Here is a 72,089-nt window from a genome sequence, read left to right on the forward strand (position 1 = left end):
CCATTATTCTAAATACTTCATAAATGTTAGCTATCCCAAGTGTTCATTAAGTCCTCATGACATTCATTCTCATAAGAAATCATATATACCCCAAACTCAGCCAAAAGCTAAAAAACTCCATAAAATTCACTGTGTGCTCCTCTAAGACCTATCACCCTTGACCTGCTGAAACCCCCCCAAAATTGAAACAACAAGGCTTTATAAACATCATACTAGGTGTGTTGTTTTTTGTTTGAAAAACCCAATTTGAAAAAACAACCACAAATAGCCAGGCCTTAATTTGGTAGCTCACTTTTATGACCTAAATACTGCCTAACTCCACTACTGCTCCCCTAGCCCTTGGCAACATTCCAACGAGATGAGCTAATCTCTTTCTCCTGGTTATCCCCAGTCTTAACCCATCAATAATTGTTTGTATCAATCTAATTCCTCATTTCCCGCTAAACCATTTCAGTTCGCTATTCAATTTATTTAACTGTTCTCTCTGATTATGCCCTAATTAATAAAACAACTACTTGCTATCGTTGATTAGCATACATTTAATGATGTTTCTACCATCTGAACTGTACTGTCTCTCACCCTCCCCTTGCTCCTTCGGGGAGAGCGCATGGTAACCTTACAACATATTTTCATAGACTTTTCTAGAATACTTCTATTTAAGCTATCTAATTCAACCTTTCACATTTCTCAATCCACATAGTAATCTAGGTATATAGCCCCACTGCGAAAGCTTTATCTACTGTCCCTACCTGTGTTCGAACCAGGGACATCGCCAGTCACTCCACACCATCTACGATTCTCTCAAAGTAAATACTTTCACGTCGCACATCCAGCCACGTCATCACCCCCCGTCCAGCCAGCCCTTCCGTCTCAAACACCCTATTAGCAAAAATAAAACACACTCTCTAACAGCGTTCTGCATTTACCTCTATCATCGGGTTTAAGAACTAACGTAACAACATTAACTATTCTCTATTGCTGTAGTAACGTCTTGTTTGGTTCAGTTTATTTATTACGGAGTGTCCATAATACTATAATAATATATAATCGAATTCCCCTCATGCATACAGATTTCACCTTATGCCATTGAAATGCCAAATAAACCATAATAGTTCAATGGAGCCCCCTATTGGCGCTCCCCTACCTATACATTACTTCCATAACCACATTAGTTATGGTCCGATTAGCAATTAAGCCTTATCACATGATCAAACAACGCCACAACCTTAAACTCATATGGGGCGGCAGGCAGCTTAGTGATCAATAGCGCCGCGCCAACAACCGAGAGGTCGCCGGTTCCAATCCCCGAGCCGACCAGGCGAAAAATCTGCCGATGTGCCCTCGAGCAAGGCACTCAACCCCAATCGCTCCTGCAAGTCGCTCTGGACAAGAGCGTCTGCCAAATCACCAAAAATGCAAATGTAAATATTCTCTACTTTCCCACCCATCTCATCCCTCGTCAGAAACCCACATGCACCTCTCAAATAATCACCCCGTGGTGTTCCCAGCCAACTCCAGTCTTTCCTCGCTCCAAAAGCCACACTTTCGCTCTCTCCAGCCCCTCCCCTCGCAACTCTCTCTTCAGCTTTTGAGGAGCTGTGTTTCCAATATTCTGTCGTTATTTAAGGTACTTTAATCTAGTTATTTAAATCAAATTATTCCCACCTAATTAGTTAAAGTTGGTGCATGTTTATATTTAAACGATAAACCGAATTATTTCAGTCTAATTGTTTAACCAGTATTTTGCAGGGTCAAACATCAAACGTTAAATCAAATAATAAACCGAATTGCTTCAACACAACTATTCAAAACCAGTATTATGCTATGTCAAACATCAATAACAGGTTATACGGTTTTAAGCAACCACAAACCCAACAGTTATCCCCAAATTTATACAGTTTGGACAGGCACAGACGTCTTTGATTCCCAATTAGTTTTCTATCAAGGTATACTGGTTTATCATTCACACTCTCATTCATACGACCACACTCTCACTGTCTAACCTTTTATCATGCTTCCTATGATTTTTAAGTCATAAAGCGTACTGTCACACCACTTGTGTAGAATATCTTCTATGGGAGTCAGACCCCTCTAACCATAGTTCACTACTTATTTAAAACACCTCCTATGGGAGTCACACCCTCTAACCATAGGTCACACCATTTATTTAAAATACATCCTATGGGAGTCACACCCTCTAACCATAGGTCACACTGTTTATTTAAAATACATCCTATGGGAGTCACACCCTCTAACCATAGGTCACAATGTTTATTTAAAATACATCCTATGGGAGTCACACCCTCTAACCATAGGTCACAATGTTTATTTAAAATACATCCTATGGGAGTCACACCCTCTAACCATAGGTCACACTGTTTATTTAAAATACATCCTATGGGAGTCACACCCTCTAACCATAGGTCACACTGTTTATTTAAAATACATCCTATGGGAGTCACACCCTCTAACCATAGGTCACACTGTTTATTTAAAATACATCCTATGGGAGTCACACCCTCTAACCATAGGTCACAATGTTTATTTAAAATACATCCTATGGGAGTCACACCCTCTAACCATAGGTCACACTGTCTATTTAAAATACATAATATGGGAGTCACACCCTCTAACCATAGGTCACACTGTTTATTTAAAATACATCCTATGGGAGTCACACCCTCTAACCATAGGTCACAATGTTTATTTAAAATACATCCTATGGGAGTCACACCCTCTAACCATAGGTCACACTGTCTATTTAAAATACATCCTATGGGAGTCACACCCTCTAACCATAGGTCACACTGTTTATTTAAAATACATCCTATGGGAGTCACACCCTCTAACCATAGGTCACAATGTTTATTTAAAATACATCCTATGGGAGTCACACCCTCTAACCATAGGTCACACTGTTTATTCGCTTTAAAGTGCCACTTATGAACCTCTAGTCATAGTTTGCACTCCCATGGGTTTAACCATCACAATTATCAAACATTTGCATAGTATATTATGAAATCGAAATAGTATACTGTAATTGTTATTTATAGTAGAATAGGGTTCACTTACATCAAACAGGTGTTTCACAAAATTAATTTGGATAAAGCCAATGTGCAAAACTTTAGTTATATTACAATAGGTGTTTTGCTTACCTTTTTAGAAGCCCGGGCAATTTGTGAAACACACGGTTCGAAGACAGCGATTGTCCAATAGGCTGGATGAATTCCAGCGAAGTGAAGTTCCGCTACCAGATCACAGTCGGAGGTCACCAATTGTTAGAAATTGCGTAATTCAAATCTGGTATTGGAATAAGAGAAAACATAATCAAGAGATATTCAATCCAAGCTAAATTTATTATATGCAAAATGTATGTATGATAAGTATGAAGGTTCGTATACGGGCTCACTGAAAAACCACGCAGGGCAGACAGAGAACTGATCCATTGTTCTAAGTTCTTCTTCAAATACTCTGACAGAAAGCCTCCACTTCTTCTGTTGGCCAACCAGAGCAAAGGACTGAGTGTGGTTCAGCCAGTCCGTTGGCGCAGGGGTTGGTCCCAACTCCTCGGCATTCCATTTGTTGCCAGGCATAAGTTGCTATCATTATAACCTGTGGAGTCAGCACCCAAAAGACACCATTCCACTGTACTCCATGTACCCATGTTCAAGGACAGTTTCACAGACAACAAAGAGAGAGCGTTCGTATCTGTGAGAAATACAAGTCTTATCTGTCCTACCCCTAACGTTCCTTACATGAATAACAGCCTGTTATGTGAAACAATTTATATCAGTACAGTTCATTAATGCATTCCTTCCAAGCTATTCATCACATACAGATCCAATTATGAGAAAAATAGAACCCAACAGTAGGGATAGAAATTAAGCTTGCCCGAGTTTAGTACTTTTCAGACTGGGCTAGTAAATAATGTGCCACATTTCCACAAAACTAGCCTGACACAGCAAACATCGCATGCCACAGATTTAGGACCTGAATGTAGAAATTGTGGTCTGCTAGCCAGTACCCAAAATCCTTGTTACATCCCTGCATGTCAGTCCCTTTCAGACGATCCCCCTATCATTGTTGGTCCTCCTCAGTGACCTTACGGCTGAGGGTTTTAACTTTCCTCTTGAGAATTAGAATCAGAACTACAGTAGTATAGCTCATCACAATACTTCACCCCAAATAGTACCCTAGACTGTCCTGATCATCTAGTTGAGCATTCCAGATAATTCCTCCATCCCAGCAGAAATGTCCCATCCACAAAGTAGGATTTTATATGTGCAGATAGACCAAAGCCCAGTCTATTTCACCATTACTATAGTCAAGTCTGTGGGTTACGGTATTTAAATATAGATGTTACCATTTTAGTAATCAACCTAGCTAGATATTACATTTAAAATAAAATAAATGTATTTAAGACGGGCGGACCGGAAACACAGTGACAACACTTGGGTCTGCAGCTGCCATTTTCCGTTGGGAAAGAGACATGGTCCTGTATTTACCAGAAAAGGAAGCACCACACAACGAAGGGAGTAAGAAATAATTGAAACATCACATATATAAATTCCTACTATGCCCATGATAAAATGCAATGTGAATTGTGTTGTACTACTGAATGAAACTGTGAGGAGATGCACTCAGACCAGCCTTTGTGATTGAACTTAGGTACAGGCATGGATGACTGGAGCCTTCAGCAAGTAAGACACAGGGGGTATGAAATAATTTGAATTCCCAATGTGCCCATGGTAAAGTTAACTATATTACTTTAGTTGGCTGCTTTGAGCAACTTGTACGTAATATAACCTATTCTGGGAGCCTAGTGTGTGTATGAACCATGTGGAATATTTTTGGACCAATGGCTTCCATGAAAACGGGTATTGACAGGATGCGCGGCGCGAACGCTGATCCATTGCCCCGCAAAACAAACTGATTGGAATAAAACCTCAAGGTACGAACAAAAACTATTTACAGATGTTCTCTGTTGCAGTGCCAATTTTGGGAGCATGTGGTCCTGGGAAAAACTCCTCTAGCCCAGCAATACGAGTCTGCCAGAGGTCTTCAAGCTAGATGGGGATGGTGATGCAGGCTTTGGTGGTCCACACAATGAAGAAGCAAGTGTCCCTTCCAGTGACCTTGGACCTTGTGCCAATAAGGATGGTCTTCACCCCACGAGAAACAGTGCCACCCACAGCAAGGAGATCTTCTGGAAGTGATGTACTCGCTCTCTCACTCAGGGGGTAAGACATCATTTAAATATCACAAATATAAATTCCCAATGTGCCCACGATCAAATGCAATGTGAATTGTTGTACTACTGAATGAAACGGAGGAGATGCACTCAGACCAGCCTTTGTGATTGAACTTACGTTAACTACATTTAGTTGGCTGCTTTGAGCAAAACCTGTATGTAATATAACATATCCTGGTAGCCTAGTGTGTGTGTGCGTGTGTGTGTGTGTGTGTGTGTGTGTATATTTTTGGACCATTGGCTTCCCTGAAAATAGGTAGTGACAGGAGGAGCAATATAAGTCTGCCAGAGGTCGTAACGCTGGATGGGGATGGTGATGGAAGCTTTGGTGGTCCACACAATGAAGAAGCAGGTGCCCCTTTCAGTGATGTGGAGTTGACCTTGGACCTGGTGCCAGTAAGGATGGTATTCACAGAGGCTGAAAGACACTCCCTTCCTTGATATAGAAATCCTTCGACTTCACTGCCTCTTCAATGATAAGGTCCCTTGCACCATAGGGACACTTGACCTCCACCACTGCTGTGGTGCCCACAAGACCATCTGGTGAGGCACCCAGGATCCCAGACCCTGTGACCCAAAGCCCTGACTCCTGCACAACCATCCCTGTAGCCATTTTGATCCCTGTTATCTGTGCCCCACTTTACAGACAACACCCCATCCAACAACTGAACACCTTGAAATGCATTTGTTGTAAGAAATGTGCTATATACATACTTTGATTTGATTAATGACATTACAGCTGTAGAATATTGAATAAACTAATTTTCATGAGGACAAGTGCAGTTTTTCCATAAATTTATTATTGATAACTTGGGATTTTATCACTGGACAAATCAAGTAGGAAATATCCTATAAATCAAGACTGTGAATGCATGTACCACTCCGAATAAATAAATACTGTGCCTTTTGAAGATTTGTCTCTGGTCATGAAACTACAATACAGGCTGGATATCTAAACAAAGTCAATATTGAACGTCAATACATTTTTAGATTCATTCTCATCAATGATAACATTCTAGAACTGAGTTAACACTCATCGAAGTCTGGTATCCAGGGTAATCTGCTCAATGATTATATAATTGATTAAGTGGCTCTTTCCTTGTAGAATGTTGACAGCTGTAGAAAACATTGTATTGCTAAGATTCTCAAACTTAACTTAATAGCTACACTCACTGACACAGGATAAACTTTATCCCTCATGCTGGCCCTGACCAAACTGGTAAGTTGCCCCTCACTATATATATATATATATATATATATATATATATATATATATATATATATATATATATATATATATTGCTGCACTTCTCCACATGACCAGACTTATAGTGGTCTTCTCCCCTTTCAATGCTCTTATGTTCCTCCTTGAAAAATGCCATAAGGTATGAAATAGACACCAAAGTTGCTAATTAGCATTACGAATATTTGAGAGTAAATTGAGGGAATATATTGAGAACTCACCTTGTCCGAGACATAATTACATGGCTATCAAAACGTCACACTGGGGTACGCCTACGCGAAACAGACCTTTTATAAAGTAGTTATAAAATTCCAGGTGCAAAAATTAATGGGGAAAAAACGATTGAAACCATTTCTGGGTTTTACCGCTAGGTTTTATGGGTATTATGACGCGCCCACTGTGCGGGTCTGTACCTCAGTGGCTACTGCACGCGTAAATTAGGGAGGCGTGTTTTAGAAGCAAAGTAGCCACTACACAACAATGTGTCGACTGTAAACACAGAGCTGCCGGTCTCTAATCTTCCAAGCTAGCTAATTATTGTTTATTTAAAACTACTACGTTACCAACATGTGTGACTACGAATACAAGGAGCAAATGTTCGAATTTGAAGGCGAGCCTTATGTATTTGAACCGAAAACAGACGAGGAGATTCAACAGATGGAGGATGACAGAGAAACGGAGCAGGCAGAGGCTCAGGCAGATATTCAACCAGCAGCTGAGAACTGGTGGTGTACCTGTGGGCAGTGACTTTGCTGTGTGGAGTGGGATCTGCTTATGCCAGCCTTGGAAGATCTAGAATTGTCCAGCGACGAGACAACGTTGACCCGTGCGCCCAACCTACTCTGTGTAACCACTGCAAATGATTTTCCAGATCTCATAAACCCAGCAGTTGTAAAAACTTTTTTCTATTTGCCAAAAATAAACTGGAAGAAGAGACCTCAGCCAGAGGGACCTAATGGCTAGCTATCAATAAAGTAAATACCGGTGTGATCAGATATCGTCGTATTCCACCTGATCGAGTTATGAGCGCTTATTTCAGAGAACGCTCCGCGTAAGCCACGCCCCAGTGGGCAGAGCTACGCATGTTGGACACGTTTTAATATGATTTTAAAAAAACTAATTTTACAGTGGGTCCGCAATGGTTCTGTGTAGCATAGTTATGCTAATATATTTGAGCCCAGCGTATTGCAGTTAATTAAGTGTTTGGAATACATTGAGCTCGTTGACAAAACAGACCATGGAACGCCTTTTCACACGAAGGTCCGCGGTGGGTCTGTGTAAATTATGCGATTATATTGGAGATAGGCTTATTGCAGTGAATGTCATCTATTAATTTACTCTTATAGTATTTCTAAGTAGAAGCCATATCAGCCAGGGAAACGAATTGTTATCATTTTATGATAGAACATTCAGATTTGTCTGCCTGACTGTGGGGCTGTTTACCAGAATTATTCGGATTTTCTTGTGAACACAACAAAAGTACTTATTTTGCTCAAATAGAGATATAATTAAATTGTGTTTTCTTTGAGAAGATGGCCGTCTGATAGTTGAACATTCAGTTTTCTGCCTTAGTGTGGCGCTGTTTACTGCATTTTCTGGATTATCTTGTGACCAGAACAAAACTACTTATTTTACTCAACTAGAGATTTTAATAATGTATGTTTCTTTGAAAAGAAGGCTAACATAAAAATACATTAAGGGGAAATATAAAAATACACAGAGGCTGATTATCTCTTTATTTACGACGCTGGCTGCCATAGTTAACACAAATGCAGGCCATTAAATGATACCAGAATTGACTCAGAAAAGTAACAGTGAGGTCAAACAGGTGTGTGTTAGTCAGATTATCCAGTGTCCACAGCAACACTATTGATGTGGTGTACTATGGTCTTAGCCATGCTCTCATGAACCCTCATCTTTTCTCTCTATGAGGCTCTTGGACCGCGACTGAGGACACCCTGGCCTGACACCTGGACATGCCTGGCCCAATCCCACCTTGCCCCCCTCTACCAGCCTGTTGCTGCCTCCACTGGTTATTTCTCCCCCTCAAGTCACTGACCCACTACCCACAACCCAGAAACTTGTATTTCATTACTTACCATGTGACTTAAGGAAAATCCATCTGTCCATAGGGTCTTGAAGTGCGAGTACTTTCTTTATAGTCATTATGGATATTGTCTGAGCCTGCTGGCCATAAATACTGGTATTGCCCTTTCCTTATTGCAATGGTGAATAAAGGAACACTATGCTTTCATTTTCAATGAAAACACAATGAAGACATTGTTAGATTGAATGTATGCTTTTATACTGTCTGTATCTCTGTATTACAGCAAATCAAATAAAGATTCGTGCAAACTGGAAGTGTGACTTCTTTCCCCAATGATTTCCTAAGGCTGAGGTACTTTGTTATCAGTTATTCCATACCAGAGCTAGATGAGGCTGAATGGCAACACACCACAGCCACGCAACTAATTCATCTCATTGGTACATGACTGTAAAGTCAGTTGAATATTTCATCAATAAAAATATGGATTTATTGGCTTAATTAAGGTTTTATTAAACTTTCAAAAGGGACGCACATACACAATAAAGGGTGACAATTCAGGTAAACAGCCCCACAGTCAGGTAGACAAATCTGAATGTTATATCATAAAGTGAGAACAATTAGTTTCCCTGGCTGATATGGCTTCTACTTAGAAATACTATAAGAGTAAATTAATAGACGACATTCACTGCAATAAACCTATCTCAAATATAATCGCATAATTTACACAGACCTATCGCGGACTTTCGTGTGAAAAGGCGTTCCATCGTCTGTTTTGTCAACGAGCTCAAAGTATTCCAAACACTTGTGGTAACCAACTGATCCCAATAATGTAGGTAGCCAAGTAAACGATGCCCACTCTGGTATGTTCTATAGCGAACTGTCTGGGACTCGTTGTTTCCCTGTTTACTACTCAAATATACTTTACTTATTAAGTCAAAGACGAAATTAACTGCAATAAGCTGGTCTCAAATATATTAGCATAACTAGGCTACACAGAACCATAACTAGGCTACGGAGCGCTCTCTGAAATAAGCGCTCGTATTGTCGTATTCCACCGAATCAAGTTCTCATCACACCTGTGGTTTGTGTGTGATAAATAGACTTCCCAGCATTACAGTATTCATAGGCTGTGTCAAATATGTAATTAGTCACCCATATGTTCACCAGTAGGCCTACTTAGTGTTATTCGGCTTTAGCACAGCGAGCTGACTTTTTTTCTTCTTTTTTTTCTGGGTAGTATAGATTTACAGAGTGGTCATGGAATGGGGATTAAAAGGCAAACAGTTGATCTCTGTGAAGCATTTATTTAGGCTGCAATTTCTGATGCTGGTAACTCTAATGAACTTATTCTCTGCAGCATAGGTAACTCTGGGTCTTCCTTTCCTGTGGCGGTCCTCATGAGAGCCAGTTTCATCATAGCGGTGATGGGTTTTGCGACTGCACTTGAAGAAACTTTAAAAGTTCTTGACATTTTCCAGATTGACTGACCTTCATGTCTTAAAGTAATGATGGACTGTCGTTTCTCTTTGCTTATTTGAGCTGTTCTTGTCATAACATGGACTTGGTCTTTTACCAAATATGGCTATCTTCTGTATACCACCCCTACCTTGTCACAACAGAACTGATTGGCTCAAACGCATTAAGAGGGTAATAAATTCCACATATTAACTTTTAAGAAGGCACACTTGTTAATTGAAATGCATTCCAGGTGACTACCTCATGAAGCTGGTTGAGAGAATGCCAAGAGTGTGCAAAGCTGTCATCAAGGCAAAGGGTGGCTACTTTGAAGAATCTCAAATATAAAATATATTTTGATTTGTTGAACCCTTTTTTGGGTTACTACATGATTCCATATGTGTTATTTCATAGTTTTGATGTCTTCACTATTATTCTACAATGTAGAAAATTGTACAAATTAAGAAAAACCCTGTAATGAGTAGGTGTGTCCAAACTTTTGACTGGTACTGTATAACAAGACCAAAAACAGTATAATCACAATTTTCTGGGGGAAAAGAATACATTGTAAACTTTTCCATTTCCAAATGAGGAATGAAGAACATGTATTGACATTGTCTGTAGAAAATCCCCTCTGAACCCTCTCTGAACCTGGGAGTTAGGGAGACGTTTGTGATTATCAGGCTGCATCAAGAAGTTTATCACCCCCCCAACCAGAGCCTGACGATTTTCTTGCAGTAGAGGGCAATTCACACCCCCATTGTTAGGGAGGTTACTAGGGAGCCTTCTGGAAGAGTTCCAGAGATAGTTACAAACACTCCCTTACTCCCAGGGTCAAAGAGGGCTCAGAGGGGATTCTCTACAGTATCATTGTAGTACAGTAGCATGGGCTAGCTAGATGGTGGTTGGTAGGATAAAGTGACTTGATTTGAACAGTAAAATATATAGTAATAACGCTTACAATAGGTCGGGTGGGTACATTGCAGTTAAGTCAAGTAAGAGGTAGTTGCTGTTGCATAGAAAGTAGAAACAGTTGTGTGTGTGATGTATGGAAAAAGACAGCTTCAATCTTGACAAAAGGCAATATTTTATTACCATGTCTCCTGTGAACAACCCGCAACACTCACGCACACTGACACTCCAACACACACTCATTTGCTCACACACATGTAACAAGCACACTCACATACAATCATCATGTTCGCTGCTGCTACTCTGTTTAACATATATCCTGATGCCTAGACACCTTACCCCTATACATATCTACCACTATCACTCCAGTATCCCTGCACATTGTAAATATGGTACTGGAAATGACCCTGTGTATATAGCTTACCTACTTTCTCGTGTTATTATTTATATTTCTTGTGTGTTTTTGTTCTACCTTTATTTTATAGTACTTCTTTCATATTGATTACTGCATCGTTGGGATAAGAGCTTGCAAGAAAAGCATTTCACTGTACTCGTGCACGTGACATTAAAAGCTTGAAACTTGATGTGTGCCACATTGACTTGAGTAGTTTGCTACTATTTTGTAAATCGAAAAATACATCCAAGTTAGCCAGCTACATTATCAAACAGTCAACACCGCAGCCACTGCTAGCTAGCCAACATTACTAGCTAGCAGTACTGTATCATTTTAGTCAATGAGAATTTTGCAACGTAAGCTTCATTTTCTGAACATTCGAGATGTGTAGTCCACTTGTGTAGCTAGCATGACTGACTTTGTGCTAGCTAGCCAACGTTTAATTACTTCTGCGTTATGAAAGGAACTAGACACGGACATGAATGATCCATTGGTAGTTTGTTGTAACCAAGTATTGGTGCTAAACCGTGTGTTATTGGATGCTAGCATGCTAGTTAGCTATGGCGTCATAGGATACGGTGCCCTGGGCGGTTTTCACAGAAGAATACTGTACCAAGTTAGCTAGCTGAATAAACTAAGTTAGTCTATTCCTGGAAACATTGAACTACTGTAGATTACAGCAATTATAATTTCTAAAGTGGAAGTTGGAAGAGTTGTATTTGATTGTTTTAGTGAAAAGCTAGTGAGGGAGGCCTCACTTCCCCAGATGTTTAGTTAATTTCATTCCGATCTCCTTTGCATTAGTGTAGCCTTTTCTGTAGCCTGTCAACTATGTGTCTGTCTATTCCTATTCTCTCCTCTCCGCACAGGCCATACAAACGCCTCACACCGCGTGGCTGCTGCCTCTCTAACCTGGTGGTACCTGCACGCACGACCCACGTGGAGTTCCAGGTCTCCGGCAGCCTCTGGAACTGCCGTTCTGCAGCCAACAAGGCAGAGTTCATCCCAGCCTATGCTACCCTCCAGTCCCTCGACTTCTTGGCGCTGATGGAAACATGGATTACCACAGAAAACACTGCTACTCCTACTGCTCTCTCCTCGTCTGACCATGTGTTCTCGCATACCCGAGAGCATCTGGTCAGCGGGGCGGTGGCACAGGAATCCTCATCTCTCCCAAGTGGACATTCTCTCTTTCTCTCCTGACCCATCTGTCTATCTCCTCATTTGAATTCCATGCTGTCACAGTCACTAGCCCATTCAAGCTTAACATCCTAATCATTTATCGCCCTCCAGGTTCCCTTGGAGAGTTCATCAATGAGCTTGACGCCTTGATAAGTTCCTTTCCTGAGGATGGCTCACCCCTCACAGTTCTGGGTGACTTTAACCTCCCTACGTCTACCTTTGACTCATTTCTCTCTGCCTCCTTCTTTCCACTCCTCTCCTCTTTTGACCTCCCCTACTCACAAGGCAGGCAATACGCTTGACCTCATCTTTACTAGATGCTGTTCTTCTACTAATCTCACTGCAACTCCCCTCCAAGTCTCCAACCACTACTTTGTATCCTTTTCTCTCTTGCTCTCCTCCAACACTACTCACTCTGCCCCTACTCAGATGGTAATGCGCCGTCGTGACCTTCGCTCTCTCTCTCCCGCTACTCTCTCCTCTTCCATCCTATCATCTCTTCCCTCTGCTCAATCCTTCTCCCTCCAATCTCCTGATTCTGCCTCCTCAACCCTCCTCTCCTTCCTTTCTGCATATTTTGACTCTCTATGTCCCCTATCCTCACGGCCGGCTCGGTCCTCCACTCCTGCTCCGTGGCATGACGACTCGTTGCGAGCTCACAGAACAGGGCTCCGGGCAGCCGAGCGGAAATGGAGGAAAACTAGGCTCCCTGCCGACCTGTCATCTTTTCACTCCCTCCTCTCTACATTTTCTTCCTCTGTTTCTGCTGCTAAAGCCACTTTCTACCACTCTAAATTTCAAGCCTCTGCCTCTAACCCTAGGAAGCTCTTTGCCACCTCCTTCCTGCTGAATCCTTCTCCTCCTCCCCCTACCTCCTCCCTCTCTGTGGATGACTTCGTCAACTTCGTTCATCCACCTCTGGCAAGCTGGCCCCCCTACCTCTGCGGAAGCACAGTTCCCGCTCAGCCCAGTCAAAACTGTTCGCTGCTCTGGCACCCCAATGGTGGAAAAAGCTCCCTCACAACGCCAGGACAGCGGAGTCACTCACCACCTTCCGGAGACACTTGAAACCCCACCTCTTTAAGGAATACCTGGGATAGGATAAAAGTAATCCTTCTATCCTCCCCCTACCCCCCCAAAAAAATAAAATAAAAAAAAAACAAAAAAACAATAGATACATTGTAAAGTGGTTGTCCCACTGGCTATCATAAGGTGAATGCACCAATTTGTAAGTCGCTCTGGATAAGAGCGTCTGCTAAATGACGAAAATGTAAATGTAAATGTAAGCTGGCCTAATCTGGTTTTGATTACCATGTGTGTGGTGGCTGTGATTAGGGAGCAAGAACTCTCAGTGGTGATTCAGCATCAGAGTGGGAACATTCATTTTGTCTTTTTCGAGCTACAGTGGTAAGGAGTAGGAGTCAGAATCGGGACCGGTGTGCAGCTACAATCTCAGCCTTGTCTGGTCTTGGAACACTAGCTATGTTCTTGGGTGGTCGTCATGGAAGTTGTACATGGGAGCGCGGCTCCTTGTACACCATTGTCTTGTCCTTCCGTCTTTTCAGCACACGCTCTAATAGGTCCAACCGGAAGCTCTGTTTTGTTGGCTCGTACATTTTCTTAGCAACCCAGTCTTTGGTTTGATTTGGGAAAAAACATACAGTACCTGGGTGTACCGGAGGAGAAATTAAACAGCAATTAGACATTCTCACATCCGCATAAGATTTACACACTAAGTCTGCCTTGTATACAGTGGCGATTTTAGCATGTAAATCTTGGTGGGGCAATTTCCCCATTTATTTAATTTTTATGCATGCCAGTAAAGCCACCACACAACAAAATACAAAACAATAGATTAATTGCACTATAACAGTGACAAACGGTGCCCACAAACTGTTAGGGCCTTGTCACGTTCGTTGAGTACAGGATTGGACCAAGGTGCAGCGTGGAATGCATACATGTTTATTCAAAAACAACCTAACGTGAAGCTCACAATGGCTATACACAAACAAGCCAAACAAGAGTCAAGATCCCACAACTAAGGTAGGCAAAATGGCTGCCTAAGTATGATCCCCAATCAGAGACAACGATCGACAGCTGCCTCTGATTGGGAACCACACCCGGCCAACATAGATATACACCACATAGATATACACATAGAAATTCACACCCTGACCAAACCAACGAGAAACAACAGGCATTTAAAGGTCAGGGCGTGACAGGCCTACATAAAGCTGTCCCAACAGCAGTCCCAACACCTTACCACTGCTACACCTGGCTGTCAGCGGAGCCTTGTCTGGCAGCGAAACAGTTAATTCAGCCTCATTTACTGCCTTTAAAAAAACATAGCTAATATGGCTGACTTGCTTAAACAAATGGGGTTTCTACTGACAATTGAGATGTACAAACTATGGCATAAGGGGACGATGAGTGGATAAGAGGCAATCCTTAATTTTGATTAAGACATTAATGAGCGAGCTAGAACGGACGTAGTCAATATAACTATTTGTTTAGCACTTTTGAATTGTACAGTGACAGAGTTCAGAACATAGGCCGTTCTTACAGTATTCTCCCTGTTCACCAAGTCAGAACCGTAGGATAAATAAAGGGGGCATATAAGCAGACAATGAAAGCTCTTACAATATGTAAATGTATTCAATGATTACATTTCTCTAAAACAGGCTATAGGCTACATGTGCACCACCAAGTCAGAACAGTAGGTTAAATTAAGAGGGGAAAAGGGACCAAATTATTAGGGTGAGGCACATGGGCTACTAACAGCTTACTACACAACATACACTTAGTATTACTTTCTTAGCTACAGTATACATATCTCCCTGGCATATTACATCATTTATGCAGCAGCATACCATTTTTGGACTCACCTTGAACTTGAACAGGAAGGTGGCGCGGCGGTCCTTCGTGGGCAACTTTTGTCATCAACTTTGCCATCAATGTCTGGCATTCTCTGGATTTATGGTGCTTTCAAGACAACTGGGAACTCTGAAAAAAACTAGGTTGAATCATGATGACGTCAGTGATCTTCAGGTCGGAGCTCTAGAAAGAGGCCCGAGTTCCCGACTTGCAATTCCGAGTTGGATGACTGTTCAAAACGTATTTTCCCGGTCGGAGCTCGTTTTTTTCAGAGTTCCCAGTTGTCTTGAACTCACTGAAGTCTGAGATTTCCCAGTTTCCAGTTGTTTTGAGCGTGGCAGAAGTCACACTTGTTGTGTAATGTTTATGTTCAATGGCCGATGAGCACCGATACGTTTTATCTATAATTTCTCTTTATTATTTATCTTCATATGACAAGGATTGAAAAGGATTTGCCAGTAGATAGTCTACTTGATTCATGATGATGACTGCTAGCTTGCTAGCTAAGATTTTGAAAGTATGATGTTGACATGATCAGTCCGATCAAAGCTACTGTAGATATTACGTGATTTGACGTCATTTTATCTGTGGCCAATGACCTTGAGCCTTCTTGAATGGGCACTTCTAATGTAACGCTATGGCAGCACCCAAGGGGATTGCATTTTCAAGCTCTACCCATAGTGACAGAACACTGAGTCAATCACGGCACAACTAGAGAACATTACAAACCCCTAAGCTCCGTATTTTCTGCTGGCTGCCCCACCACAGAAAGCACTGAGCTAGACTGAAACACCTGCATTTTGGAGCTGCCTTACTCAAGAAAGCAAAACAGAGACCAAGTTTTCATGTGGCTTTATTAACGCAATGATTTGTATATATATATATTTTAAAAAATCCATTGCAAAACCATCACATTTTACCTGCAGCACTGGTTGCCTGTCAGGTGTTTTTGTCCGGGGCTACAACAAAAATATGTGATGTTGGGAACCGAGTTGGGAAACACTGATCTTAACATTGTAGGGTCTACAAATTCTAAAACGTTGATATCCGAAAAGCTTGTAAGTGTACAAGGTAATCCACTCACTTGTGGTGCAACTGCCCCGGTCAACTGTAAGTGCTGTTATTGGAGCAACAACGGCTCAGCAGTGAAGTGGTAGGCCACACAAGCTCACAGAACGGGACCGCCGAGTGCTGAAGCAACACTCACTACAGAGATCCAAAATGCCTCTTGGCGGATGCCAGGAGAACGCTACCTGCCCGAATGCATAGTGCCAACTGTAAAGTTTGGTGGAGGAGGACTAATGGTCTGGGGCTGTTTTTCATGGTTCGGGCTAGGCCCCTTACTTCCAGTGAAGGGAAATCTAAACGCTACAGCATACAATTACATTATTCTGTGCTTCCCACTTTGTGGCAACAGTTTGGGGAAAGCCCTTTCCTGTTTCAGCATGACAATGCCCCTGTGCACAAAGCGAGGTCCATACAGAAATTGTCTGTCGAGATCGGTGTGAAAGAACTTGACTGGCCTGCACAGAGCCCTGACATCAACCCCATCGAACACCTTTGGGATGAATTGAAACGCCGACTGCGAGCCAGGCCTAATCGCCCAACATCAGTGCCCGACCTCACTAATGCTCTTGTGGCTGAATGGAAGCAAGTCCCCGCAGCAATGTTCCAACATCTTGTGGAAAGCCTTCCCAGAAGAGTGGAGGCTGTTATAGCAGCAAAGGGTGGACCAACTCCATATTAATGCCCATGATTTTGGAATGAGATGTTCGACGAGCGGGTGTCCACATACTTTTGGTCATGTAGTGTGTATGTATATACACAGTGCATTTGGAAAGTAATCAGGCCCCTTTACTTTTTCCACATTTTGTTATGTTACAGCCTTATTCTAAATGGATTACATTATTGTTTTCCCTCATCAATCTACACACAATAACCCATAATGACAAATTGAAAACAGGTTTTTAGACATTTTTGCAAATGTATAACAAATAAAAAAACAGAAATACCTTTAGATAAGTATTCATACCCTTTGCTACGAGATTCGAAATTGAGCTCAGGTGCATCCTGTTTCCATTGATAATGCTTGAGATGTTTCTACAACTTCATTGGAGTCCACCTGTGGTAAATTTAATTGATTGGACATGATTTGGAAAGGCACACACCTGTCTATATAAGGTCCCACAGTTGACAGTGCAGGTCAGAGCAAAAACCAAGCCATGAGGTCGAAGAAATTGTCCTTAGAGCTCTGAGACAGGATTGTGTCGAGGCACAGATCTGGGGAAGGGTACCCAAAAACCACCAAGACTCTTCCTAGAGCTGGCCGCCTGGCCAAACTGAGCAATCGGGGGAGAATAGCCTTGATCAGGGAGGTGACCAAGAACCTGATGGTCACTCTGACAGAGCTCCATAGTTCCTCTGTGGAGATGGGAGAACCTTCCAGAAGGACAAACATCTCTGCAGCACTCCACCAATCAGGCCTTTATGGTAGAGTGGCCAGACGGAAGCCACTCCTCATTAAAAGGCACATGGAGTTTGGCAAAAGGCACTTAAAGGACTCTCAGACCATGAGAAACAAGATTCTCTGGTCTGATGAAACCAAGATTGAACTCTTTGGCCTGAATGTCAAGCTTCATGTCTGGAGGAAACCTGCCACCATCCCTACAGTGAAGCATGGTGGTGGCAGCATCATGCTGTGGGGATGTTTTTCAGCAGCAGGGACTGGGAGACTAGTCAGGTTTGAGGGAAAGATGAATGGAGCAAAGTACAGAGAGATCCTTGATGAAAACCTGCTCCAGAGAGCTCAGGACCTCAGACGGGCAAAGGTTCACCTTCCAACAGCACAACGACCCTAAGCACACAGCCAAGACAACGCAGGAGTGGCTTCGGGACAAGTCTCTGAATGTCCTTGAGTGGCCCAGCCAGAGCCCGGACTTGAACCTGATCTAACATTTCTGGAGAGACCTGAAAATAGCTGTGCAGCGACGCTCCCCATCCAACCTGACAGAGCTTGACAGAATCTGCAGAGAAGAATGGGAGAAACTCCCCAAATACAGGTGTGCCAAGCTTGTAGCGTCATAGCTGTAATTTCTGCCAAAGGTGCTTCAACAAAGTCCTGAGTAAATGGTCTGAATACTTATATAAATGTAATATTTACGTTTTTAATCTTTAATAAATTTGCCAACATTTCTAAAAATCTGTTTTTGCTTTGTCATTATGGGGTATTGTGTGTTGATTGATGAGGGAAAAAAACTATTTAATCAATTTTATAATAAGGCTGTAATGTAACAAAATGTGGAAAAAGTGAAGGGGTCTGAATATTTTCCGTCACTACCGTTCAAAAGTTTGGGGTCACAGAATTTTTTTAGAAAAGCAATTTTTCTGTCATTAAAATAACATCAAATTGATGCTCAGTTGGTAGAGCATTGCGCTTGCAACGCTAGGGTTGTGGGTTCAATTCCTACAGGGGGCCAGTATAAAAAAAATACAAAATAATAATGTATCCACTCAATAACTGTAAATCGCTCTGGATAAGAGCGTCTGCTAAATTACTACATTTTTTTTTTTTTTTTTTGAAATATCAGAAATACAGTGTAGATATTGCTAATGTTGTAAATGGCTATTGTAGCTGGAAACGGCTGATTTTTTATGGAATATCTACATAGGCGTACAGAGGCCCATTATCAGCAACCATCAGTCCTGTGTTCCAATGGCACGTTGTGTTTGCTAATCCAAGTTTATCATTTTAAAAGGCAAATTGATCATTAGAAAACCTTTTTGCAATTATGTTAGCACAGCTGAAAACTGTTGTGCTGATTAAAGAAGCAATAAAACTGGCCTTCTTGAGACGAGTTGAGTATCTGGAGCATCAGCAATTGTGGGTTCGATTACAGGCTAAAAGTGGCCAGAAACAAATAACTTTCTTCTGAAACTCATCAGTCTATTCTTATTCTTGTTCTGAGAAATGAAGGCTATTCTATGCGAGAAATTGCCAAGAAACTGAAGATCTCGTACAAAGATGTGTACTACTCCTTTCACAGAACAGCGCAAACTGGCTCTAACCAGAATAGAAAGAGGAGTGGGAGGCCCTTATGCACAACTGAGCAAGAGGACAAATACATTAGAGTGTCTAGTTTGAGAAACAGGCGCCTCACAGGTCCTCAACTGGCAGCTTCATTAAATAGTACCCGCAAAACACCAGTCTCAACGTAAACAGTGAAGAGGCGACTCCGGGATGCTGACCTTCTAGACAGAGTTGCAAAGAAAAAGCCTCATCTCAGACTGCCCATCTTAATCTTATATTTTCATTGGCCAGTCTGAGATATGGCTTTTTCTTTGCAACTCTGCCTAGGTCTGTAACCTTCTATAAGATGCAATTTACATCCAAAATAAAGATTAGGGTCCTAAATAGTGAAATTCTCCTTTAAGGCAAAAATGAAAGTAGGGTGGTTGGTCAGGGTGGATGGGTGGGCTTATAACACAAACGTCTAGCACCCAAAGGTTGCGAGTTCAACACTCATCACGGATAACATTAGCATTTGAGCAACTTTTCAACTACTTACTACTTTTTAGCTACTTTTCAACCCTTCCCCTAGCCGACCCTTCCCCTAATCTTAAACCTTTAACCTAACTCCTGAACTTAACCCTAACTCCTAACCTCGCTAACGTTAGCCAGCTAGCTAAAATTCATAACATATCATACATTTTGCAAATTCGTAACATATTATACGTTTTGCAAATTCGTAACATATAATATGAATTGTAATTCGTAACATATCATACGAAATGGGTGATGGACAAATTAATACATACCATACAAAACATAACATATACTAGATGGAGTGTCACCAATTTACGTACAGAATCATATGAAATGCTCTGAGACCAGGTTGGATTATGTTGACGTCAAATAAATAAAGAATTGGGTAGTGTGGTGTACCGCAGGTTAGCCACCAGGGGGAGACTCATCGAGGCCTGGTGACAGAGGGAGTCTACATCATGCGGCGATGGCTCCCTCTGCTGGACGTGCCAGGTCTTGACGGGCTCTCCGGCCAGGACTAATTGGGGCTGATTATGGTTGGTGAGTAATCAAGGGGATGATTGCGCACCAGCTGGACGAGTCCCATAAAGCTGACAGAAGGGCAGCACACAGTTGTGAGTACTGGGGAAGAGAGGTTACTCCCATATATAGTCTTGCTCAGTACCAGAGATAACGGAGGGAGCTCGGTTTTGTTCCCCACAGGATACAGCAAGACCCCGGAGCCCAGAAGACGGTATCCCGGAGGACGTCTCCTGGAGGAGACCTATTCTTTTCTCTTAGTTTATTATTTAAATAAACACCCTTGAAACCGAGCAAATACAATTCAGTCCGTGTCTGATCTGTGTAAATGTCTTGACCAAACCCCCTGGTCTGCCACAGTAGGTAAAGGGTCTTATTGAACATGTTGAGAAGTTCGATATTGCTTATGTGGAAGAATTACCGACAGTGTCGAAATCTATTCTTAATTCTGACTGCAGATTTATTTGATAAAAATACATGCACTTAAAATAAACGGCCAATGGCGAGCATCAATATGTTTAACTTGACATCAAGAAATGCTGATATCAGAAAACGCCCTGAATTGCGGTCTGCAATTACACCTTTCTCCCTTGCCCTGTTCTAGAGAATGTTGTGTAAAAGCAGAGGAAGAGGCGAAGCGAAAGGTTTTACTTCGCCCAAAATCTGTCCACGAAAATAAGCCCAGGAAGTATGGAGGTCAATGAGTGTCGAATTTCAAAAAACAAAACATTTCATTGCTAATTTGCTACGTGAGGCTTATTTGATCGAATATAAGTTTCATAATGGTTAGGTTGTTACAAATGCACTGATATAAGCGGATGAACCATGGCATGTTGGCAACTTTGAAAATAAATGACTTTATATCGGAGTTGTGCCTGTAGTCATTAATATAGAGGACCCATCATGGATATAACCCATTTTAGCATGGATATTGCCATTGAGGGCTTCCACCATTTTAAAGTAGTCAACTGGGTGGGGATTCCTATGAGTTGGACTCTGACTAGAGGGAGTACAGCTACGACTGGAAGTGACTTTTTCGTAGCAGGTTAGGGTAATTAATGTGGCAGGTTAGGAGACTTAAGTTAGGGTTAGCTAAAATGCCCTTCTAACCTGCTACGAAAAGTCACTTCTGGCCGTAGTTGTACTCCCTCTAGTCACAACCTATCAGTTGGGAGCAATCAGCCAATGAAGAATAAAATGTACTATTTTAAAATGGAGATAGCCTCAATGGCGCTGCCCATGCTGTCACAGACGGTATAATGGCACAGATACAAAGAATCCTTTATCTCTATGGCCTGTTGTTCACACACCTATCATCTGCCCTCTCATTGGCTAGAACGGTCCCACCTGATCTCGCTTCCTCCCGCCTGCCTTCCATCTTTGAGGACATGTATTTCCATTGTATTTTGTCAATATAATAGACAATCCTTGGTAAAATGACTCTGCAACATATCTTTGAGTGTATACAGTATTTGGACATACTATAGCTATATAGACAAAACTGACAAAAAAAATTACAAACCAATATGGTTATGAATTATTTAACATTTGTGAATCAGAGCTTTACATGGTACCAAATATCTCTATTGTCAGCCTTGTTGACATTTGATACTGTTAATTAAAACACTGAAAAAACAATTATTGTCTCTGTTGTTATAATGTATCAACCCATGGTGAACAGGCAGACAACTTTTTTTGCTTGTAAATAAGTGTTTTTCACCACATATAACATTTATTTTTAGCAGACGCTCTTATCCGGAGCGACTTACATGAGCAATTAGGGTTAAGTGCCTTGCTCAAGGTCACATCGACAGATTTTTCACCTAGTCAGCTCGGGGATTAGAACCAGCGACCTTTCGGTTACTGGTACAACGCTCTTAACCTCTAAGCTACCTGCCGCCCCACAACTTCTTGTCAGTTAGTCTACACACAGAGCTGCATGATGCTTTCCACCTCAATCCATGGAAACTGGGTCCTGTACTTTACTTGTCTTCAGTACTGACACAGCAGCCATATGGGAAAGTATTGTTCAGGCTGGTACTGGGTTAATGCAGACTTAGACAGTCTTGGGCTACAGTTCAACGTTTTTACCCAGTCACAGCCAGTCTGAAGAATTCACACAAGTGGGGTTTTAAATCCTTGACTGCAATGCCAAGATCTTTATGTAGCCTAGGCCACTAGTATTGTTTTGAACCACTGATATGCACAGGTCTATTTGGCAGTTGGATGTGAAGAAGCCTTGAGGAAAGCCCACTCCAATCAAAGCCCAGACAGTCCCAGCTGTGTCTCTTTGGCCAACCACTCGCCATAGTAGGCGGCCTTGCTCCTTGTTCCATCCTTATTCACTTTGTGCTCGTCCTTTTAGGAGTAGTAGGAGACTAATGTGTACTTCCTCGAGACAGAATGTCCTCCATTCTCTGATTTCCTCAGTAGCTACTCTCATGCCCTGTCAGGATGTACAAGTTGCTTAAGGCAGATGGATTGTCCGTGAGAGTACTCTGCAAGATAATGTCCCTGAGGAATAAAAGCAAATGTTAATGTACATTTTTTATTTTGCTTCAGTAATTTGACAAATGTTTTGCTATCAAATTGCTATCAAACTCCCATAATTAAGAGACATGCCTTGAGGTTCCCAAGACTCTGAATATTCGACTTTCATCCGTGATCTCTTGTGTAACCTATGAAAAATGTCACAAACGTCACAATGTTATTTTATTGTCAATATGAGAGTTGACAATACAGTCTGACAATACAGAAAAGCTGGACTGGTGTTTTTTCTGCATTACCTCATCACTATGCAAGCTTCTACCTTTAAGCCCATGCTTCCAGAAGGCCAGAACACTGTCCTGCAAACATACTGCAAAGAACAATTTAGTCACCTCCAATCCAAAGACACAAAGCTAAATGATTAGAATGCAGCACTCATCCATTCCCTTACCAAGAGTCTCAATGGAAAAGTCAAAAGTCAACTTTGAGGTCATCCCTTTGCTTGGATTGCCATCCAGGTTCACAATTTTCACAGTGTCTGCAAAGGTACAATGGGGAAATGGTCACAATTCAATCTTGCATTTTTTCTTCATTCAAGGGTCTTTACCACTCTGAATAGAACACTAGCACATTCAATGTTCCTGATGAAATTATGCTGAAAGCAAAGTATTGAAAGAAAGAAAGAAGGAAGGAACTCACTCTCCAGAGCGATCAGGACTCTGTCTCTGTCCAGCTGAGTTACGTGCATCACCTTCAGAGATTGACTACCTGTGAAAACGTTACATAAACAATAACATCACAGCTTGCACACTGCTCGTCTGTTCTAGATCAGTGGTCACCAACCGTTGATCGCGATCGACTGGTCGATCGTCAAGGCATTCCTAGTCGATCAAATCGAGTGCGCCTACTGCGCTGGCCAAATATGGATAGCTCAAATCACCATGCCTACAGCTTCTATGACCACAGCAAAACGTGTCCCCTCTCTCTGGTCAGTTTCACCGGAGGAATGGAAGGAGAGAGACTCATGCGGTGTTCAAAACAACTGGGAACTCGGAAATCTACAACTTCCGAGCGTTCAAGACAACTGGGACCCGACTGGGATTTTTTTTTTTAAACAGTCATCCAACTCAGAATTTCAAGTCTGACCTGAAGATCACCGACGTCATGATTTGACCTTGTTTTTTTCCCGAGTTCCCAATTGTCTTGAAATCACCATGACCATCAGATGCAGGTACCATCAGTAAAATAAAAAAGTAAATTATTTCCAAATTATTTATAACAACTGATCTATTTTGTTATCAAAGCTAAAGTTTTTTAAATATAATATGGTCTGAGAAGAACAATATTGGCAGGCCAGGCATATAGCCAATATGCTGTGATAATGTATTAGGCCTACTGCACAAACTTCATTCCTACCATTGGAGTTATCCTTTTCAGATAAAACTATACTAAATATATTCACCTAATAATTGATTAAAACACTGTTTTGCAATGAAGGTCTACAGTAGCCTCAGCAGCAGTCTGTAGGGTAGCACCAATCAAAATATCAGATAATTAATCTAGTACTGAAAGCATAAGCTACGGCTAGCTAGCACTGCAGTGCATTCAATGTGGTGAGTAGTTGACTCAAAGAGAGAGAAAGACAATAGTTGAACAGTTTTGAACAAATTAATTTCTTCCAAAATTAAGGAGAAGCGAGAGAGAGAGAGAGAGAGAGAGAGCTAGCTATAGTTGGTTGTATTTTTTAAAAACGTTCCCTTTCACTTAGCTAGAGAATGCAGCTAGCTAGTTTAGCCTACTCAAACACCCGGCTCAAACAGAGAGGGACGGTATGTTAGCTAGCTGGCTATGGCTATCCAACACTATCCAGCACTGAAGTCCACAAGCAAAGGAAAAAAGGTGAGAGGAGCAGAAGGCATAGATGGTAGCGAGAAGGAATTATATATAACGAGCAAAGTGATCACGCTGTTTTCATGTGGCTGCTATGAAAGTGAACTGTGTTTGCGTGTGATCAGAGTTGTATTCTGTCCTTGAGCTGTTCTTGTCTATTAATGTTCTGTATTATGTCATGTTTTGTGTGGACCCCAGGAAGAATAGCTGCTGCTTTTGCAACAGCTAATGGGGATCCTAATAAAATACAGCCGATTCTGTTGATAAACGTTTCTTAAACGGAAGCAAACGGAACGAAACTGTCACACCCTGATCTGTTTCACCTGTCTTGTGATTGTCTCCAACCCCCACCAGGTGTCTCCCATTACCTCATGTGTATTTATACCTGCGTTTTCTGTTTGTCTGTTGCCAGTTCGTCTTGTCCCGTCAAGTCCTACCAGCGTGTTCCCGTGCTCTAGTCTTTGCTTTTTCTAGTCTTCCCAGTTCTGACCTTTCTGCCTGTCCTGACCCTGATCCTGCCTGCTCTCCTGTACCTGCCTGACTCTGATTTGGATTACGACTCTTTGCCTGCCTTGACCTATCGATTGCCTGCCCCTTGTACTGTAATAAACTCTGAAACTGGTACTATCCGCCTCATAACTGTTTCTATTAGGTTAATGTTATATTTTTTATGTCATGTTTAAAACAAATTCTGAGCGGTAGATCTCGGCTTGCTTTTTGACTGTGAAAGTGATCTTGACTCAGAAAAGGTTGGTGACTACTGGTCTAGATTAAACTAGATAAAATATCAAAATATTGATGGAGGTACCTGTCTGGGCTCTGGGTGTGTCATTCAGGTGGATGATGTCAAAGTGGACCTGCTCACAGGTCTTGACAGGGGCCTGTAGCCTACTCACACCCACACACACCTGTGGCAGCTCCTCTGTCTCCAGGACCAGCAGTTCAAAGATGGGGAGGGTTTCTGGGAGACTCACAGCGATATGCTGAGAGGGAGAGGAGAAAGCGGAACGGACAAGAATGCTTTTTGATGCTTTTCTATTTAAAAAACACAACGCTAACATTGTATAGAGATGCATTGGGAACACACACCTTGAGTTGCATGAACTTCTGAAGGGGCTCGTACCACAGCAGCAGGACAAGGCCAGTTGGTACCACAGCACACAAAAATGTGCTGTCAGTGTACGGGTTACGCACTGAGAAGAATAGATAAGGCAGAAGAGAGAGAGATATGTCATCTTAGACATAAATACTGTACAGTACATCTCCATTTTAGACTAAAATAACATGTTCCTTACCAACGCTGCAGCGTCGACAGCCTTTGGTGTCTGGTATCTTTCCAGACTCAGAAAACTTTCTACAAAGAGAACACATTAACATTACATATTTTTTTTCCTGTACAATTTCCAGGATGATTTCTGTACAATTTCCTCTCACGCTAATATCAGTGAAAAGCAACATTGCTTGGATATTTTCACTACGGCCTCTCTCTGCCCAGGAGTGGGGTGTCCCTACCTTGAGTTGATCCTCTCAGTCAGGCGGTGGGTGTTGATGGACAGGTGGCCCTGCCTCTTCGGGAGGTGTTGATCAAACAGGGTGGTCAGCCTCCGGGAGCACAGCTGGGATGATTTCCCTACGGAGCACAAAGACAGTCAACACACATCTAGATAGAACATACTGATAAGGTGTGTTGTAATTGTTGGTGTTGTGAGGGACACTGAGGGCCCTACCTGAGATAGACATTAGCACATTGTTCATGACATACAGCCAGCTGCACCTCTGGGGTAATAACTGAAAAACACAGAAAAGCTTTTTAAAAACAATTTTTTTGTTTTTCTACATTTATTTGATCTTATTGTATAATTGGTGGTACCTTCTCCATGGTGTCCTCATGGAGCTCGTTGAGGTTCAGGGTGTAGATGCCCTCCTCTGTCCCCAGGATGAGGTGTTGATCTGAGGGAGGATAGTCAGATATTCTCCCTGAGATCTGACTGGTTTGACAGAAGCTCTATTTACTGATTATTATCCTTTGTAACCTGTGCTTACCTTTGGTCTTTGGCAGGACCCATGTGACAGCGCAGTGGATCTTTAATGGACAGCCATTAAACACCTTGGAAAAACAGGCCCCCATCTAGAAAATATTGTGTGGTTCAATATGTATAATTTCAATGCATTATTTTCATATTGGTGGCTATATATCCAGGCATCTTCACTTACATGGACTTTGGGTGTGGGTGGAAGTCCATGGCAATCACCTCTCTGAAGAAGAAAAAAATCCACAGAATTATCTGTCGTCGTGTGTGCACAAGAGATGCATTTAATAGGTGTGTCAGTAACTTGTCTGATGGTGACCCACCACGTCCTCAGTTTTCCTCCTGAGTGTGCTCCATTCTGGAGCCAGTGGTGGCTGCTGGGCCTTGGAGGGTGTCTTTCCCACCCTCTGTCTCTCTGGCTCACTGCCCTCTGCAGGAACACACAGACCCATCACATTTACATATACATTTACGTCATTTATGGATTTGAGACTTTTCTAAATTGATCATGCAGATTTACATAATTAATAGTTGATGTCACTACTTTTCCACAATGACTTCATAGATTGTTTTAGTTAGTGTTTCTGTGTGTACAGGATGTGTTGTGTGTGAGTGGATGCTGTACCTTCAGAGGGAGAGGAGCAGTTGGAGGAAAGTGTGAAGTCAGAGAAGATGGTTTCAGCAAAGATGGTAGAGTTGAAGAGAGATGGGTCAGCCAGGGTGGAGTCTGTGAATGGAGGTGTGACATTGGGACGGGTGGAGTCACAGTTGACAGTAGATTCTATGGTGCTAGTAGAGTCAGTGGATGGGGAGATGGTATGCCTTGTGGCAGGACTGAGGACCCCACTCCTCTTCACTGTGCCAGATTTATCCATATCCTCATCTTCAGGAGAGTGCTGCAACAGATGAACACAGATGCTGGTGCGGTTCCACAGAAACAGTGTTGAGTGCCTGATAGGTTAAGATAAAGTCTGTAGTTCTCTCTCACCTCAGCAGAGGGCGCTCTCTTTATGGTTAACCTCCTGCAATGGATATCAAACAGACAGAAATATACCATGTTATGGGAATTAACATATCTAGTGGTCTGGATGTGCAGTATTGTTTTAAATTCCAGATGTGCAGAAATATTTTAAATTCCTTTGCATTCAGCTTACTTGGTATGTTTGTTTGTAATGGGAATTAGATTTAGTTCCCTTTTGCCTTTGGTGTGTTATTGGTGAGGTAGGTAAGTGCTATAAAGAGATGTATATAGACAGTTTTATAGCCTCACCTTTCAAGCAACGCTTCCTCAACACACTCCAGTAGACTCCTGCACCTCAAATGTAGAGTAGATGAAGTTATTACTGCCTTCGTTAGTAATTTATTACGGGTGATTTGACATGGGAAGTAAAATAAACAGTAGCTTACGAGGAGTTATTTTCATCTCCTGTAATGCTCCATTCATCATATGATCCCTGTTGGGGAAAATATGTTTATGTACTGACAATTTGACAAATAAATGGATTGTTTTTCCATGTTGAACATGACGTTTGTATAACATAGAGGTTAGACACAGATGATAGGCTATTTACCAGGTCAGGAGAGGGCTCAGTCTCCTTCCTCATGGGAGGGCCAAATTTTAGCAGAGCAACTGGAAAACACAGTCACATAATCCCCACATATACATATGATCCAGAATAACACCTTTAAAATATTGAACACTGTACTAGAAAATCATCCTGATTATCATCATTATTTTCTGTTATGAAAATTATATGAGATACCAGTAAACCAAAAACACACACTTGTTCTCACACTACTCTCTTTCATTTTATTTGAGTGAATGCTCAATCTTGGTGCCAGTGACTATCCCCTTGTGTCCTCCTGACTTTGGCTGCTTGCCACTGCATGCGGTAATGCTACTTCGGCCATAACAATGGCTCATCAGTAACTCAAGAGACCTTGAGGAGCTGTGGATGCTAGGATCTGAGAGTTACTCACACTGCTCCTCAGACTGAGTCCTCTGGACCGACAGGTGTTTCCCTAAGGACTGGATCTTATCAGGGAATGCACTGCATGTCTGTAAACCCACACATACACAGTAGTATACAGATCATTAGTGACATATTTATCTTAGTAGTAGTAATCCACATAGTACAGTGTTGTGCCCAAGCATACATTTTAGGACAGGAGGACAGGAGAGGAGAGCAGAGGAGAGGGGAGGAGAGCTCACCTCAAGATCACTCTCATCCATAGTGTGTGAGGTTTGTAGAACAGGGTTGCTGGCCATGTCCAGCAGTTCTATGGCCAGGTTCCTGGTCAGCAGCTGACTCACAAAGGGGTGCTGAGAAGAAAACAGGTAATGTGGGGAGTGTCGGTCACCTAAAGGACTACGTTCAGAAACTACATATAGTTTCTGCACTAGGGACATAAATTCAACAGGTTTTCATTAACTTTGATGCCATCTGCTTGTTCTCCTCAAAAGGATGGAACTTTTGTACCTGTAACAACTTCTCTGCAGTTGGCCGTTTGCGAGGGTTCTTGGTGAGGGATATTTTCACAAAGCTGTGAAAGTCAGCAGACCTAAACAGGAGAGAGACCACTGGTTATTACCACAGGGGCTCATGGGCTCCTAGACACTCACAGCAACATATACATTATTATTTTGTATTTATTTGTTTATTATTATTAATTTATTGGCCCGTCAACATTTTACTATTTTGTTACATATACATTATTCATACATTTTACATACATGGTACTTTTATACACAGTATTACATGTCAGAAATACAGTTTGATATACACATTAAATGGTACTCAGACATATCCGGTACAGTGGCTTGCGAAAATATTCACCCCCCTTGGCATTTTTCCTATTTTGTTGCCTTACAACCTGGAATTAAAATGGATTTTTGGGGTGTTTGTATCATTTGATTTACACAACATTCCATTCCAAGACATTTAAATGTTTCCCCTTAAACCACTCAAGTGTTGCTTTAGCAGTATGCTTAGGGTCATTGTCCTGCTGGAAGGTGAACCTCCATCCCAGTCTCAAATCTCTGGAAGACTGAAACAGGTTTCCCTCAAGAATTCCCCTTTATTTAGCGCCATCCATCATTCTTTAAATTCTGACCAGTTTCCCAGTCCCTGCCGATGAAAAACATCCCCACAGCATGATGCTGCCATCACCATGCTTCACTGTGGGGATGGTGTTCTCGGGGTGATGAGAGGTGTTGGGTTTGCGCCAGACATAGCATTTTCCTTGATGGCCAAAAAGCTCAATTTTAGTCTCATCTGATCAGAGTACCTTCTTCCATATGTTTGGGAAGTCTCCCACATGCCTTTTGGCGAACATCAAACGTGTTTACTTATTTTTTTCTTCAAGCAATGGCTTTTTTCTGGCCACTCTTCCGTAAAGCCCAGCTCTGTGGAGTGTACGGCTTAAAGTGGTCCTATGGACAGATACTTAAATCTCCGCTATGGAGCTTTGCAGCACCTTCAGGGTTATCTTTGGTCTCTTTGTTGCCTCTCTGATTAATTCCCTACTTGCCTGGTTCATGAGTTTTGGTGGGCGGCCCTCTCTTCGCAGGTTTGTTGTGGTGCCATATTCTTTCCATTTTTAAATAATGGATTTAATGGTGCTCTGTGGGATGTTCAAAGTTTCTGATATTTTTTTAATCTGTACTTCTCCACAACTTTGTCCCTGACCTGCTTGGAGAGCTCCTTGGTCTTCATGGTGCCGCTTGCTTGGTAGTGCCCCTTTCTTAGTGGTGTTGCAGACTCTGGGGCCTTTCAGAACAGGTGTATCTATATTGAGATCATGTGACAGATCATGTGACACTTAGATTGCAAACAGGTGGACTTTATTTAACTAATTATGTGACTTCTGAAGGTAATTGGTTGCACCAGATATTATTTAGGGGCTTCATAGCAAAGGGGGTGAATACATATGCACCCACCACTTTCCCATATTCATTTTCTAGAATTTTTTTAAAGTAGTTATTTATTTCATTCCACCTCACCAATTTGAACTATTTTGTATATGTCCATTACCTGAAATCCAAATAAAAATCAATTTAAATTACAGGTTGTAATGCAACAAAATAGGAAAAACGCCAAGGGGGATGAATACTTTTGCAAGGCACTGTATTTGAGCTGTTCTTGCCATAATATTGACTTGGTCTTTTACCAAATAGGGCTATCTTCTGTATACCCCCCCCTACCTTGTCACAACACAACTGATTGGCTCAAACGCATTAAGAAGGAAAGAAATTCCACAAATTAACTTTTAACAAGGCACACCTGTTCATTGAAATGGTGACAACCTCATGAAGCTGGTTGAGAGAATATCATGAATGCGCAATGCTGTCATCAAGGCAAAGGGTGGCTATTTGAAGAATCTCAAATATAAAATATATTTTGATTTGTTTAGCACTTTTTTGGTTACTACATGATTCCATATGTGTTATTTAATAGTTTTGATGTCTTCACTATTATTCTACAATGTAGAAAATAGTAAAAATAAAGAAAAACCCTTGAATGAGTAGGTGTTCTAAAACTTTTGACCGGTAGTGTACATTATTAGTTCTGTAGCTCATATTACTTTTTAATTGTAAACTAACTTCTACCATTTGGTCTTGTCCTTCAGTTTGGGAGGCTGGAAGCTTCCCTTTGACATCACCATCAAGGCCCTGGGGGGAAAAAATCGAAATCTCATGATGCAGTGATCATTATCCAAATCTGATCTGTTAATATGACTGGATACAAGAACTAGATTTAACTTAAACATTGTTATTACAGAATCTGTGTAATTATAATAATGAGAGGTGAAATCCCAGCAACTGTGCCCTCACCTCATGGGGTGCATGTCAAACATGGGAGGCTGAAGCTCTGCCAGCTCGATAGCGGTGATGCCCACTGCCCAGATGTCACATAGCTGGTTGTACCCGCCTTTCTTCTCCACTGCTGCCACCTCAGGTGCCATCCTAGAAGAGCAAAGCTGCCCGTGGATAACTATGGTAAACCATGACAATGGGCCTTGTTTTGGTGCCATGGATGGACTTAGATCACTCACCAGTAAGGCGTGCCTATGAAGGACTTTCTCTTGGCAACGGAGGCATTGATCTCAGCTGCAACGCCAAAATCCGCTGGAGGGAAACAATGGTGTGAGAGAGGTGGAGACAAATATTTTAGTAAATCTTAAAAATAAAAATAAAAAGATTTACTTAAGGACTAAGTGTGTACGCGGGAGAGGGAGAGAGGATATGTGAGAGTGAGTGACAGTGTGAGGATGGAGGACAGTCACTGACCCAGTTTAACATCTCCTCGCTCTGTCAGAAGAACGTTGGCTCCCTGTTAAGAACCCACAGTGACACAATGAGTGCACCGTCTCACGCTCTCCCTTTGGGACAGTCGCAAGCTCCAAATACACACATACACAGACAGACATTTACACTTGCATATTTGCAAAAATACATTTCAGTAAGTATGAAGGAGTAGTTCCAAAGCGCCAGAGCAAATGATTCAATTCAAATGAGTTGTAGAGCAAATTGTTTAAATGTTTTGTATTCAACAGGATTCTATACATTACCTTTATGTCTCTGTGCATTTTTCCAGTCTCATGTAAGTGATGCAGTCCCTGCAAACACAGAAAACCCAATGACAGTGGTATCTCAGCGCAACAGTCAAGCATGAGGTTTATGAATTTACGATGTAAGTAATGTTACATCCAAATGGCAAGTTTCACAATAGAAAATTGTTAAATGCTTTATACAATTAATAAAGCTGCATATCATTTCATTCTTACCTGTAGTGTTTCCCTACACACATATGCAATCTGCCTCTCATTCAGGGGGCCTGTAACTATGGAAACATAACATTTAAGTCTGTCAGGGCCAACATTGAAAAAGAGAATATGAGGTACACAGTAACTGGTTGAATCTTTACTTGAAACACTGGACGATGCCATTCATATACACTATCTATCAGGGTGGGGGTTAGGGGGGATGACATGTTCTCCAACTGTACCATGATAAATGTCCTGCAGGGAACCTCCTCCACAGTACTCCATGCAGATCCACAGCTTGTTATTTCTACCAAAGGAAGAGGCACACCGTTAAAGGAATACCTCATTGAGTTTCATATCAAGTTTTAACGTTTGATTGCAGACCAAACCTGAGGTAGCTGCCGAAATAGGCCACAATGTTCTTGTGAGTGCATTCTTTAATCATGGTGATCTCCTGTTGGATAGATGATATATCATCACCTGAAGAGAGAGACGAGCAAACTCTAATTTATATTCAGGAATACTGCGACTCAATGTGATTAAGATAAAAACACAATCATACTTTGGGATATCATAAATATCCTACCAGGATCTAGTTTTACAACTTTGATTGCTGATACCACAGATGTCTTGATGTCTCGTGCCTATAGAGAAGAGAGTACACATTTTTTTGAGGTTTTCCTGATCATTTGACATTGTGATTTCATTTTTTGCTGTGAATGTTATGGGTACTGTCATGACCTTTCAAGTCATGAGTGCCACAGACTCTCAGTTATACAATGGGAAAACGAATAATTGCCGACCACGCATCAAGTTGAAAGTAGTTCTAGGTATATTACATTTAAACCAGGGTATTCACAAGGAACCAAACGGAAGCAAACTGAACGAAACTGTGAGAGAACTACCTGAATTTGTCAGATAAAAACTATATATTTTGTTGCAAAACACAACTGTTTGGGCTAATGATTACACCTCAGCCGATTAAGTATGCTATTTGAGGGCCTTGTGCTCACACTTTGTTTTCCACTGAGAAAACATAGGTGATAAGGGGAAGTACACCCTTACTGTATGTCTACAGATCATACAGACACAATGCTTATGTTACCAAGCAAAGCAGTGAAAGGCCACGTGGGAACTATGAGGCCCTTGTCAGCTACCCTTGAAAAAAGACATCTGATATGGAGCGGTACTCACTTCCTGTTTTGTTTCTGTCGTAAAAGACTTGCTGTGATTAAAGTCATGTAAAAGTAATGTATCATATTGCAGCAGAACTTTTACATCCTCGACCAAATGAGGCTATTATTGCTCATCTCAGCTCAAGATCACTTTCAAGACATGCCCTAGGCAACTAATCCTTCTCTTATTTCATGATGATTTATTGTTTATCTTTTCAATAGAACAATTAATTACAGAAATCTTTCCGATACTTTACAGGGGTTTCTTGGGTATGCTGCAGTGAATAATGATAAAGTCGATTTTTGCCATATCCGAATTTAGGTCAGGGTTCTGGCCTGGGTGTATACAGTGAGTTTCTCACGGTTTTGACACGTCTTCCTTTCTCAACAAATGTTTGGTTTCCTGTTACCAACTGCTACATTCACGAAACAATCTCATATAACCACAAACTCATGGAGTATTTATTTCTGTACCATACTTTATTAACTTTATTTGGTGTGCTGGACTTTTTTAACACCTGACCATATACAGTGCATTCGGAGAGTATTCAGACCCCTTGGCTTTTTCCACATTTTGTTATGTTACAGCCTTATTCTAAAATTGATAAAATAGTTTTTTCCTCATCAATCACAATACCCCATAATACCCCATAATGACAAAGCAAAAACAGTTATTTTTTACATTTTTGCAAATGTAAAAAAATTAATACATGAAATATCACATTTACATAAGTATTTAGACCCTTTACTCAGTACTTTGTTGAAGCACCTTTGGCAGTGATTACAGCCTTCAGTCTCCTTGGGTATGACGCTACAAGCTTGGCACACCTGTATTTGGGGAGTTTCTCCCATTCTTCTCTGAAGATCCTCTCAAGCTCTGTCAGGTTGGATGGGGAATGTCGCTGCACAGCTATTTTCAGGTCTCTTCAGAGATGTTCAATCGTGTTCAAGTCCAGGCTCTGGCTGGGCCACTCAAGGACATTCAGAGACTTGTCCCGAAGCCACTCCTGCATTGTCTTGGCTGTGTGCTTAGGGTCGTTGTCCTGTTGGAAGGTGAACCTTCGCCCAAGTCAGAGGTCCTGAGCGCTCTGGAGCAGGTTTTCATCAAGGATCTCTCTGTACTTTGCTCTGTTAATCTTTCCATCAATCCTGACTAGTCTCCCAGTCCCTGCCGCTGAAAAACATCCCCACAGCATGATGCTGCCACCACAATGCTTCACCATATGGATGGTGCCAGGTTTCCTCCAGACGTGACGCTGGCATTCAGGCCAAAGAGTTCAATCTTGGTTTCATCAGACCAGAGAATCTTGTTTCTCATGGTCTGAGAGTCCTTTAGGTGCCTTTTGACAAACTCCAAGAGGGCTGTCATGTGCCTTTTACTGAGGTGTGGCTTCCGTCTGGCCATTCTACCATAAAGGCCTGATTGGTGGAGTGCTGCAGAGATGGTTGTCCTTCTGGAAGGTTCTCCCATCTCCACAAAGGAACTCTGGAGCTCTGTCAGACTGACCATTGGGTTCTTGGTCACCTCCCTGACCAAGGCCCTTCTCCCCCATTGCTCAGTTTGGCCGGGCGGCCAGCTCTAGGAAGAGTCTTGGTGGTTCCAAACTTCTTCCATTTAAGAATGATGGAAGCCACTGTGTTCCTGGGGACCTTCAACGCTGCAGACATTTTTTGGTACCCTTCCCCAGATCTATGCCTCGACACAATCCTGTCTCGGAGCTCTACGGACAATTCCTTCGACATCATGGCTTGGTTTTTGCACTGTCAACTGTGGGACCTTATATAGACAGGTGTGTGCCTTTCCAAATCATGTCCAATCAATTGAATTTACAACAAGTGGACTCCAATCAAGTTGTAGAAACATCTCAAGGATTATCAATGGAAACAGGATGCACCTGAGCTCAAAGGGTCTGAATACTTATGCAAATAAGGTATTTCTGTTTTTATTTTTAATAAAGCTGCAAAAATGTCTAAAAACCTGTTTTTGCTTTGTCATTATGGGGTATTGTGTGTAGATTGATGAGGATTTTGTTTTTTAAATACATTTTAGAATAAGGCTGTAACGTACCAAAATGTGGAAAAAGTCAAGGGGTCTGAATAAATACTTTCCCAATGCACTGTATACTTAGAGTAAAAACATTATCAGCATTTCCCTGCACCTTGTTAGTCTCGTAACCCGACCCTAGGCAAAATACATTGTGCGAGGCAACAAGTCTGCCTAGGGAGACTACAGCCATTCTGATGTTTAGCTCTGTATTCATGACAACCAAACATTCAATACAGTTATGGAGAGAGACCATGCAGCCTGCCTCCATGCACACATTGATGATCCTAAGGATGGTGAAATATCACTTTCTGGCAACATTATATCAGGATTTATTTATTTTTTATCTCAAAACTATTTCTAGCATTTTTGATTAATAAAACCATCACATTCTGTTTTTGAACGTTGACTGCAGTCAACATAGGACTAAGGCTAGAAATAACCATCTATTCGAACAGGTATGTGTCTGCTCAGGTCGTACAGTCATCATATGCAAAACAATCACAATTCGGGGGATGGATGCACATCCAGTAGCCTACAAAGGAGACCTACATTTCACTAAAGTTCAGAATCATATGCAAAATAGTGGAGCATGGTGAATTTAAAATACCTTAAATACATCTCCGTATGTACCACTCCCGATTCGCTGAATCAACTCGTAGTCCTCCAACGGGTTCGAGTAGGAGACACCAATTGCCTCCATCGCAGCAATGTCTGCCTTGACTCGCGCTGTCTAGCGACTAATGATGATTCTTATCCAAATGTCTGCACTTCCTCTGCAACAAACCATCAGAAGCAAAAGCCGAAATAAAAATGTCAGCTATAGACTACAGCCTTGGGATGCTCAGTGAACGGCAGCCTACCAGTGCCATGGCATTTTTGTAAATAATAAGGTATTGTTGTTGTTCCTGAATTAAGAAAATAATCAACATTTTGATTTTTTTCAGTGAAACAAAGCCATGTAAAAAAAATACTAATTGTCCACCAGTTCGGTTATTGTTGTGTTGAAATTATAGTATTTTTTCTTTCAATTTCATAAAAACCTCTCTCTCTCTCTCTCTCTCTCTCTCTCTCTCTCTCTCTCTCTCTCTCTCTCTCTCTCTCTCTCTCTCTCTCTCTCTCTCTCTCTCTCTCTCTCTCTCTCTCTCTCTCTCTCTCTCTCTCTCTCACACACACACACACACAAACACAAACACAGCACACACATAGTAAATCCTGGGGAGAGCCAACAATTGGGAGAGCCCTTGAGGTTCTTGTGGTGATTGATTGATTTGTTGATTGACTGGGTGATTATTAAGGTTATTAAATAGATGTAGCGAAACCACATCCATGGAAAATATATATTATGATTTATAAAAGAGAAGTATAACCCACTGTGTATAAATATGTGGTATAAGGCAATGATAATGGCTACATTTGGGGACTACGAATGTATGGCTGGCAGGTATCCTAGCGGTTAAAGCGTTGAACCAGTAAATGAACGGTTGCTGGTTCAAATCCCCGAGCCGACAGTGTGAAAATCTGTCAATGTTAACCTTAATTGCTCCAGGTAAGAGAGTCCGCTTGCTTGCGTAAAATGTAAATTGAGAGACGCCTGGTGAAGACACGCCCCTCGTTGTGCTCCAAAATACGTTATCGTTCTCCTAGCAGCAGGATATTATGGCAGCATGTTCGCTGATTTTCTTTTTGAAATTAAGAGTAACGGGGAATATGCATTTTATATATTTTGTACTCTAGTGCAGTACAACTGTTTTTCACAGCATTGCAAACACCTTTGAAAAAATTTATGGATAATTTGATGTATTTTATTTGTATTATTGTATTTACACAACCGTTCAAAAGTTAGGGGTCACTTAGAAATGTCCTTGTTTTTCGAAAGAAAAGCAAATTTTTTGTCCATAAAAATAACATCAAATTGATCAGAAATACAGTGTAGACATTGTTAATGTTGTAAATGGCTATTGTAGCTGGAAACGGCTGATTTTTTATGGAATATCTACATAGGCTTACTGATAATGGTAGCCCATTATCAGCAACCATCAGTCCTGTGTTCCAATGGCACGTTGTGTTTGCTAATCCAAGTTTATCATTTTAAAAGGCTAATTGATCATTAGAAAACCCTTTTGCAATTATGTTAGCACAGCTGAAAACTGTTGTGCTGATTAAAGAAGCAATAAAACTGTCCTTCTTGAGACTAGTTGAGTATCTGTTGCATCAGCAATTTTTCAGCTGTGCTAACATAATTGCAAAAGGGTTTTCTAATGATCAATTAGCCTTTTAAAATGATAAACTTGGATTAGCAAACATAACGTGCCATTGGAACACAGGACTGATGGTTGCTGATAATGGGCCTCTGTACGCCTATGTAGATATTCCATAAAAAATTAGCCGTTTCCAGCTACAATAGCCATTTACAACATTAACAATGTCTACACTGTATTTCTGATCAATTTGATGTTATTTTATGCTTTTCTTTCGAGAACAAGGACATTTCTAAGTGACCCCAAACTTTTGAACGGTAGTGTATACCAGCACTTCTTTTGAAAGTTTACATAAATACTGGTATGTTGAAAGCCATTGTGTAGGCTATATTTAAAGAAATACAATTGTAATAAAATGCAAATAAATGTTAATGGTTTACTCAATATGTACAATTTTAATTGGTCTCTTGTGCTGGGCAACGGGTTTGATACAGAGTGCTGGTGACTCCTTACTCCGCCCACTCCATTCACTGCAATGCAATACACTGTATATGGGATACTTATTGGGATGTGGAGAAAAAAACATTACTACCTGCCTCATATAAACTGGGGTGAGAAATACTCTGTAGGGTCTCTACTGACCAAATATGTGTCGTTTTAGAGGGGGACTGTGTCATACATATCCAGCAGCACTTACTTTTCCACCCCCTCCATAGCCCCCAATGCAATACACTGTAATAGAATGTACATGGTATACATATTGGCTTGTGGAGATAACTTTTCTACATGTCTCAGCTAAAGTGAAGTGGCAATGGGAATTACTCAGTAGAGTCTCTACTAACCAAATATGTGTAATTTTGGAGGGGGACTATGCCGTACATATCCAGCATCACTCCATAGCCCCCAATGCAATATACTGCAACTTTTTTTTGCCAAAATGTATTCCATGTACAGTCTATTACAGTGTATTGCATTGGGAGCTATGGGGGGGGGGGGGCGGAGAACGAAGTGCTGCTGGATATATACGACATAGTGCTCCTCCAAAACTACACATATTTGGTTAGTAGAGACCCTTCTGAGTAATACCAATCCCACTTTAGCTGAGACAGGTAGAAACGTTTTCTCTTTACAAGCCAATATGTATACCATGTACAGTCTATGACAGTGCAGTATATTGGGGGTATGAGGGAGGCGGAGTGAAAAGCCAGCATGCGGCCGTGCAACACAGTCCTCCTCCAAACTCCAAAACTCATCATATTTGGTTAGTAAAGACACTACTGAGTATTTCCCACTCCACTTTAGTTGAGACAGGTAGAAAAGCAGGGGCGCAACTTTCACTGGGGACGGGGGGGATATGACCCCCACGCCCCCACATTCTGAAATTGAAATTTTGTCCCCCCCCCACAGTTTTATAATTGCACTGTGATACACAATGTCTGTCCTCGGTTGCAACACTCACTACCGAGTTCCAAACTGCCTCTGGAAGCAACGTCAACACAATAACTGTTCGTCGGGAGCTTCATGAAATGGGTTTCCATGGCTGAGCAGCCGTACACAAGGCTAAGATCACCATGTGCAATTCCAAGCATCGGCTGGAGTGGTGTAAAGCTCGCTGCCATTGGACTCTGGAGCAGTGGAAATGCGTTCTCTGGAGTGATGAATCACGCTTCACCATCTGGCAGTCCGAAAGACGAATCTGGGTTTGGCGGATGCTAGGAGATACCTGCCCGAATGCATAGTGCCAACTGTAAAGTTTGGTGGAGGAGGAATAATGGTCTGGGGCTGTTTTTCATGGTTCGCGCTAGGCCACTTAGTTCCAGTGAAGGGAAATCTTAACGCTACAGCATACAATTACATTGTAGATGATTCTGTGCTTCCAACTTTGTGGCAACAGTTTGGGGAAGGCGCTTTCCTGTTTCAGCATGACAATGCCCCCGTGCACAAAGCGAGGTCCATACAGAAATGGTCTGTCGAGATTGGTGTGGAAGAACTTGACTGGCCTGCGCAGAGCCTTGACCTCAAACCCATCGACCACCTTTGGGATGAATTGGAACGCCCACTGTGAGCCAGGCCTAATCGCCCAACATCAGTGCCCGACCTCACTAATGCTCTTGTGGTTGAATGGAAGCAAGTCCCCGCAGCAATGTTCCAACATCTAGTGGAAAGCCTTCCCAGAAGAGTGGAGGCTGTTATAGCAGCAAAGTGGGACCAACACCATATTAATGCCCATGATTTTGGAATGAGATGTTCGACGAGCAGGTGTCCACATACTTTTGGTCAAATATTATATGTTAGAATGCCTAGTCATGTTCATATAATCTCAGACATAAAATACTGCAGTTTAAGACCATCCATAGAACACAATATATGCCAGTTAAACTGAATATCATGCACTCAGAAATGTCATTATTCTGCTGGAGGTGTAAAACACAATACGGGACATATTTGCATATGTTATGGTCTTGTGAAAGCTGGCTGAATTCTGGCAAAGAGTATGTTCTTTTATCTCAGCATGTCTACAGATTCTCCCTGTTTTATTTGGTTGGAAATGTTGATAATGGAAACTGTTATCAGAAGAAACTGTGTAACCTAGCATTTATAGCGGCTAAGAAATGCATTGCCATTAATTGGAAGGTTGGTTATCCTCCCACAATGTCACAATGGATGGCAGAAATGTCAAGTTATCTATCACTAGATTTGATTTATTACAAGATTAAGGGTATACTGTGCAACTTTCATAAGGTCTGGATTCCTTATATGGAATACTGTACGACAAAAGGAGTCTGTATTGAAAACATGCCCACGTCAGGGGAGATACCTATTTAAGCATTCCCTAGCTGCTGGGCTGCTCAGTCCTGGCTCTGGGGGTCTGCCGTACTGATGGTTGTCACTCTGGCCTTGGCCTAACACACCTGAAACCAATAATGAATGTTTCACTAAGATCCTAAAGCTGAGTGGGATGTGTTGGGTTGGGGTGTTGCATGGCCCTGGACCGCTAGGGGCAGGACGTGGTGACCCAGCTATATTGTGTGCAAGTAAAAATACCTCTACAGTACTATTAGGTCTATGATATTAATTATATGGAGGATGTACTGTTTATGTGTGTTAATGTGTAGGAGGTGTATGTGTTTTTATTAAACTCTTGATTTCCAAACCTTTCCCTCAAAACATTTTTAAAAAAGATGGGAAGGAATTTGTTGGGGAGAGAGTTGATTTATTGACTAGACTGGTGGGGGTCGGGCGTGCAGGTGGCTCGGGCTGGCTGGGCGGTCTGGCTGAAATTTGAAAATAGAGGATGTCTTAATAAAGACAATCAAAAGTTACGTCTTCGTACTTTATTTGTAAGAGTTGTTCATTTGTTAGGCAATTGGTTAAAGGTGCAACACAATATTGATTACTGAATTATCATTGATGTAGTTCAGTCTTATCAATCACTTAAACATATTTAATAATGTTCTCTTACCTACCTTGATGACTGTGGGCATTTTTGCTTACTTTTTGTTATTCTAAATAGAGATGGCTTGAAGGGCCATGGGTCATATTCAGTGCCAACCCGTCATTCCGGGCAGGTGGGGCATCAATACGTGTCACATATCAGTTTGCAAACAATGTAATTTTTTTTATAATATAGTAATTTAGTTAATAAAGCCGCTTTTCTGCTTTCTTGAGTAAGGCATCTCCAAAATGCAGGTGTTTCAGCCTAGCTCAGTGCTTTCTGTGGTGGTCAGCCAGCGGAAAATACGGAGCGTAGGTGTTGGTAATGTTCTCTAGTTGCGCCGTGATTGGCTCAGTGTTCTGTCACTCATGGGGACACTACGTCACCGCCAAGTCTAAGGGTAGAGGTCGAAAATTCAAGCCCCTTGGGTGCTGCCATAGAGTTACATTAGAAGTGCCCATCCAAGAAGGCTCAAGCTCATTGGCCACAGATAGAATTACGTCAAATCATGTTATATCTACAGTAGCTTTAATTGGACTGATCATGTCAACATCATACTTTCAAAATCTTAGCTAGCAGTCATCATCATGAATCAAGTCGACAATCTACTGGCAAATCCTTTTTAATCCTTGTGATATGAAGAGAAATAATGAAGAGAAATTATAGATAAAACGTATTGGTGCTCATCGGCCATTGGACATAAACATTACACAACAAGTTGGAAATCGCAAATTCAACAATGAGTGGTTTGGAGGGAATCAGTGGCTAACTGCAAGCATTTCAAAGCAATCACTAGCCTGCTATTCAGTGGAGTGGCTGTGTAGTCCCTAGTCTGGGATTAAGGGTCTCTTTTCCAAGCTTAAAATGATAAACATTCAACATTGGCAATGCTGTCAATGAAGCATGATTTGTGCTGCGCTCAAAACAACTGTTAACTCGGAACTGTGAAATCTGACTTCAGTGAGTTCAAGACAACTGGGAACTAAGGAAAAATTAGCTCCGACTGGGAAAATACGTTTTGAACGGTCATCCAACTCGGAATTGTAAATCCGGAACTTGGGCCTCTTTCTAGAGCTATGACCTGAAGATCACTGATGTCATCATGATTCAACCTTGTTTTTTTCAGAGTTCCCAGTTGTCTTGAAAGCACCATAAATCCAGAGAATGATGACTTTGATGACAAAGTTTGATGACAAAAGGACCACGAAGGACCGCCGCGCCACCTTCCTGTTCAAGTGAACACAGCACAACAAGGTGAGTCCAAAAATGTATTGTATGCTGCTGCGTAAATGATGTAATATGCCAGGAAGATATGTATACTGTAGCTAAGAAAGTAATACTAAGTGTATGTTGTGTAGTAAACTGTTAGTAGACCATGTTCCTCACCCTAATAATTTGTTTTATTTTCACGTACTGTTCTGACTTGGTGGTGCACATGTAGCCTATAACCTGTTTTAGAGAAATGTAAGCATTTAATATTGTAAGAGCTTTCGTTGTCTGCTTAATGCCCCCTTTATTTATCCTACGGTTCTGACTTGGTGTACAGGGAGAAAACTGTAAGAACGGCCCATGTTCTGAATTCTGTTGCTGTACATTTCAAAAGTGCTGAACAAATAGTTATATTGACTATGTCCGTCCTAGCTCACTCATGAATGTCTTACTCGAAATTACGGATTGCCTCTTATCTGCTTGTCGTCCCCTTATGCCATAGTTTGTACATCTCAATTGTCAGTAGAAACCCAATTTGTTTAAGCAAGTCAGCCATATCAGCTATGATTCTTTTAAAGGCAGTAAATGAGGCTGAATGAACTGTTTCGCTGCCAGACAAGGCTACGCTGATAGCCATGTGTAGTGGTGGTAAGGTGTTGGGACTGCTGTTGGGACTCTGCTGTTGGGACAGCTTTATGTAGGCCCTAACAGTTTGTGGGCACTGTTTGTCACCGTTATAGTGCAATTCATGAATTGTTTAGTGTTGTGTTGTGTAGTGGTTTTGCTGGCATGCATCCCACATTATTTTGTTTTGTTTGCCCCACCAAGATTTACATGCTAAAATCGCCACATATCATATTAGGTTGTGTAGACCCTCAGACCCCCACAAAGTTATGTCCCCCCCACTTCTAAAACCAAAGTTGCGCCCATGTAGAAAAGTGTTCTCTCTACAGCCCAATGTTCTCAACATACCAGTGTCCAAATTGTATTTTTTCATTATTGGTCAAAAAAAGTATAATTTTAAACATATTTTGTATTTGTTTTCAAAAAAAGTACTTATTGGCGTTTCTTGTTGGCACAATACAAGTGGCCATTGCTTAAAATTCAATATATTTAGATTTAGGTTTTAATCCACATTGCCGTTTTCAAATGTGGCCTTTTATTTTGAAGGTTTTGTTATTAACATACGGACGTGACCTCATCATTTGTGCTTGTGGCAGAATACTGTGGTCAGAAATACCATTTACAAAGCGACCAACGGGTTTGGGGAGTCAACTGAGCACCATCCGTCGTCCATAAAACATATATATTTTTGAGGATTTTGACCAGAACATACTTATTATTAATCATATTTTGGTTGTCTCGTTAGAAATCATCACAAAAATGGCAGATCCGACTACACAGTCTGCCCAGATTTCGTCCTCGCTGAACGCTTCATCGACAAAAGAATCCTCATATTACGGTAGGAAATTAACATTTTTAAAGCGTTTTTGTGTTGAATGCAAACATTTTGACTTAGTTCGAGCTCAGTACAACCACCCTAGTATACATCGATGCACGTTCGAACAATTGACGTGTGGGATGATTTACTTTGAGCAACGGCGCGTCTGACAGCTAGCTGGCTGACTTAGCTAGCTAACGTTAGTAATTTCACAACAGAATATAAATGTTGAAGACACTAATAACTAGCTAGTTATAGCTAACCCCCTCTCTCTTTTGGTTAGCAATGTTGCGAAATGCCCATACTATAAATTCTTGGACCGTTTAAGACCAGACAAAGCCTTTGGATATTCGAGTACCTAACGTTAGACAACAAAAGGTCGTTTGTTCACTCAGCTGATCTCTGACCAGTGTTATTAGCTATGTAAGGTAACTATTGTATTTCCAATGTGTTGCAAGCTAACTAATACACTAGCTACTTACTGAGGCTAAAGCTGCAAGCTTATGCAAATAAAATATTGCTGTAACGTTAGCTAATTAGCTAAAAGACTACTGACTAACGTTATACTGGCGCCTCATCCAGGAGTCATACTCATATGGATACATGAGAGATGCTTAACTAGATTGGGGAGAGCACATGCCCCTATTCAAATGCTTCTAATAACCACCCTGCCTAAAGTTGGATGAGCAAATGCATGGTTACCATCCTTTTGCTTTCATGAATTAAAACCAACCTTGTCAGGTCAGTGATTTCCTCTAGGAAATAAGGATGCATGCCCTGTTCTGGTTTTTATGCCACAGTTATGTTATACCAGCCACCTTTTAGTTGTGTACAAGATCACCACTTATTAAGTGTAGGTGAAATATGTAATTGATGTAGCCTAGTCCTTCCCGAACTGGCATCACATTCACAGGTGAGGGACTCCATATTTCACAGGTGAGGGACTCCATATTTAACAACTTGACACCAGACTACAAAAGCCTGCAGGCTAGAGCCTACATCCCATTGGGAATGGATGATTGACTACTATGAGGGCTACTATGAATTAAATGAAAGTCCCACTGAATTTGAGTTGCTAGATATAAGACAATTGACTGGATGCTGAATTTTTCAGGATAATGATAACCAGTTGCCACTAGAATTAGAAAACCTTTATTGTCCATGCAGTGCAGACATTTTTCTGGCTTCACCACATAAAAACAGACTTAAAACACCAGCTCAATAGGCCTAAGCAACTATTTTTCAGTGGTGATTGTGGACTGATGCCTTGGTGAAATAGTGAATAGCATGATATGACCAAATAATGGACCGCTGTCGATTGTCCCAGTTTCTCAAGCGTTTAAAGGTGTTGCATGTACCTTCCATTTCATGATTTGTAACCCTGAAAAATTGTATTTGATGTGATCTGAGACTAATACCTGTGTGTTGTAACATGAATAATCCTCACAGCCATGACTCATTCAGCTAGAATGAACTGGTGGTATTGCATTTTGCAAAGATTGCAGTCATGGGGTCAAACCTAAGGTCATATGGGACACATTTGTAACTTTGTGCTCACAGGTTTCTCTCATCAAAACGACCCTTCAGTATTAGGGTTTGGAAAATTCCATGGTAACGGAATTGGTCTGAGACTCAGATTTTTCACTTAAAATGTATGCCAAAAAACCAGATAATTAATTAAAATGTTTAACAAACCATACAACACTCTGCACAAGGAGTTTTAAAAAACAATTTACACTAACATTTTACAAAAATCTCCCTTAGTTTATGTCCACGTTTTCCCAAAACTGTTAAATGTCTTCTCCGAATTAAGATTCTCATATTATTCTCATATTATTATTATTATTATTATTAAGATTCAACAATGTCTGGTAAAATAATGGGGTGTCAGCTATGACATGACACATTGACTTTGAAAAAATCTCTTTTGCTTATTGAGCTACAGTAAGTGAAGTGGATTTACACCCGGTAAGGGAATTTCATCATGGGTCCCTGATCTGTACTACACAGAAATGCATAATTATGGATATGAATGTCGTTCTCTTCATGGTGACGTATCCTAAATAGGTACACAAAGGTATATGCAATATCCTCCTTTGCGTTTGGGTATTATTGTACACACTGGCTAGCTATTATTTTAAGGAGCTCTTCCCCCAAACAAGACCACATTTGGTTGGTCCGGACCAAATCTGAACCAATCATAGACGTCTATGTTTCACAAGTTTGGACATCAAAGTACAGCACAGTAGAGTACAGTACCTTATAGTGTGCTCTACTGTTTTAATGCACTGAACTATACTCTACTTTTCTTTACTGTACTTGAACGATATGCTACTTTTCTGTATTGTACTGTCCAAACTTGCCAACACAACTGTGCTTTGTGACTACTATGATTTCCCATTGTAACCAATGAAATTGCTGAAATTCCGTTATCAATCTTTCTGAAATTCCGTTACCGATTTGGTAACGGAATTCAGAGTTTTAATCACTGAATCATTCCTAAACAAAATTGATATCAGTAAAAACACCATTACTAATTGATAGGTCTACCTTCACTTGGTACTTCTATGAACTTTCATTATCCTCCCTCCTCATGAGGGAGAGAAATTAGAAAATATCTTGACGATATGTGGGTTTTTGGTAACGGAATTTCAAGGCACAAGGCAATGTTTCTTAAACTTACAGAAGGCATAACCATTTCTCAAACTAAATAGATGTTGATATTAGTTGGCAGGGGTGTTTACTTCAACATTGTGTTTTGATATATTTCTAATACCTTTTTAAGACTTTTTCTGGTAGATGTTTTTTAAAGCTGGGTGGACACTACAAGACTTTCAAAATCCTAACATCGCTGAGCCTCTCACATTAAACAACCATCTTTCCTGTCGTTTTTATTTTCTCGCCAACGTAGTGGTGAGCACACTAAACGACGGGGCACAGACGGGGGTCACACATTACAAGATTCTTCACTTGGTCGTGATGATTGTCGATACCACGCTGACTCGCGGAAACTGTGATGTGATTAGATTTAACGTAGCTACAACGGGCTGTGGCATAAAGCAGGCTCATAAACGTTTTCAGTCAGACATTCACGCTTGCCATACAGAGTTGAAATATCTAGCCAACATTTTCAATTGAATTAAATTGCTTGTGAACTTCAGAGCTGTAATGATTTGACACTTTGGCTTTGGTTAAAGTCAAGCACAAACACATACTAGTAGGTTAGTAGTCGTCATGGCTCCTGTTCGAGAGTCTACACATTCTGGGTGATGTGATGCAATGTCATCATCTCATTGGCTTCTTCTCTGGTGAGCTCTCATTGGCTATTGCTAATCACCGTTCTCAAAACTTGCCGTTGCACATCTCACACTACAAGAGCATTGCAGATTTTGTGCCGATAAAATCAAACATGTTTGAAAATATCGGGACTGCTGAAAGACGAGATCGGTAGCCCTCAGATTGCGTCTCTGACCCGCTCACATAAAAAATGCGTCTGTGACGGCCGCATGCCCCAAGTAGGCAACGACATGGGGATTTTGTTTCCGATCTCAAACTTGGGACAGCTAAATCGGGGCCAAAATGTTGTAGTGTACACCCGTCTTAAGACCCCTGTTCGGTTTGTTTGACCAGAAATCAAAACCTTTGCTTATTCCTAATTTTTTGGATGGAAAATGGTTGAAATGTATTTAATAAAAAATTGACTTTTAGCTTTCAATTTAACATTCTCCTATGAACTTCACATGTTGGTGCTCAGGGTCCTTTTTAGATGGAAATGACCATTTTATAAATGAGATCTGTGATCGTCCGACAGTCAGGTTTGGCTTGATAATTAATCCTGCTCGATCCTGTTTGTCCCTCGTCCTTCCTCTAGTGATGAAGATGGTGTACTGGCGGGACCCAAAGAAGTCTGCGGTGGCCTTTGGCATGTCCCTGCTGGTCCTTGTGTCCCTGGCTACCTTCAGCGTCATCAGTGTGGTCTCCTACCTGCTGCTGGCACTGCTCTGTGTCACAATCACCTTCCGCGTCTACAAGTCTGTCATTCAGGCAGTGCAGAAGTCTGAAGAGGGCCACCCCTTCAAGTATGACAGCTCAGGATATATACTTAGTAATACACAAGGCACATTGAACTTTACCCCTTGGAGTCATTGTCTGATTTTAGTCGTTGTAGTTTAAGCTTAGTTTTGTTTGTTAGGTGATGATGGTAAATCTTTGTCTCCCTCAGGGTTCTGATGGAGAAGGACCTGACTGTTCAGCCTGAGACTTTCCGTAAATATGTGGATGTGTGTCTGACCTATGTGAATCATGCCATCAAACAGGCCAGGCACCTGCTGCTGGTGGAGGACCTGGTGGACTCACTTAAGGTACTCACTTAAGAACTCTCTTGAAAAAACGATCTGGCCTTAATGGCCAAATGTACTCTTAAATCTCTACCCGGTACAGCCAGAAGAGGACTGGGCACCCCTTGGAGTCTGGTTCCTCTCTAGGTTTCTGCCTTTTCCTAGCCATGCTTCTGCATTGCTTGCTCTTTGGGTTTTTAGGCTGGGTGTCTGTAAAGCAGTTTGACAACTGCTTATGTAAAAAGGGCTTTTTAAAATTCTTAAAGTGGGGGGTTCTAAGCTGACATATGGAATTGTTTTAAGATGGTCATACTATGGATCATTTAGCTATTTGATTTTGAATTGTAGGACCCCTTTGGGTATGACTTGTGGGGGTTGTAGAATAAAACAGAAACCACCATCATGTTCGTGAGAGTCTCCCCTTTCTACAGTGGTCATAATAGGTCAAACCGTTTTCGTGAGAAGACCCGATTTTCGGGATGTCTCATGGTCTGACAAACACCGCTCTAGCTCTGCCACCTTTCACCACATATGCTGAAGTGTGACATCGGCGGATGTGGTAGATTGAGACGCATCCAATAAAAAATCAAACTTATCTCTAGTTTAAACGGACAGATTTTGATGGGGATTTTTTTATTACGTTACTTAGATCGATTCTAGGGGATTAAAATAAATGTAATTGATTGAGGTTGTGTTCGTCGGCTATAGGCTACTGCAGTCTAGGATATTTCCAATGCTATGGTCTTTAAAGATGCACTATGCAGAAATCGCTCTGCCATTTCCTGGTTGCTAAAATTATAATATTTCACCTAATTTCAGTTTATCTGACAAAACAAGCAGTCATTGTGTAGAGAATCATTGTACCATCTAAACTGCTGTGAAATATATTTTCCATAACCAAAAATATTGTATTTTCAGCTGTTTGCAGCTGGTGTACAAAACCGAAAGTAAATGAAAAAAAAACGAAATTTACGAACGGGAAGCAAAGAAATAACACACATAGAACAGATACCGCTTCTTATACTTGCTTTCAATGAGAAAGAAAGATCTATAACCCACATTTCTATTTGAATTTGGTCAGGTTGCCTAAAAGTTACATATTGTAGCTTCAATTGGATCTAAACGATTAATTCTAGCAGGGCTTGATATAGACTTGTGTCTGTATAGCGAGGAGAGTAGTTTTGTGACTTGTGAGTCTGTCAGTCTAGTTCCATCTACTGGACTGAATGGGAATACTCTCTTTCTTAGCATTTATTTTGCCTGTAGAAAAACTCTGCTGAAAGTAGTGCTTAGAATTGTTTTCAATTTGTAAAAAAATATTTTGCATGCCTTAAGAGTTGTCTTAAGTCTTGGTCCATATACACTGTGGCCACCTTCTGTGCCTTTGGAGATATGTTTTCACAACTCTGAAGTCTACTCTATCATGCATTGAAACGGCTGGCTAACAAAGCCTGAAAAGCTGTCATGTGATGAGGACTGGCAGAGCGAGAAATACCAGGCCGATGTTCAAATTATGGATTAAGAGTTTATCAGATGAAGAAAGGATTGGATTACACAGCTGAAGGCGGCCAGTGTATGTGGTATCTTAACAATATGTTCTTATATAGGCTACATATTATGGGATACTCATTATATTTTCATTTTCTTCAGACACACAAAATGTTAGAATGAGTTGGTAACAATTTCGATGATAATACAATGAATCTATAGTGGCCAAGGAAATTGCAGTCCTTATGCTTGTCATGCCATTTAGCCATATAGTGTGGTGGTGGTCTGAAATGTGCTGGTCCATCTCTGTTGCAGCTGGCTGGTTTCATGTGGCTGATGACCTATGTGGGAGCTGTCTTTAATGGCATCACCATCCTGATACTGGGTAAGACACTGTCCAGTCATTGATTTTTGCCTAATGTCACAAAACATTCACTTAGACACTTTATATTCATATTAATGATAATTTGTTTTTAGTATTCTCTAGGAACCTAGACTTTTATCGTCATGCTTTTTAATTCAACTACAGGTGTTGTTGTTTTTACATATCTGCCTAAATAATTGAGCCTTATGGGATAAATAAAGTATTATGAATTGAAACAATCAGACTTACGTTTACACTAAAGAGTGGTGGAGGGGGGAATGGTCTGAATGATCCATAGTAGACATGGTTTAAGTTGCCTTGAGAGATCCTGTGCAATACTGCTGTAATAAATAGCTCTTTAAACGGGTCGATAGTATTCAATGAATAGCTTTGTGTTAAACTAGCATGTTAGAGGTGTGTCCGATGCTACACTACATGGCATGTGGACACCCCTTCAAATGAGTGGATTTGGCTATTTCAGCCACACCCGTTGCTGACAAGTGTATAAAATCGAGCACACAGCCATGCGATCTCCATAGACAAACATTGGCAGTAGAATGGCCTGTTCTGAAGAGCTCAGTGACTTTCAAGGTGGCACCGTCATAGGATGCCACCTTTCCAACATGTCAGTTCATCAAATTTCTGCCCTGCTAGAGCTGCCCCGGTCAACTGTAAGTGCTGTTATTGTGAAGTGGAAACATCTAGTGGAAAGCCTTCCCAGAAGTGTGGAGGCTGTTATAGCAGCAAAGGGGGGACCAACTCCATATTAATGTCCATGATTTTGGAATGAGATGTTTGACGAGCAGGTGTCCACATACCTTTGGCCATGTCCTCTGTAGGTCAGTTGGTAGAGCATGGCGCTTGCAACGCCAGGGTTGTGGGTTCGTTTCCCACGGGGGGCCAGTATGAAAATGTATGCACTCACTAACTGTAAGTCGCTCTGGATAAGAGCGTCTGCTAAATGACTAAAATGTAAAATGTAGTGTATCTGGAAACCTCCTTAGAAACGACATACTTGACCGGCGTCCACTCTGTTTCTCATTGACAGCTGATATCATCTTCTTCAGCACGCCTCTGGTTTATGAGAAAAATAAAGTAAGTGTGAATGGAAGCATTTGTTTTTATTTGGCATACAATTACTAGTGTTTGTTATAAATCTGTGTGCTTGTTGGTTAACAATTGTTCTCTTTTAGACTCAGATCGATAAATACATTGAACTGATTCGCACCAGAGTTGAAGTCACACTTGCAAAGTAAGGGCATTCTTTTTCTAATCATCAATGTGTAGATGAGGTGAAATCATAGATCACACAATTTTCTGTTTTTCGGCAATAGAAGTGGACATTTACCTTTGGTGTCATGGCATGAAGGAACACGACATCAGTACCTTCATGATCAACTGTCTTGGTGGAACCACTAAAAGGATTTGTCTTTCCAGATACAATATGACATCTAATGTATCAGTATATAAAGGTGTAAGGCCAGCCACACCAACCTAGTTCTAGTGCAGTATTATTAATTTTTTTCCCATTTCCTTTTCAGGCTTCAAGATAAACTCCCTGGGGCAGTAAAGCGCACCAAAGCAGAGTGATTGTCCATGAACCCTATTCAACAATGAATCTCTCTCCCTTATACTTCCCTTATACTGCAACCCCAGTCCTACACTTTCAAATGCATTCCCAGCGTCAAACTAGTGGCAAAGTCATCGCTCGATATTCTATGTACCGTAACTAACTTGCATAGGGTGCAATGCTCGTATTTTGTTGTTGGAGCCATCCACATTCTGTACATTGTCTTTGAGGATCAAGAGACAATGTACTCGTTAACAGATGATTCCTGTTTGAACCGGGGCGGCAGGTAGCTTAGTGGGTAAGAGCGTTGTGCCAGTAACCGAAAGGTCGCTGGTTCTAATCCCCGAGCCGACTAGGTGAAAAATCTGTCGATGTGCCCTTGAGCAAGGCACTTAACCCTAATTGCTCCTGTAAATCGCTCTGGATAAGAGCGTCTGCTAAATGAGAAAAAATAAAAATAAAAAGTCAGTCCGTGATTCACTTTGAATTATTTCAAGGGTACAGAATGGTGTGTAGCATCTCTAAAAAGCAAATGTTTGTACTGTAATCTGTTTTGAGGAGAAAATCCTTTGTTGTAGATGAAGTTTGTAAATTGTCACAAAATAAATATAATTTTTAATTTATGAAAGAAAATAACTTAAGCACTTGGTGTGTTTTTCTGTTTCTGAATTGTTGAAGTTGCTGGGGCATTCAACCTTTTTCAGCGTCATCTCAGTTCATCCTAAAGACACTTGGTTTCTGCACTGCACTGAGTATTTTGTAAGTAATTCATCAAATTTGAAATAAAAATGAAGGAAACCCTCTGAAAAAGCTCTCACGAGTCATGATTTATCCTGTTTTGTGTGTATGAGCTGGGGAAACAAACTGAGTTAGTGTATCAAAGCAAAGGCATTCGTCATAAGCCAAGTCTATTTGTTTATTTGTATGAATGAGATCTACTTTCGTCCCTGACAATTCGTGAATTTTGGGGGGAAGGGGGAAAAGATGACAAATATGAAAGGTTTGAGTGATTTAGGTAGGCAACAGTTCTTTATTCTGAACAGTAGATGGAAGCAATAAGGTGAAATAAGCAACAATTGGGTTTAAACATTGAGTGAATGACTGAAATTGCTAGAGCAAGATCACATCAGATGTGGTTGATACTTCAAATGTAGAAATAATCCCATAAGAGTCATTAGTTTGATGATGGTGGTGATGATTGTGATGACCGTGCCGGACTAACCAAATCTGGGGCCCTGGGCAAAACGTTTTTAGAGGCCCACATCTTGATGGCGGAGAGAAGATTTTGATGATTTAATTTACAGCAATTGTACTCGTTTTGCCTTGGGACTGAGGGAAAATGTTTGTTTCAAAGCAAATTCCCTGCAATTCTACACATTTTGCCATGGCTTATGCTGTATTCTTATGCTATCAGGGTGACTCAAACAGAACAATATCAATGGGGGCCTCCTGGAGGTCGGGCCTCTGGGCATGTGCCCTAGATGATGAGGGGATCAATCGGTGATGAAGAGGACAAGGTGGATAAGATATAACTGTCATTATACTGGCCAATAGACGTTATAAGAGAAGGATCCAGACATACAGGCCACAGAGCAAAGAGTCTGCTGCTGTTATCAATGATTCCTCAGCCCAGTTAGCTTTAAACAGTCACAGGACCCCTGTTGTCAATCTTTGATTGGCCAGGTAATGCAAAGAATGGCTTTATTGTCCCTGTTTACACACTGGGGCCCCTTTTATGGCCATCTATGTACACAAGCAGTAGGTCTATACAATGGGTCGGACCCTTTGGATATCTCAAGGGATGTAAGATGCAGTCAGGTCCAAAATTATTGGCACCCTTGATACAGGTGAGCAAAAAATACTGTATAAAATAAATAATACAAATACTGAGCTATATTGTATGCAAAGCAAATTTGGAAAATGATATTATTTTATACTAATGCAATTTCTCAGATGGAGATTTTATAACAAGTATTAAAAACAATTCTCAAAGATAGGGGCCAAAATTATAGGCACCCCTGTTTTCAATACCTTCCAATACCTCACATTGCGAGGATAACGGCACTTTTTCTAAAACGTTTTATGAGAATGTTTTATTTTCATGTCATCTGACCATAGCATCGATAGTTCCAATCCAAGTGCCATTGTCATTTAGCAAACTTCAGGTGTTTACATTTGTTGGATGACATGAAAATAGAGCTCTTTGGCCACGCACACCAGTGGTGGGTTAGGCGTCGAAATAAGGGTGCATATGCAGAAAATAACCCCATACCTACTGTAAAATATGGTTGTGGATCTTTGATGTTATGGGGCTATTTTGCTTCCACTGGTCCTGGGGCCCTTGTTAAGATCAACGACATCATGAACTTTACCCAGCGCCAGGACATTATAGCCAAAAACCTGGTTGCCTTTGCCAGTGGATCTTCCAGCAAGACAATAACCCCAAACACACACCAAAATCCACAAAGAAATTGTTAATTGACCACGAAATCAACATTTTGCAATGTCTCCGGACTTGAACCCGATTAAAACATCTCTGGTTTGAATTGAAGAGGGCAGTCCATAAGCGCAGACTAAGGATTTTCATGAATTTTTACAAAATAGCCAATTTTGACTTCACAGCTAGTGGAAATAGCTCAGTTCTGCCTCAAGGATAAGACTAAGAATTTTGACCACTATCTTTTTGAGATAAAAAGATACATACACAAAAAAAAAAAAAAAAATGTATGCACGCATGACAGTAAGTCGCTTTGGATAAAAGCGTCTGCTAAATGGCATATTATTATTATTATTATAAAAAATATGTAAACGAAATCTCTTTCTCTGAGCAATTCTATTAGTATAAAATAATATAATTTCACATTTTTGGGGGGCACACCCAACCAGTAAGAATTCCGGCTCTCACAGACCTGTTCGTTTTTCTTTAAGAAGCCCTCCTGTTCTCCACTCATTACCTGTATTAACTGCACCTGTTTGAACTCGTTACCTGTATAAAAGACACCTGTCCACACACTCAATCAAACAGACTCCAACCTCTCCACAATGGCCAAGACCAGAGAGCTGTGTAAGGACATCAGGGATAAAATTGTAGACCTGCACAAGGCTGGAATGGGCTACAGGACAATAGGCAAGCAGCTTGGTGAGAAGGCAACAACTGTTGGCGCAATTATTAGAAAATGGAAGAAGTTCAAGATGACGGTCAATCACCCTCGGTCTGGGGCTCCATGCAAGATCTCACCTCATGGGGCATCAATGAGCTTTTTTGCAAAGAGGACAGGACGACTGCACCGTATTGAGGGGAGGATGGATGGGGCCATGTATCGCGAGATCTTGGCCAACAACTTCCTTCCCTCAGTAAGAGCATTGAAGATGGGTCGTGGCTGGGTCTTCCAGCATGACAACGACCTGAAACACACAGCCAGGGCAACTAAGGAGTGGCTCCGTAAGAAGCATCTCAAGGTCCTGGAGTGGCCTAGCCAGTCTCCAGACCTGAACCCAATAGAAAATCTTTGGAGGGAGCTGAAAGTCCGTATTGCCCAGCGACAGCCCCGAAACCTGAAGGATCTGGAGAAGGTCTGTATGGAGGAGTGGGCCAAAATCCCTGCTGCAGTGTGTGCAAACCTGGTCAAGACCTACAGGAAACGTATGATCTCTGTAATTGCAAACAAAGGTTTCTGTACCAAATATTAAGTTCTGCTTTTCTGATGTATCAAATACTTATGTCATGCAATAAAATGCAAATGAATTACTTAAAAATCATACAATGTGATTTTCTGGATTTTTGTTTTAGATTCCGTCTCTCACAGTTGAAGTGTACCTATGATAACAATTACAGACCTCTACATGCTTTGTAAGTAGGAAAACCTGCAAAATCGGCAGTGTATCAAATACTTGTTCTCCCCACTGTAGCTCCGTATTTGTAATATTTATTTTTTGCTCATCTTTATCAAGGGTGCCAGTAATTTTGGACCTGACTGTATATCTGTATTATTGGCGAACGTGCAATCACTGGAGAACAAACTGGATGAGCTATCCTATCAACGGGACCTGAAAACTGTAATATCCTATGTTTCTCAGAATCGTGAAACAACCATCAAGACCGGTCGGCAGACTCGGGTAAGACGAAGGTAGTGTCTCTTTATTAACAACAGCTAGTGCACAATCTCTAATGTTAAGCAAGTCTCAGGGTTAGCTTGCCTTTGTTAGAATACCTCATGATAAGCTGCAGACCATGCTATTTACAGAGAGGGTTTTCATCAACATGTGATGTCACGAGAGGCTGTGTCCTGGAGGGACGTTACATCCCCCTGAGGTGGCTGCAAACCCAGACAGCTATGGCTCCATCTGCTGGTATGGTCGGGAACTCCACCCCTCTATGGCCAATCTTCCCACGCAGCTGAAACAAATGAGGAGCTGATGAGCTGAAGTGTGTGGGGGGTGAAGAGACACAGTCTCCAACCTGGGCTCTCTGGAGGACAAGAGTGCTGCACGTCCACTTCCATGAGGAATATAAGGATTTGGAGATACTTACCTTTGGGAAATACTCACCTTTGGATATATGCACCTGTGGAAATACGGGAGAGACATTTGGAAGGACTTTTTGCTGGGTTGGCCACTAGCTGCAACGTGGACTACAGTAAGGCTGTGGAAAAGTTATCTGAGCGAGTGAGAATTATGATTTTGGATGTGGAAGAGACATCCCTGAACTGTTAACCCTTAAAGAGCCACAAGAGAACAGAATTTTGTTATATTTTCGTTAATTTCCCAAGACCTATAATAAAATCCTTGTTTTGTTTGAACCTTGTCTCCTTGCACTACTTGAGCAATCCCGCTGAAAGCTGTGTAGCCTCTCGTGACGTCACAGATGGTGGAGAATACAGGCACGCTCAAGCATTAATAGTGCATGTCAGAGGAGGATACCGAAGGTTTGATCACCCAGTTTTCCAAGTTGGCCGTAGGCTCCCCGCCGACTGAAATGGAGGACATATTGAAAGCCCTGGTTGCTGGCCAGCAAGCCCAGATGCAAGCAAACGTGGCTCTCTTGGAGGAGCAAAAGAAAGCCAACCTTCTGAAGGCAGAGGAATTGCAGTTGCAGAGACAGAGGGTTGTCCAAAATACCCGCCCAATAAAGGCAAGTGACTTTATATCTAAGATGGGAGCTACCGATGACATTGAGGCATACCTGCATGCATTTGAGGCCACGGCCACTAGGGAAGCCTGGCCCAAGCAACAGTGGGTTGGTCTGTTAGCCCCCTTTCTAACCGGGGAATCGCTGAATGCTGTCCGGGACCTGGGCCCTGACCAGGTTACTGACTATGATGCCCTGAAGTCTGAGATCCTCAGCAGATATGGACTCACAAAGTTTGGTATGGCCCAGCGCTTTCACAGCTGGACCTTCCAACCAGACCAACCTCCCTCGGGCGCAGATGCATGAACTTGTCCGAATCGCAAGGAAATGGCTGGATCCGCAGAGGAATACAGCAGCGGCGGTGGTGGAGGCCGTTGTGGTGGATCGTACCTACGCGCCCCTGCCTTATGAGGCAAAACGGTTCATCAGTCAACAGGCCTTGACCACGGCTGATCTGACCGTGGAAGCTGTGGAAAAGTACCAGGCCACAGCGGAGATGCTGAATGCTTCCCGAAAAGACCCCAGGAGTGCGGCCCCACCACAAATGGGAAGAACCCGTCCAAAGGACCCCAAGGTCTCGAACCCAGCCACGTCAGGACTTATCCCGGCTCCAGGGGGAGCCAGAAACCAGGCGGGTCCAAGAAGAGTACACCAGGAGGGGGAAACTTCGACAGTGTTACCGGTGTGGGGAGATGGGACATATCTCCTGGCAGTGTGGGAAACCAGCCGATGAACCTATGCCCACTGCGGAGTCCTCCAGCTCAGCACCCACACACCGTTTTGCCTCGCTCTTGGGAGTCGTAGATGGCGGCCCAGATCGACCCCCCCACCTGCCCGGTAACTGTGAATCACCATGATGTGGAGGCCTTACTGGATTCTGGTAGCCGGGTCACCCTGGTGTGTAAGGATTTGGTGGGCCCAACGTGTCTGACCCCGGGGAAAGTCCTCCCAGTTTCCTGTGTCCATGGGGACACCAGAGAATACCCCATTACTGAACTTACAATGACCAGCACACGGGGAACCATACACACGACGGCGGGGTGGTTGATTCCCTCCCCGTCCCTGTCCTAATTGGACGAGACTGCCCAGCCTTTTACCCACTCTGGAGAGAGTCTCAGGAGAGGATAACCCGAGTACCTCGGAAACGGAGAGGCAAGACTCATCCTGGGAAGGCTCCGGTGCAATCCTCCGAGTTACTCACTCCCGCCCGGGCTCTGATAGGGATGGCAGGTGCCCAGACCGACACAGAGACGGAGCTACAGAATCTGGACAAAGAACTGTCTGGTCTGAAGGGGACCGCTGAGAGGTATCGTTTGTTAAAGCAACAGTTAGACATGAAGACAGAAGAGTTAGATATCCTCCAGGCTAAACTCCAACAGAGCTCCTTCCCTAAGCAACAGGAGGAGCTGGAGAGGCTGCGCAGGACCATCGAGGAGTGTGAGGAGACCCTGCGCAGTAGTAAGGAGGTCCAGAAGAAGGCAGAGGAGAAGTACAAGGTGTTGGAGAACAAGATGAAGAATGCGGAGGCAGAGAGAGAGAAGGAACTGAAAGCTGCTCAACAGAAGCTAAACTCTGCTAAAACCAAGGCTGATGCGTTCAGTAAGAAACTCAAGGAGAGACAACAGGAGGCTGAGTCCCTGGTCCTAGAGGTGGAGGAGTTGAAGAGAGAGCAGGCTGGCAAGCACCACGGCAATGCGGACGCCCTCTCCCGGCGTGATGCCTTCTTCGCTGCCTTTACCCCGACGAGGACGTCGGTCCCGAGGAGGGGGGATGTGATGTCACGAGAGGCTGTGTCCTGGAGGGACGTTACATCCCCCTGAGGTGGCTGCAAACCCAGACAGCTATGGCTCCATCTGCTGGTATGGTCGGGAACTCCACCCCTCTATGGCCAATCTTCCCACGCAGCTGAAACAAATGAGGAGCTGATGAGCTGAAGTGTGTGGGGGGTGAAGAGACACAGTCTCCAACCTGGGCTCTCTGGAGGACAAGAGTGCTGCACGTCCACTTCCATGAGGAATATAAGGATTTGGAGATACTTACCTTTGGGAAATACTCACCTTTGGATATATGCACCTGTGGAAATACGGGAGAGACATTTGGAAGGACTTTTTGCTGGGTTGGCCACTAGCTGCAACGTGGACTACAGTAAGGCTGTGGAAAAGTTATCTGAGCGAGTGAGAATTATGATTTTGGATGTGGAAGAGACATCCCTGAACTGTTAACCCTTAAAGAGCCACAAGAGAACAGAATTTTGTTATATTTTCGTTAATTTCCCAAGACCTATAATAAAATCCTTGTTTTGTTTGAACCTTGTCTCCTTGCACTACTTGAGCAATCCCGCTGAAAGCTGTGTAGCCTCTCGTGACGTCACAAACATTTTTCATAGCTGTCTATTTACCACCACAAACTGATGCTGGCACTAAGACCACACTCAATGAGCTGTATAGGGCCATAAGCAAACAAGACAAGGCACATTCAGAGGCAGCATTTCTCTTGACTAAGATCAAATCCTACTATGCCGGCTCTGATAGTCGATGGATGTGGCAGAACTTGCAAACTATCTCTGATTACAAAAGGGAAAACCAGCCGATACGTGCCGAGCGACGCAAGCCTACCAGACGAGCTAAATGTCTTCTATGCTTGCTTCGAGGCAAGCAACAATGAGCCATGCATGAGAGCACCAGCTGTTTCGGATGACTGTGTGATTCCGCTCTCCGTAGCCGATGTGAGTAAGACCTTTAAACAGGTTAACATTCACAAGGCCACGGGGTCAAACGGAATATCAGGACGAGTACTCAGAGCAGGCGCTGACCAGCTGGAAAGTGTCTTTACTGACATTTTCAACGTATCACTGACCCGGTCTATAATACCAAATTGTTTCAAGCAGACCACCACAGTCCCCTACCCAAGAACGCCAAGGTTAAAATGCAAATCAATTTATAAAAATTTTGACATGCGTTTTTCTGGATTTTTTTGTTGTTATTCTGTCTCTCACTGTTCAAATAAACCTACCATTAAAATTATAGACTGATCATTTCTTTGTCAGTGGGCAAACATACAAAATCAGCAGGGGATCAAATACTTTTTTTCACTCACTCTATGTAAGAATGCTGTTCATTGACTACAGCTCAGCATTCAACACCATAGTCCCCTCCAAGGTGGTAAGGGTAGGCAACAACAGATCTGCCACACTGAGCATCAACACGGGGCACCTCATGGATGTGTGCTTAGTCCCCTCCTGTACTCCCTGTTCACCCACAACTGCGTGGCCGCGCATGACTCCAACACTATCATCAAGTTTGCAGACGAGTGTACAAAACATGCTCTTTCCATGACAAAGACTGACCAGGTGAAAGCTATGATCCCTTATTGATGTCACTTGTTAAATCCACATCAAATCAGTGTAGATGAAGGGGAGAAGACAGGTTCAAGAAGGATTTGTAAGCCTTGAGACAATTGAGACATGGATTGTGTATCTGTGTCATTCAGAGGGTGAATGGGCAAGACAAATGTACGTACCTTTGAACGGGATATGGTAGTAGGTGCCAGGTGCACCGGTTTGAGTGTGTCAAGAACTGCAACACTGCAGGGTTTTCCATGCTCAACAGTTTCCCGTGTGTTTCAAGAAAAGTCCACCACCCGAGCAGTGAAATAATGTCTCTATCAGAAGTGGATGACAGACAGCTCCTTCAAGCTTTTATCCCGATGGATGACAGGGGACCGAATTGTCGAAGTGCACAAGATATGCCGAAGCGCAGTGGCATCTTCTTGAGAGCAATGTGAGCGTCATCGGACATCAGGCTGACTTTACAGAGCCTGAGATAGAGATATGTCTGGATGGCTGGACCTATGACAAAGCTGAATTTCTGACCACAATTGTGTCAGAGTTAAGTGGAGCTGTCCATGTGCATTTACACAGTAGGCTACATGCGTCATAAATAAGTAGGCTATAAAATAGAATAATACAAGTGTTTGTGCATCCCCTTCAATAAAGTTGTATATTATGATGACTATTATGATTATCTTTCAATAGGCCTAATAATTCCCTAACAGTGGCCCTTATGACATTGCAAGGCCATGAATGGGACCGGCCTATTAAAATCCTGCTAAAGAAAAAGCTTGATTGTGATCTTGTTTTCCAGTGGGACTTGGTCTGTACCCTCCGTCCTATGAAACAGATGAGCCAGACTATTTACATGGGTGGGGCCCTGGCATGGGGCCATCATATTTGGAGGGCTGTCAGAGAGGTGAGCATCCTGTCACATACAAGGAATAGGGGAGACGGGATGGTTGTAAGACTTTTTGCATTTTTGTCAATTTCTCAGAGATCGTTTGAGCTACTACGTTCAAAATGTGATAAGAACAACGTCCATCTGTCTGCTACAAAATGGTATAGGTATTATCTCACTAAATCAAACGGACAAGGTGTGAAATTTTACAATCCCGGGTCAGTTGTAATAGGGGCTTGGGGTGAAATGTAACAGTTTAAGAAAATGCATAAATCATGAAATGCAATGAAATATTGAAAGCCTTTATTGAGAACATGGCTAGTTAAGATAAATTAAGAATAAAATTAAAATATATTAAAATTAAGATAGATAAGAGCGTCTGCTAAATGATGTAAATGTAAACATGAGAACAACATTGCCATGTTTAACATTTGTGTGGCAGACATAATAAAATAATAATACAAATCATAAAATGTGTATTATTTTTCAACTCTGGCCCTTCTCAACTAAACAACAACATCTGAACTAAACAACTGAATGTTTGTGGTGTGTGTTTGTGAGTTTGAGAGAGACAGAACGGTGGTGTGTGTGTGTGCGGGTGTGTGTGTGCGTGTGCATGTGCGCGTGCTGTGAGAGTGAATGTTGGACATGTTGTTGCAACTAACCCTGACCCTTGCAGCCATTAGCTAGCTTACATTTTAGCTACATGTTAAAACTTTTGCATTGCTAACTTACATCAAAGATACAGTGGCTTGCGAAAGTATTCACCCCCCTTGGCATTTTTCCTATTTTGTTTCCTTACAACCTAGAATTCAAATTGATTTTTTGGGGGTTTGTATCATTTGATTTACACAACATGCCTACCACTTTGAAGATGCAAAAAACTTCAGCGTGCATAACTATTCACCCCTCCCCCAAAGAAAATACTTTGTAGAGCCACCTTTTGCAGCAATTACAGCTGCAAGTCTCTTGGGGTATATCTCTATAAGCTTGGAAAATCTAGCCACTGGGATTTTTGCCCATTCTTCAAGGCAAAACTGCTCCAGCTCCTTCAAGTTGGATGGGTTCTGCTGGTGTACAGCAATCTTTAAGTCATACCACAGATTCTCAATTGGATTGAGGTCTGGGCTTTGACTAGGTCATACCAAGAAATTTAAATGTTTCCCCTTAAACCACTCGAGTGTTGCTTTAGCAGTATGCTTAGGGTCATTGTCCTGCTGGAAGGGGAACCTCCGTCCCAGTCTCAAATCTCTGGAAGACTGAAACAGGTTTCCCTCAAGAATTTCCCTGTATTTAGCGCCATCCATCATTCCTTCAATTCTGACCAGTTTCCCAGTCCCTGCTGATGAAAAACATCCCCACAGCATGATGCTGCCACCACCATGCTTCACTGTGGGGATGGTGTTCTCGGGGTGATGAGAGGTGTTGGGTTTGCGCCAGACATAGCGTTTTCCTTGATGGCCAAAAAGCTCAATTTTGTCTAATCTGACCAGAGTACCTTCTTCCATATGTTTGGGAAGTCTCCCACATGCCTTTTGGCGAACATCAAACGTGTTTGCTTATTTTTTTCTTTGAGCAATGGCTTTTTTCTGGCCACTCTTCCGTAAAGCCCAGCTCTGTGGAGTGTACGGCTTAAAGTGGTCCTATGGACAGATACTCCAATCTCCGCTGTGGAGCTTGGCAGCTCCTTCAGGGTTATCTTTGGTCTCTTTGATGCCTCTCTGATTAATGCCCTCCTTGCCTGGTCTGTGAGTTTTGGTGGGCGGCCCTCTCTTGGCAGGTTTGTTGTGGTGCCATATTCTTTCAATTTTTCAATAATGGATTTAATGGTGCTCCGTGGGATGTTCAAAGTTTCAGATATTTTTTATAACCCAACCCTGATCTGTACTTCTCCACAACTTTGTCCCTGACCTGTTTGGAGAGCTCCTTGGTCTTCATGGTGCCGCTTGCTTGGTGGTGCCCCTTGCTTAGTGGTGTTGCAGACTCTGGGGCCTTTCAGAACAGGTGTATATATACTCAGATCATGTGACACTTAGATTGCACACAGGTGGACTTTATTTAACTAATTATGTGACTTCTGAAGGTAATTGGTTGCACCAGATCTTATTTAGGGGCTTCATAGCAAAGGGGGTGAATACATATGCACGCACCACTTTTCCGTTATTTATTTTTTTGAATTTTTTGAAACATGTAATTTTTTTCATTTCACTTCACCAATTTGGACAATTTTTTGTATGTCCATTACATGAAATCCAAATAAAAAACGATTTACATTACAGGTTGTAATGCAACAAAATAGGAAAAACGCCAAGGGGGATGAATACTTTTGCAAGGCACTGTATCTACACACACTGGTTATAAAGCTGATATACATTTGGTTAATCTAACTACAAAGCAGGGGATGCCATCACAAAAACAAATTTGGTCAAATTACTTTCTTTATCTCAAAATCATTTTTTTCTCAATACAATCTGCAGTCTATCACAGGGTCTTGCTTCACATGAGGATTGAGGACTAAACTGACCATGTGCACAGTGAGTACATGATTCTAGCATGTTCCTGATTGGAGATATTGATAGTGGTACAACTATCCCGTTACAACCATCCCCAGTCTCCTTTACCCTATATAGCGCCACTGTGTTCAACATATTCATCATGGCAAAGTAACTCAACAATCCACCCACTGGGCGCACCACCTCATTTCAACGTGGATAATTGGGTAATATTTGGTTGAGACGTTGATCAATGAGTTTACAACCTATATTCACAGACTCAAAAATACATCCAAAAGTTAGTTAAATTTCCAATGTGTTATCACTATGATTTCAACCATCTAAAAGCACAACCAAATTCCAATGGAAAAACAATGTCAGATTTTTGGTTTAGTTGTCACCCAAATGTCTATCACTGTGCTTTCAACCATTTAAAAGCACACTAAAGTTGAAATACAATGTCAGATATTTTGTTTATTTATGCAACAGATTAATGTGTTATCACTGTTCTTCATCTAATAGCAGAACCAAATGACCTGGATTGCAGTTGAGATTACATTAAAAGTACAAAGTGCAAGTGAGATTCTGCACAGATTATTACAGCAATTGTGAAGATCTCTACAGACCTGCAACCTTTGCATGCTATCTTGAACATGCACGCCTTCTATGATTACAGAATACTTTTATAGTTACAGTAACCTCAATGTGGCCATGGATGTTGTTTCTAATTTTAAGGTTGAATGTTAAATTAGTTTGTAATATTGAATTGTGTTTGGTTGACAATACAACCAAATATCAACATTTAAAGGAGATGCATCTAGTGCTTGGATAGTTCCATGTGTTAGATGACTAATATTATGTAGTTGTTGAGCGGCTTCACTGCAAGTATATTGTATGTTTTAAATATTCAATAAATATATTAAACAAAAAACAAAAAAATCCATGTAGATTCCACCTCACAATACGTTGACAAATTACATTGAAACAACAATGATTCAACCAGTTTGTGCCCAGTGGGCAGTCTATATGTTATGTATTCTATATGTTATGTTATCATTGTAGACATTGTAAAGAGGAACTACTTTACCCATCAAATGAATGATTGTTGTCAAGGTGAAACAAATGGATATAGGTATACATTATGAATAGGTTACCTACAGCTAAATCAGTAGTATAAAAGAAAGTCTGACACCACAAATTAAAATATACTGTATCCATTGCCAGAATATCATTCTTCATCAGAAAAAACTGTTGGCTTGAACCCTGAGCTTGTTTGCGCTTGGACAGAATAGAGCCCAGTTAGTTGAAAGTACTAGATTAACATTATCTAGATACCAGACTTTTATGTTGTTTGTTTATACACATTTAGCACTTTTAGTAATTTCACAGAAGCAAAGTTTCCCGTGTGTGTGTGCATGTTTGCACACCTGTGTGTCCATGTAATTTACTCCTCAATGATTTGGTAAAGCTTGTGTTTTTGTGTAACTCTCAAGTCAGTGTTGCTGTGGTTTCCATTTGTTTTTCCCATCTAGAATTGGGCGAAAGGCCCTGTTGATCTGGTCCTATTTTCAGCTAGCCACGCTGGGCACCTGTACAGCCTTCTCACCCTCCTTCATGACCTACTGTGTCTTCCGCTTCATGACAGGCGTGGCAGTATCTGGGGTGATCCTCAACGCAGTCTCTCTCAGTGAGTCTCCCTACAACTGAGGTTGCCATTTTACTGTACCACTATAATGCTACTTATCAGCAGTATCCATATCATGAATTAACAATCTAGGATATCCCCATTTGATGGCTTAATGGTTGTATTTTAGGGGATTCCAGAGACTTAGCCAGACAATGTCTCTGTGTTTTCCTAACTGTTCCTAAGGTGTTACTCTGAGTCTGCCTGCTGGCTCGTGCTAAACTGCAGGTCTGACAAGTCCCTGATGGTAGAATGGATCATCCTGGAGGTGAGAGGGCTGGGTGTGAGTACAACTAACGATATGGGCATATTGAGGGGTTCCTGGAAGGGTGAGGTGATCTTGGAGCTCAGAGAAGGATTGGATGACCTGTGTGTGTGTGCGTGTGTGTGTGATTACAGTTTGTAATCACACACGCACATCCTGACACAATTTGAGGATGTGGAGGAGAAATGGTAAGGTCGTGCAGCTGCGACTCTCCATATAATTTACGTCTGTCTCAGACATGTTTTGGAATGTGATGGAAATGTGTGTTTTCCAGGGCTAAGAAGAAGCCAGGTGCAAAGAAACAGGCTGAAAAGGATACAGCGGCCCTTCAGGAGATGAACGAGGGAGCAGTTGATTGGGATGGGAAAACCATTGGGCTTAATGCTCTGTCAATGCTCTGTCAGATGGAAATATAATATAAGGAGGTATGACTGTACTGTATATTGAGAATGCTAGCAAACTGTTATACGTGGGTATCAAATTAAAGGCAGATGCATACATTCAACTGGATAGACACCTAGATTATTAAATTGAAACCAAAATGGAAACCGAATAGTTATCGTGGTATACAGGAGATACTGGTGTTTCTTTGCTAAACTATTGTTTTTCAGATTATCTTTGTCTGAATGGTTTCTTCTGCACAAGGCTGAAATGATCAACAGTGATGCTGTTGACAACTGCTGCCAATCTCATATCATTGTTACAGTTTGACTCAATTGTAGCCTTTTTTGTTATATGCAGTTTTTATTTAAAATGGATAGATAAATAATAAATAAGGCACTGTAGGACATTTATGACTTCAGCATGCAGTTTATGGTGCTTGTTTTGATTACCTTTGTTGCATTGTGGAACTATTTTGGATTGGACATTATAGCAAAATGTTTAGATCTTGAAAATGTGTTGGTAGCCTAGGCCACACATGACATTGTTTTGAATTATTGTGGTTTAATACAAAATAAACAGTAGGCCTATATGGTTCAGCAGTTGTTTTCTTGACATTTTGTTCTGTGCAGTTCTTAATATTTCGTTATAAAAAGCCAGTAATGGACAATATTCCATATCCAATTCATGAGAGCGAGAGAGAGAGAGAGAGAGAGAGAGAGAGAGAGAGAGAGAGAGAGAGAGAGAGAGAGAGAGAGAGAGAGAGAGAGAGAGAGAGAGAGAGAGAGAGAGAGAGAGAGTGCGTGTGCGTGTGAGCACTGTGTGTGTGTTTGAGCACTGTGTGTGTGAGCACTGTGTGTGTTTTTGAGCACTATGTGTGTGAGCACTGTGTGTGTGAGCACTGTGTGTGTGTTTGAGCACTGTGTGTGTGCATGTAGGGCTGTGGCGGTCACCAAATTTCCTCAGCCGTTGATTGTCAAGTAAATAACTTTCGGTCTCACGGTAATTGACTGTTAATTAACATAAAAACATTTAGCATCTCCTGGCTTACACACATAGCCTACAAGCAACTGATGCAGACCTTTGGAACATCTACATTTAAAAAAGTATAATAAATCCATGTAATATAGCCTACACCTTCACAATAAATCCATTATTTATTTTTGTCAGGTCTAAAGAAGCATGATATGAAGAAAATGTAGTCTATTTCAGAAGAACAGAATAGCATACTCTGAGTTGTCCTTATGTTATGTCCTGATGTGGCTATGCCAAATGGCTGTGGGCTACACTAGTTCATTTAGCAGGCAAGATTTGCTTAGAATTCAGTGGCATTATTATATAGTATGAAGAATACAATTGAACAAAGCTGAATAAAATAGAAAGGATTTTCTCCAAACCATTTGAGGGAGTGTGCACATGTGACTATTCTGTGTTGAGCGGTTAACAAAGAAACAGGTACTCCTATATGCTTAATTTAGAGTTAATAATGTAACTTTAGTTGTTCTACAAACGTTGGGCTATATGTTTAGATTTTTAATACACTACCAGTCAAAAGTTTGGAGACACCTACTGATTCAAGGGTGTTTCTTTATTTTTTACAATTTTTTACATTGTAGAATAATACTGAAGACATCAAAACTATGAAATAACACATATGGAATCATGTAGTAACCAAACAAGTGTTAAACAAATCAAATATATTTTATATTTGAGATTCTTCAAATAGCCACCCTTTGCCTTGATGACAGCTTTGCACACTCTTGGCATTCTCTCAACCAGCTTCACCTGGAATGTTTTTCCAACAGTCTTGAAGGAGTTCCCACATATGCTGAGCACTTGTTGGCTGCTTTTCCTTCACTCTGCGGTCCAACTCATCCCAAACCATCTCAATTGGGTTAAGGTCGGGTGATTGTGGAGGCCAGGTCATCTGATGCAGCACTCCATCACTCTCCTTGGTCAAATAGCCCTTACACAGCCTGGAGGTGTGTTGGGTCATTGTCCTGTTGAAAAAAAGATAGTCCCACTAAGCCCAAACCAGATGGGATGGCGTATCGCTGCAGAATGCTATGGTAGCCATGCTGGTTAAGTGTGCCTTGAATTCTAAATAAATCACAGACAGTGTCACCAGCAAAGCACCCCCACACCATCACACCTCCTCCTCCATGCTTCATGGTGGGAACCACACATGTAGAGATCATCCGTTCACCTACTCTGCATCTCACAAAGACACGGTGGTTGGAACCAAAAATCTCAAATTTGGACTCATCTGACCAAAGGACAGATTTCCACCGGTCTAATGTCCATTGCTTGTGTTTCTTGGCCCAAGCAAGTTTCTTCTTCTTATTGGTGTCCTTTAGTAGTGGTGTCTTTGCAGCAATTCGACCATGAAGGCCTGATTCACGCAGTCTCCGCTGAACAGTTGATGTTGAGATGTGTCTGTTACTTGAACTCTGTGAAGCATTTATTTGGGCTGCAATCTGAGGTGCAATTATTCTAATTAACTTAATCTCTGCAGCAGAGGTAACTCTGGGTCTTCCTTTCCTGTGGCGGTCCTCATGAGGGCCAATTTCATCACAGCACTTGATGTTTTTTGCGACTGCACTTGAAGAAATGTTCAAAGTTCATGAAATGTTCCGTATTGACTGACCTTCATGTCTTAAAGTAATGATGGACTGTCGTTTCTCTTTGCTTATTTGAGCTGTTCTTGCCATAATATGGACTTGGTCTTTTACCAAATAGGGCTATCTTCTGTATACCACCCCTACCTTGTCACAACACAACTGATTGGCTCAAACACATTAAGAAGGAAAGAAATTCCACAAATTAACTTTTAACAAGGCACAACTGTTAATTGAAATGCATTCCAGGTGACTACCTCATGAAGCTGGTTGAGAGAATACCAAGAGTGTGCAAAGCTGTCATCAAGGCAAAGGATGGCTACTTTGAAGAATCTCAAATATTGTCAAGGCGTGCTGTAGGTGCAGTGGCGGAATCAAACGCAGGATGCAGACGGATAATCCCACAGACTTGTATTAAGCCGAAACACGGCAAACGGACAACACTTGCCCGAAGGCGAAATACGCACGAAGGCGAAAAAGAAACAAAACAGCGCACAAACAGGTGCGTAAACTCCAGCGCAGTGGAGAGAAGCTCAACCGAGCGAAAACACGTCTGACACAATCAATAATACACAACACCTGACAAACACAACGGGAACTAAATAGGACACTAATGACACTAAATGAAAACAGGTGTGACAACACTCAGACAAAAGCAAACGAACATGAAACATACAACGGTGGCAGCTAGTATTCCGGAGACAACGAACGCCGAAGCCTGCCCGAACAAGGGAGAGAGGCAGCCTCGGCCGAAACCGTGACAGTACCCCCCCCTTGACGCGCGGCTCCAGACGTGCGCTGACTCCGGCCTCGGGGACGACCCGGAGGACGCGGAGCCGGGCGCGTCGGGTGCCCACGATGGAATTCCGTCAGGAGAGACGGGTCCAAAATGTCACTCCTCGGCACCCAGCACCGCTCCTCCGGACCGTACCCCTCCCACTCCACTAGATACTGGAGACCCCCCTTACGATGTCTCGAATCCAAGATGGACCTCACGGAGTACGCCGGTGCCCCCTCGATGTCCAATGGGGGCGGAGGAGTCTCCCTGATCTCACTGTCTTGGAGTGGGCCAGCTACCACCGGCCTGAGAAGGGACACATGGAACGAGGGATTAATACTTTTATATTCAACAGGTAGCTGTAATTTATAACACACCTCGTTCAACCTTCCCAGGACTTTAAATGGCCCTACAAACCGCCGACCCAGTTTCCGACAGGGCAGGCGGAGGGGCAGGTTCCTGGTAGAGAGCCAGACTCGATCACCAGGTGCGTACACCGGTCCCTCACTGCGGTGGAGATCAGCGCTCGCCTTATGACGTCGGAGGGCCCGCTGCAGGTGGACGTGTGCAGCGTTCCATGTCTCCTCCGAGCGCCTCGCCCACTCATCCACCGCAGGAGCCTCGATCTGGCTCTGCTGCCAGGGTGCCAGAACCGGCTGGTAACCCAACACACATTGGAAAGGGGGTTAGGTTAGTGGAGGAATGGCGTAGGGAATTCTGGGCCATTTCGGCCCAGGGAACGTACCTTGCCCACTCCTCCGGCCGGTCCTGGCAGTATGTTCTAAGAAACCTGCCCACATCCTGGTTTACACGTTCCACCTGCCCATTACTCTCCGGGTGGTAACCCGAGGTGAGGCTCACCGAGACCCCCAACCGCTCCATAAAGGCCCTCCAGACTCTGGAGGTAAATTGGGGACCCCGATCAGACACAATATCCTCGGGTACCCCGTAGTGCCGGAACACATGGGTGAATAGGGCTTCGGCAGTTTGCAGGGCGGTAGGAAGGCCCGGCATGGGGAGCAAACGACAGGCCTTAGAAAACCGGTCCACAACGACCAGTATAGTGGTATTCCCCTGTGAAGGAGGAAGGTCAGTAAGGAAATCCACCGAGAGGTGGGACCATAGTCGCTGTGGCACGGGCAGGGGTAGTAACTTACCCCTAGGCAGATGTCTAGGCGCCTTACACTGGGCGCACACCGAGCAGGAGGAAACATAAACCCTCACATCCCTTGCCAACGTGGGCCACCAGTACTTGGCACTAAGACAGTGCACTGTCCGGCCGATACCCGGATGTCCAGAGGAGGGTGACGTGTGAGCCCAATAGATCAATCGATCCCGAACCTCGAGCGGAACGTACTTCCGACCCTCCGGGCACTGTGGTGGACTAGGGTCGGTGCGTACCGCCCGCTCGAGTTCAGCATCGACCTCCCACACTACCGGTGCCACCAGACACGACTCCGGCAGTATGGGAGTGGGCTCCACGGACCTCTCCTCCGTGTCATACCGCCGAGACAGCGCATCTGCCTTACCATTCTGTGACCCAGGGATGTACGTGATCTTAAAAGTAAACCTGGTCAAGAACATATTCCATCTTGCCTGGCGAGGGTTCAACCTCCTCGCTGCCCGGATGTACTCCAGGTTACGGTGGTCCGTCAAAATGAGGAAAGGGTGTTGAGCCCCTCAAGCCAGTGCCTCCACACCTTTAGGGCCTGTACCACGGCTAACAGCTCCCTGTCCCCTACGTCATAGTTCCGCTCCGCCGGACTGAGCTTCTTAGAATAAAAGGCACAGGGGCGGAGTTTAGGTGGCGCGCCAGACCGTTGTGAAAGCACGGCTCCTAGACCGGCCTCTGACGCGTCCACCTCTACCTGGAACGGCAAAGAGGGATCCGGATGCGCCAGCACCGGGGCCGAGGTAAACAGGTCCTTCAGCCTCCCAAACGCCCTGTCCGCCTCGGCCGACCACTGCAGACGCACCGGACCCCCCTTCAAAAGAGACGTGATGGGAGCTGCCACCTGTCCAAAACCCCGGATAAACCTCCGGTAGTAATTCGCAAACCCCAAAAACTGCTGCACCTCCTTCACAGTGGTTGGTGTTTGCCAATTACGCTACGGCCGACACTCGGTCTACCTCCATCTTCACCCCTGACGCAGACAACTGATACCCCAAAAAGGAGACCGACTCCTGGAAAAACAGACACTTCTCTGCCTTCACATACAGGTCGTGCTCCACCAGCCTCCGCAACACTCTACGCACCAGGGCCACATGCTCGACACGGGTAGGCGAGTACACGAGAATGTCATCAATGTACACAACCACCCCCTGCCCCTGCATGTCCCTGAAGATCTCATCCACGAATGATTGGAAAACTGACGGAGCGTTCATCAACCCGTATGGCATGACCAGATACTCGTAATGGCCCGAGGTGGTACTAAAGGCTGTCTTCCATTCATCGCCCTCCCTGATGCGCACCAAGTTGTACGCGCTCCTGAGATCTAATTTAGTGAAGAAACGCGCCCCATGCAACGACTCAGTCATGGTCGCAATCAGCGGGGAGTGGATAACTGTACTTCACCGTAATCTGATTGAGACCACGGTAATCGATGCACGGGCGCAAACCACCATCCTTTTTCTTCACAAAAAAGAAACTCGAGGA

General features: G+C 42.3%; 2 protein-coding genes and 1 long non-coding RNA gene across 4 annotated transcripts; 2 read left to right on the forward strand and 1 right to left on the reverse strand.

The window, feature by feature from the left end:
* Positions 1 to 22,252: 22,252 nt before the first annotated feature.
* Positions 22,253 to 36,852, reverse strand: LOC121579650 (mitogen-activated protein kinase kinase kinase kinase 2). 2 transcript variants are annotated; one of them, XM_041894430.2, is made up of 32 exons: positions 36,423 to 36,852; positions 33,180 to 33,237; positions 32,983 to 33,073; positions 32,836 to 32,900; positions 32,615 to 32,670; positions 32,399 to 32,446; positions 32,118 to 32,160; positions 31,883 to 31,955; positions 31,662 to 31,793; positions 31,437 to 31,499; positions 29,308 to 29,389; positions 29,040 to 29,150; positions 28,808 to 28,886; positions 28,399 to 28,457; positions 28,235 to 28,281; positions 28,098 to 28,136; positions 27,816 to 27,849; positions 27,453 to 27,723; positions 27,151 to 27,257; positions 27,012 to 27,053; positions 26,841 to 26,925; positions 26,668 to 26,747; positions 26,525 to 26,585; positions 26,310 to 26,427; positions 26,093 to 26,151; positions 25,887 to 25,990; positions 25,606 to 25,780; positions 23,607 to 23,675; positions 23,359 to 23,445; positions 23,207 to 23,277; positions 23,043 to 23,098; positions 22,253 to 22,934 (listed from the first exon to the last, which is right to left on the reverse strand). In XM_041894430.2, the coding sequence occupies exons 1-32, from the start codon at positions 36,513 to 36,515 to the stop codon at positions 22,847 to 22,849; spliced, it is 2,646 nt and encodes an 881-aa protein (XP_041750364.1). In that variant the 5' UTR covers positions 36,516 to 36,852; the 3' UTR covers positions 22,253 to 22,846. The 2 variants fall into 2 exon arrangements, 1 of the variants encoding a protein (XP_041750364.1); XR_006002938.2 differs by lacking the exons at positions 22,253 to 22,934; positions 23,043 to 23,098; positions 23,207 to 23,277 and having other exon boundaries at positions 25,706 to 25,780.
* A 7,025-nt stretch (positions 36,853 to 43,877) lies between these two features.
* On the forward strand, positions 43,878 to 52,208 carry LOC121579651 (reticulon-3-B). The gene is made up of 7 exons (XM_041894431.2): positions 43,878 to 44,120; positions 47,971 to 48,178; positions 48,322 to 48,460; positions 50,240 to 50,309; positions 51,337 to 51,383; positions 51,482 to 51,540; positions 51,830 to 52,208. Exons 1-7 carry the CDS (start codon positions 44,042 to 44,044, stop codon positions 51,876 to 51,878), a joined length of 651 nt encoding a protein of 216 aa, XP_041750365.1. The 5' UTR covers positions 43,878 to 44,041; the 3' UTR covers positions 51,879 to 52,208.
* A 12,760-nt stretch (positions 52,209 to 64,968) lies between these two features.
* Positions 64,969 to 66,634, forward strand: LOC121580257. The gene is made up of 2 exons (XR_006003004.1): positions 64,969 to 65,394; positions 65,578 to 66,634. It is a non-coding gene; the product is annotated as an uncharacterized LOC121580257 (long non-coding RNA).
* Positions 66,635 to 72,089: the final 5,455 nt, after the last annotated feature.

This window comes from Coregonus clupeaformis, chromosome 13, assembly GCF_020615455.1.
Source record: "Coregonus clupeaformis isolate EN_2021a chromosome 13, ASM2061545v1, whole genome shotgun sequence".
Classification (NCBI taxonomy): domain Eukaryota; kingdom Metazoa; phylum Chordata; class Actinopteri; order Salmoniformes; family Salmonidae; genus Coregonus; species Coregonus clupeaformis.

Coding starts and splice junctions, on each gene's coding strand:
- LOC121579650 (XM_041894430.2), bottom strand. CDS start 36,515: ATGGAGGCAATTGGTGTCTCCTACTCGAACCCGTTGGAGGACTACGAG. Junction 26,748..26,840: donor GGTCCTGCCAAAGACCAAAG/GTAAGCACAGGT, acceptor ATCCTCCCTCAG/ATCAACACCTCATCCTGGGG. Junction 25,781..25,886: donor AGAAGTTCATGCAACTCAAG/GTGTGTGTTCCC, acceptor TCTCCCTCTCAG/CATATCGCTGTGAGTCTCCC.
- LOC121579651 (XM_041894431.2), top strand. CDS start 44,042: ATGGCAGATCCGACTACACAGTCTGCCCAGATTTCGTCCTCGCTGAAC. Junction 50,310..51,336: donor CATCACCATCCTGATACTGG/GTAAGACACTGT, acceptor TCTCATTGACAG/CTGATATCATCTTCTTCAGC. Junction 51,384..51,481: donor TGGTTTATGAGAAAAATAAA/GTAAGTGTGAAT, acceptor GTTCTCTTTTAG/ACTCAGATCGATAAATACAT.